Source organism: Erpetoichthys calabaricus, chromosome 14 (genome assembly GCF_900747795.2).
Source record: "Erpetoichthys calabaricus chromosome 14, fErpCal1.3, whole genome shotgun sequence".
Lineage (NCBI taxonomy): Eukaryota > Metazoa > Chordata > Cladistia > Polypteriformes > Polypteridae > Erpetoichthys > Erpetoichthys calabaricus.
The window spans coordinates 21,269,433-21,341,521 of record NC_041407.2 but is presented as its reverse complement, the minus strand read 5'-3'; the positions used below and the strand labels follow the sequence as shown (position 1 = coordinate 21,341,521).

Here is a 72,089-nt window from a genome sequence, read left to right as displayed (position 1 = left end):
CTAGTGTATTCTCGCTGAGCAACCCTTTGTGGCTTCATTTCATTCTGAGTCAACGTTCTGAAGTTGGCCGTAATTAGATCTTTGTCAAAGCACAGCGCTTCCAAATGACAGCCTTGAGAAGATCTGTGTTGTAGGCTTCAAGAGGAGCCATTCGGCTGACACGTCTTAACTTAGCACTGTAGATGCAATACAGCTGGTGAGAGCTGCCAAAATGTCTTCTGTCCTCATCCTGCTAGATCTCTCCTGTGCATTCATTCAACACTGTCAGCCATCAGATCTCTCTTGCCACCCTCTCTGACCTTGGCATCACTGGGACTGCCATCCAGTAGTCCTTAGGTAGATTCTACCACAGGCCCGGGTGAAGAAAGACGTCAAGGGTGCACTAATGCAAGCACAGGGGCCTCCCAAGGGTGAGTGCTGGGTCCTCTCCTCTTCTTTCTCTGCACTCCTCCTCACAAGACCCTATCATCCAGTCCCATGGTTTCTTTTATCAGTGATATGCTGATGATGCTCAGCTCTGCCTGTTATTCCCTCCAGAGGACCACACGGTATCAGCTAGGATCTCTCTGGAAGTTCTCAATGATATTGAAACCTGGATAAAGGAACACCATCTCCAGCTCAACCTGGCAAAGACAAACCTTCTTGTTATCCCAGCTCATTTGTCTATTCAGCACCCCATCTCTGTTCAGCTCATTAACTCTAACATCTGCTAACCCTGTCTGCAACCTCGGGGTGGTGATGAATGACCAGATTTCTTTCACTGACCATCTTACGACTGCCTCTTGGTTTTGAAGATTCACTCTATACAGAGCACTGTATCTGACATCTTGAGTGTGTAGCACGACTCCTGGTGCAGGTTTTGGTCTTGTCACATCTAGACTACTGCAGGTCTCTGCTAGCGTGTGTCACCAAGTCATGTTTAACACAAAAAAAGAGTTTTGGACAGGTCTTCTATGTAAGAATTAGATTTTTTCCAATTTTAAATAATACATAACATCAGGTAAAAGGTGCGTTGGGATTTTTCCAGTTAAGCAGGATAAGTCGACATGTTAATAGTGTGGTATGAGCCGTCACACACGTGCAAGTAGGAGACAACTAAAGGGCTTGAATAATAGTAGTTCTGCATCTGACCAGGGGGCGGCGGGGTGCACTAGCTGTCTTTCTCAATCCCTTGCAGACCACTCTCGGGAAATCCTGCAGAGTTCCGGGGCCTCTGGTGACATCACTTCTGGTTCAGACGCCTTTAATGATGTCACTTCTGGTCTTACCAATGATGTCATATCCTATTCAGACCTTTAAAGCAACCATCTTGTCTATGTAACAGGAGCTGAACTGTGGACTCCGAGCTGTGATTATTTTCAAACTATTTTTGCTGCCAGGATACAAAATACGGGTGGCTGCCCCAAACCTTCATGATGTCTCTGAGTAATCTTTGTGACAGGGCGAATAGAAATTTGTCACTCTTGTCCTGTCACACTTGTTCCCAAACAGTACCCCAGACTAATGTTTACTCAATTATGTCGACTCTTTTTGTAAGTTTCTGTGGTGGATGGCTGGCACCCCATCCCCGGCCGGAACGCCAATATATGGAAGGACCAGGGGGGAGAAAGCGGGTTCAGGGCATTATCTCCACCCAGATGGCTAGATGGCAGCACCACGGATTCCCATAGGGCTTCTTGTGAGTTGGAGTTTGGTGGCTCAACCCTGTTGGGCTCTGGGGGTGCTGCCAGGTGGAGGCTGCAGACATTGTGGAGCCCTACTTCATCGGACTACCACCTCACTTTTGGACCATGTTTTTGGGCCACTGGAATTACTCCCGGGTGCCAGATGCCACTGCTTCAGGAGCCGGAGTTGGGAAGACGAAGGATGAAGCTTGCTGGAGGAGGATTGAGGACCTGAGAAGAGAAAGGGCATTGCTGTGTGCTGCTTTGTTTGTACTGTGCTGTGTGCAGGTGGGAAACACTTGGGGAAGAGTTTCCCACAGCTAAATAAAAAGCTCTTTGTGTGCAGAGACTTGTGCCTGTGTCTGTTGCCCAGAGGCGGCTGGGTGGTCTCATGGTCTGGAACCTCTGCAGTTTTTATTTTTTTCTCCAGCTGTCTGGAGTTTTTTTTTGTTTTTTCTGTCCTTCCTGGCCATCAGACCTTACTCTTATTCTATGTTAATTAGTGTTGTCTTATTTTAATTCTTACTTTGTCTTTTTTCTCTCTTTTTTCTTCATCATGTAAAGCACTTTGAGCTAATTATATGTATGAAAATGTACTATATAAATAAATGTTGTTGTTGTTGTTGTATGAGTCGGGTTTCGGGTGCTGGAGTGCCCCTCACAGGCCACACTGCTTTCTTCTGAGAAAATAAAAATGTCATTTTCTAACCCACCTAATCCAGACCAGGGACACCAGGGGTCATTGACTTTCATTCTATCAAAGAGTCTGTATGTCTGGTCACTATTCAGGGAGTAGAACTACCTGGGGGTCCACATTAATGGCAGGTTGGACTGGTCTCATAACACAGGAACTATAGAAGAAAGGACAGAGCAGACTCTTTTATCTTGGGAGATGGCATTCATTTAGTGTGAGGCGTGACATCCTTCACATCTTCTGTAACTCTGTGATGGTCACCAGTACGCTGTGGTGTGCTGGGCTGGTAGCATCACTTCAAGAGAGGCCCACCAAATCAACACACTAACTGAGAAGGGCAGGCTCAGTTGTGGGACCCACTCTGGACCCCATGTATGTTGTAGAGGAGGAGAGAATGAAGAGAAGACTGAGTGTCATTATGAGCAATGCAGCACATCCTCTCTGTGACACACCAACACTGAGGACTTTCAGCCGATGAATTATTCAGCAGAAGTGTGTCAAGAAACACAATGGGGGCTCCTTTATACCAACAGCAATAAACCTGTATAGCACCTCACCGTGACTTCCAGGTCAGATGTTTTCTTTCATTTTAATTTTCTTTATGATAAAATAGGTAGGCGTTTGGGAGGGGTTGGGGGTTTGTTATAATATAATAATTTTATTTGTTTATTAAGCTTCTATAAAAATACAGATTTACCCCATGGGGACAAACTATTATGAATCTTTTTCAACCAAATAGCTTAAACGTAACTGAACTAAATTCACAATATGATGATGATTAATGTAAGATCTGACAGAATGAAAGTAGCTGACTAGATAAGGAAAGAAAGTGAAGAACAACATGATTAGTGGAAAGACTTATCAGTCACTGCAAAGACCGCAGCTTTTTGTGGTCGTCACAGAGATGCAGGTTACAAACTTTATACCAGGAAAGAAACTTTTTAAAATTAGTGCATACAGCCAACTAAAAGGAGCGTCACCTTCCGTTTTGTGGACATCAATCAGGACAGGCATTTGTGATCAAGTGCAATAAAATGATTACCGTGCAGTCTAAATAAAGCAGCATTAACATGGGCATGGACGTCTGTTCCTAACTTCTTATATTTAAGAACTTTGTGATCATGAAGGTCATTGAGAGGCTGGTCCTGGACTATAACAGTCCTCTTAGGAAAGACCACCTGGACCTGCAGCAGTTTGCCATTCAGACAAAGACTGGAGTGGAAGGTGCAATTATCTATCTGCTCCACAGGGCTGGACAAAGCTTGCAGCAGGGTGAGGATTATGGTTTTTTTTCTTTTTCTTTTTTGTTTTGTTTTCTCCAGTGCCTTCCAGTAATCATCCGTTCATCTTTGGATAAGGGGAAGCTCAGGGATATGCAGGTGGATGAGCCTGTGGTGTCCCGGATGATGGACTATCTGTTGTCACGCATGTATGTCAGAGGGTCACCTTCCGAGTTCTTCACAGGTAGGTGATACCACCCCGAGCTGAGAGGGGGCGCTGCCTTACCTTCTTTTTATTCTGCAGCATGCAAAGACCGCCCAGTGAGGGCAACTAACTCTGCCCCTTTCAAGAACACTCTGAGGAAAGATGTCACTTAAGGCTTAAGTGACCAAAGTGAGGAGCTCCACACAAAGAAGCCATGAATACCCGATTGCTGAGTGACTACCTGTAATAAATGTAAGTTTAATATGTCACTGAACTCTGTTCAAATATATCTTATAAATCTGCCTTTTTCTACTCACATGCACAATTGACACAGAGCCAGATTTAGCACAGGGGTTCACCATATAGAACAGCTAGGCAAGCATTATAATAGAAGACAAGACAGATAGAGACAACTGGGAAATGGACAGCCAGACTGAGGACTGATGTACAGTATACTATTTTAGTCTGTCAAAGTCAGCATGAAACTGAATGTGAAGCATGTGAAGAAAGAGTATAAAGCCTTGGAACATTGCCCGGCACACTTTTGAAGCCGACAGGCGGATGGGAGATACCGTCATCTGTTCCTGAAAATGCCTTCCACCCCCAAACTGGGTTTTGCCATTGGCTTCCTTTGTCTGTTATGCAGCGTAAGCCGTCATTAAACAAGGCTGTTATTTTTCCTACAGTCATATGAAAAAGTTTGGGACCCCCTCTTAATTCTTTGGATTTTTGTTTCTCATTGGCTGAGCTTTCAAAGTAACAATTTCCTTTTAATATATGACATGCCTTATGGAAACAGTAGTATTTCAGCAGTGACATTAAGTTTATTTGATTAACAGAAAATATGCAATATGCATCATAACAAAATTAGACAGGTGCATAAATTTGGGCACCCCAACAGAGATATGACATCAATACTTAGTTGAGCCTCCTTTTGTAAATATAACAGACGCCTCTAGACGCTGTCCTCCTATAGCCTTTGATGAGTGTCTGGATTCTGGATGGAGGTATTTCTGACCATTCTTCCATACAAAATGTCTCCAGTTCAGTTCAATTTGATGGCTGCCCAGCATGGACAGCCTGCTTCAAATCATCCCATAGATTTTTGATGATATTCAAGTCAGGGGACTGTGATGGCCATTCCAGAACATTGTACTTCTCCCTCTGCATGAATGCCTTTGAAGATTTCGAACTGTGTTTTGGGTCATTGTCTTGTTGGAATATCCAACCCCTGTGTAACTTCAACTTTGTGACTGACGCTTGAACATTATCCTGAAGAATTTGTTGATATTGGGTTGAATTCATCTGACCCTCGACTTTAACAAGGGCCCCAGTCTCTGAACTAGCCACACAGTCCCACAGCATGATGGAACCTCCACCAAATTTGACAGTAGGTAGCAGGTGTTCTTCTTTCGCCATACAAAGCTCTTTTTGTTTTGACCAAATAACTCAATTTTTGTCTCATCAGTCCAAAGCACTTTGTTCCAAAATGAATCTGGCTTGTCTAAATGAGCATTGGCATACAACAAGCGACTCTGTTTGTGGCGTGAGTGCAGAAAGGGCTTCTTTCTCATCACCCTGCCATACAGATGTTCTTTGTGCAAATTGCGCTGAATTGTAGAACGATGTACAGATACACCATCTGCAGCAAGATGTTCTTGCATGTCTTTGGAGGTGATCTGTGGGTTGTCTGTAACCATTCTCACAATCCTGCGCATATGCCGCTCCTGTATTTTTTTTGGCCTGCCAGACCTGCTGGGTTTAACAGCAACTGTGCCTGTGGCCTTCCATTTCCTGATTCCATTCCTTACAGTTGAAACTGACAGTTTAATCCTCTGAGATTGCTTTTTGTAGCCTTCCCCTAAACCATGAGACTGAACAATCTTTGTTTTTAGATCTTTTGAGAGTTGCTTTGAGGATCCCATGCTGTCACTCTTCAGAGGAGAGTCAAAGGGAAGCACAACTTGCAATTGACCACCTTAAATACCTTTATATCTCATGATTGGACACACCTGTCTATGAAGTTCAAGGCTTAAAGACCTCATCCAACCAATTTGGTGTTGTAAGTAATCAGCATTGAGCAGTGACAGGCATTCAAATCAACAAAATTACAAGGGGACCCACATTTTTGCACAGCCAGTTTTTCACATTTGATTTAATTTCATACAACTAAATACAGCGTCACTAAAAATCTTTGTTCGGAAAACACCCCAGTACTCAGATGTTCCTAGGAAATAAAAGACATACCACTGTTATCTTTGTTGTTGAAAGGACAGTAAATTATTATACAGGCTGAGAGGGGTTCCCAAACTTTTTCATATGACTGTATGTGATTTCTTACCGTTGTATCACTAAGGGAGGGGTATCGAGTTTTTCTATCATATCTATGTAGTTTCGGGTTATGTAACACACCGCAATTACATTCTCAGGGAGCTAACGTCCCCTGCTGGACACACTACCTTATTTTATTGAGATTATTGTTGAACGGTCATCACGTGTTATTTTATTTGTACAGTAGGTGCCCAGGAGGACATAAGGGCATCCTGGCCAGGATGGAGGGGGATTTCTTGTCTAGCCGGGAAGCCATAATAGAAGGATGGCCAGATTGCGGACACTACCTGGCTGGGATGCCTTATAATTTCTGTCTTGGCTGGGATGCTGAAAGGAAATATGAAGTGGTGAGAGCTGGAGGCCAAGAGCAGTTCATCCCCCAAATTAACAGGTGGCAGCATTCCTTGCAAGTATTCTCAGTTTGGACACCCGCAGGGCTGCATGGGAATTGGAGTCCAGAAATGCAGCCCTGTAGGGGTCCTTGGGTCACAGTAGAAGGCGCTGCTGGGGGAAGACCTCCCTGATTTCTATATGACCAACAAGCCATGACATACTACCAGAAGTACTCCTGGGGTCCAGCTTAAAAGGAGCCCGCCAAATTATCATTGAGTCAGACTCGGGACGCCGCGGGCGACACTCACTGGAGGAGGGAAGGAGAGAGCAAAGAGTGAGGGTTCATTTAAAGTTTTTTGATGTATTAATTGCGATATTTGAGTGGGGTGAATTAAATATATATTATTTGAACCTGCAGCGGTGTTGGATCTCGTCATGGTGTGAGGACAAAAACCTCACCCTCAACACAGACAAGACAAAGAAGATGATAGTGGACATGAGGAAGGAGAGGAGACCTCACCGGCCACTGTTCATCCAAGGGCTTGAAGTGGAGAGGGTGAGCAGCATTAAATACCTGGGTGTCTACATCAGTGAGGACCCCACTTGGACACTTAACACCACACAGCTGGTCAAGAGGGCTCAACAGCGGCTGTCCTTTCTGAGGAGGCTGAGGAAGTTTGGTATGTTGACTAAGATCCTCGGCAACTTTTACAGCTGAATTGTTGAGAGCATCTTGACAAGCTGCATCACCGTGTGGTACGGCAACACTACTGCAGAGAGTGGTAAAGACTGCTGAGAAGATCACCAGGACCCCACTGCCCTCTCAGCAGAGCATCTACAACTCCAGAGTCCGCAGGAGAACTGCCTCGACCCACCTCCAACACGAACAGGCAGGAGGTACTAAAGTATGAAATGCAGGACTTCCAGGCTAAAGAACTCTTTCTTTCCCAAAGCCATTAGACTCCTAAATAACTGACTGGAGTTTATAACTGTGGTTCACCTCATTCTATCGACCTCACGCAACTGTATTTGATTTGTCCATCACACACCTACCTGCACAATTACACTTTATATTTCTATTCTGTTTTTATACTTTATGCTGCCTGTGTTACTTATTATCTATCTGCTACTTATTGTTTATGTTTATCTTTATACGTTGGTTTTGTCATTTGGTGTGGACAGCAAAGAAAGAATTTCGTTGTACAGGGAAACGTGATGTGGATGTGAGTAACACTGGAGCACCACAAGGAACAGCCCTGGCACCTTCTCCCTTCTCTCTGTACACCTCCGACTATAAATGCAACAGCAGATCGTGTCACCAGCAAACATTTCAGATGATTCTGCACTAATGGGGTGTGCTGGCAAGGGAGGCAAAACAGAGAATAAGACTGTGCCAGCTAGCAAAAGTGGGGACAGCATTTGGGAACTCATACAAGGTGCTTGTGGCATTGAAATCGTTCTTTTTTATTTTTTTGTCTTCTGCTTATGACAAATCCATCATACTGAACCTTCATGAGCCAGACACGCCTTTTATAGTGAAGGTTTGAATCTTTAACTGTAACCACATTCAGTTTCCTAAATTGAAAACAAAATCTATTACTGTCACCCTTCATCTTTACTGAGATAACAGCTGAGTAACCTTTGGCCCACCACTTTCTTCAGTCAGGTCCTGACAAAAGAGCTGTTTCAGTGTGTGTACCCAATGAGGTCTGATAAGGATGCTGCTAGATCAGCTGAGCATTTTCAGTTCTGTGTGTAACCGCAGCGTTGCAGCCATTGTTACGATCCTTAGCACTGAAAACATCAAAATAGTAGACGAGCAAACTCAGCTGCTGCTGTCCAGTTCTCAAAGCTGACTTTGCATATGTGCCAGGGGGGAACCGGAGGTGCTGCGGCTCCTACCACCGAGAATCGTTCACCCTCTTGTCTGCCCAAAGAACAAAATTCCCCAGGTCGTTGTGATGATCCCACCTTCCCTTGTTTCCAACCCGAAACCGTTGACAGTCACAGACCGAGGTGAGCCGGGCAGATGAGGACACACATGTGCAGCATGGGGTAGGTGCAAAAAAGTGTCCAATTCAAAAAGTGCAGTGCATCGAATCGTTAACTCTTTGCGGGCTGAAGATTTTTTCCAAAAAACTTTGTTTTCTGAAAAGCACGCGTTGCAATCGTTTCACACAGAAATCAACATACGCCATTTGTTGCTGCACGCTGTGGCAGCCAGTTTGCCAACTTTTGTGGCTCGAGACGCTGACAGGCAGCATGACGGCTGTCAGGAATGTGTGGCAGGGTGGCTGCCAGGCTGTCTTCGTGTAGCAGTGCAACACAATCTGGTTAATACCTCTTGTCATTGTAAGTGGTGGTCCTCCGTTTGCGAACATTGCTGCAGGTGCGTCAGCTACACAAACTTGTTCAACGCCACGATCAGCTGGGGCCCGCTCAGTTGATGCCGGTACCTCACTTTAGTTTTCGATCTCGATCTCCAGCTTACTTACATCAAAATATGAGTCCAATAAGTCAAAGTCCAATTCAGCGATAATACACAGAACGTTGTCCATGGCGTATTTTGCTTTGTGCGTTCACCTCCATCTCTCGACAGATGTCAATGCCATTTTTGCCGTTGCTTGTGCTCTTTTCTACTCACGCGAGCGCAGGGAATCTCAGTCAAACCAACTTTCCTTCTAATAAAGAGATTCGAACTAAAATGTAACGACAGTTTTATCACCGTGTACTGTTGATTACCACCCTTGGCCCCTCCTGTTGGCAAAAGTCAACATCCTACCTGAAAGAGTTAAATAAATAATCCAACAAAATCAACGTGACTGAGGAGGTTAAAATCTTCCAATAAACCAGGTTAAAATCACAGCAGGAAGCAGTCCTTTAAAAACTCACGAGCCTTGGTGTGTCTTTTCTAAAACTGACGTCTCCCTGGCTTACCCTGTTCGAATCCCACAGCCAAAGGAGACGCAGTCAGCCCTTAGTACCAGGTTCAGGTCCCCATTACCAGTCCATCAGCATCCATGAGGAGCCGTCCTGAGCCACACACACGTCTCCCAGCGCCAATCCTTCACCGTCAGTGGGAGACATCGCCTAATGGGCCCTTCCTACTGCCCAACATCTATCAATAGATGCGCCCTTCTTCAGCCACCCCGGCTCATCTCATTGAAGTTCGCTCCTGACCACCTGCCTCCATTCTCTCGCATGCTGGCATCTCCTGATCCTGCTGCCTTTATCCTTCTTTCTGCTGCCTTTATCCTTCTTTCCTTTAACCTCCATTCTCTTCTGTTTCTCTGTTCATTTTCTCTGTCCTCTGCTATCTGTTCTTCCATGTCTGCTGTACATGCTTCTCTTACAGAGGCCTCTCTCAGGTGTGAATGAGGCACCTGTCTGATCCAATCGCATTTGCACTTGAATGCGCGATCAGCCGAGCACCGCAGTCCACCCATCATGCGCACACCTGCACCTGTCCTGAGCCTGCTCGCTCTTGAGACGCAACTTTTTCTTCTTCTTTCGGCTGATCCCGTTAGGGGTTGCCACAGCGGATCATCTTCTTCCATATCTTTCTGTTCTCTCCACCTTGCTCTGTCACACCCACCACCTGCATGTCCTCTCTCACCACATCCATAAACCTTCTCTTAGGCCTTCCTCTTTTCCTCTTCCCTGGTAGCTCTATCCTTAGCATCCTTCTCCCAATATACCCAGCATCTCTCCTCTGCACATGTCCAAACCAACGCAATCTCGCCTCTCTGACTTTTTCTCCCAACTTGAGCTGACCCTCTAATGTCCTCATTTCTAATCCTGTCCATCCTTGTCACACACAATGCAAATCTTAGCATCTTTAACTCTGCCACCTCCAGCTCTGTCTCCTGCTATCTGGTCAGCGCCACCGTCTTCAACCCATATAACATAGCTGGTCTCACTACCGTCCTGTAGACCTTCCCTTTCACTCTTGCTGATACCCGTCTGTCACTCCTGACACTCTTCTCCACCCATTCCACCCTGCCTGCACTCTCTTCTTCACCTCTCTTCCACAATCCCCATTACTCAGTACTGTTGATCCCAAATATTGAAACTCATCCACCTTCGCCAACTCTACTCCCTGCATCCTCACCATTCCACTGACCTCCCTCTCATTTACACACATGTATTCTGTCTTGGTGGTCCTACTGAACAAGTTGCTCTTGAGATGCAACTATTTAGGTCAAAACCTGCTCAACGCCACAGACCACTTGTCACAGTCTTCTGTCATCATATGTGGGGGTTAATCACACAAACACATAAGACACTCTGCCTTACAAAAGTCACAGTCCGAGCCACCACATGATCTGCTATACAGTTATGCGCAGGTTCTAGCAGGTCAAAGAAGTCAAGTCACCTGTCTGACCAGAAGCCTTGTTAGAAAGTTTATCGGTGACATGCTGGCACTGGAAATACTCTCAGGGACTGGCATGAAAAGAGGCCGCTCTTCCTCAGGTAAGCGAGTCGAAGTCAGGAGAGGAGAAGAACAAACTTCATCTGGGAGGACTGGAGCCTAAAAAAAAACCCAAAAGAATATTAATGTATTGTGAAAGAAAGGAAACTGGTTTGTAACACACAAGGAAAATCAAAGGCCAGTACTTGAATGGGGGACCATCTATGGGTTGCTGCTGGAGGAGGTGTTGGTGAGGCCAGCAAGGGGCGCTTACCCTGTGATCTGAATGTGGATCGCAATACCCCTGTGCTAGATGGGGGAACACAGTGCCATCCTTGAAACGTAAAACCAAGTCATTGACTGTTTGTGGTCATAAAAGACCCCTGGGGCATCCTTTGTAAAGAGTATGGGGTATCCCGCTGTCCAGGCTAATTTGTCCACTATGGCCTGGTCATTCTGGCCCCCTTATCACCCCCCCCCCCCATTTTTAATTAGCCATCTTTCTTACCACTTCATTACCTAACACTAATGTGTGGTGAGCATACTAGCACAAAAATGGCTGCCACCGCATCATTCAGGTGGGTGCTACACATTAGTGGTGGTTGAAGTGGCTCCTCATTCACTGAAGCACATTGAGTAGTGAGAAAAACACTATATAAATGTAAAGAATTATTTTTATTATTATTATTATTTGAACCTGGAATTGTTTTTGGTGCAGTTTTAACTGGGATTTGATGCCATCTAGTGGTCACACTGTGTAAATACTTTCTATACATTGTTGTGGATGGCTGGGGCCCTTGCCCGGCCAGAATGGCGTGCAGGGGAGGAGATGCGGCAGAACATTACCTCCCCTGGGATGACAGCTGTGCCTCGGACTCCCTCAGGGCTCCATGGGAGTTGGAGTTTGATAAAGCCCTGTTGGGGTCCGTGGGAGCCACTAGGGGGTGCTGCAGCAGACGCTGAGCCCTGGACCACAGCCGGAAGTCCATCACCGAGCACCTGGAGTACGTCTGGGTGCCTTATATATGGGACTACTAGCAACTACTCGAATAGCCAGAGTCAGGAGGAGGGAGACGAAGCTTGTTGGGGAAGAGTGGAGGAGAAAGGAAAAGAAAGAAAAGGAAGAGAAAGAGAGTGTTGCGCTTTCTGGAAGTGTGTTATAAATTGCAGCAAAAAGAAAAATAAAATTTGTGTGCTTGGACTTCTGCCTCCTGCGCCTGTCTGTGTCAGGTTGGGGCGGGTGGAGCGCCCTTTATCTTCCACAACATATTACAAGGACGCAGATTTTCATTTTTAATATGCACTTCTTCCATAAGTGTAGGTTTTGTTTGTTGGTTAGCTAAACACATCCACGGCTGCTGCAAGACCCCAGCATAACCAGTTATGACAAATGAGTGGGGGATTTGTGAGTTAAGGAAGATGGAAGCTTAGAGGTTAATTTGTTCTGCTATTTGTTCATGGCTCTGGAGAGAACAGACATGTTGTGTGTTGATTAGCACAGGCAAGTTAGACTTTCCCATGACAAGAATGAGCCCATAACCCTAACATTTATTGTTTTTTAGTGCACTTTGCCACCCTGTGAGCCTATAACTCTATATGGTGAACACAAGGCGCCATCTACTGGCATTGAATAGAATATGTTGTTACACTAATTAAGAAATTGAATTTTTATTGCACTTGTCTCTCTATTGTAATAAAAAAATCCTGCAACGAGACAAGACTTTTTGGAAGATTTTTTCAAGTCCCGCGAGATGAGACTTTGGTCATGAGATTTGCTCAAGTCCCGCCCTCCTCTCCACTATATTCAACCACACCCATAGTCCTCTCACCTCTCATTCGTGTGAATGCTTTTGTCAGACACAGTTCGTGCTCTCTCAGCTCTTATAAATTTTAACGTTTTCCTCACTTTAAGTTCCCAATTAAAGAAGACTTATTATGTCCAAATCTTATTGAAGAATTTCAGCAGGAAGGGTTGTCAACAGAAAAGATGAGTACACGGGGAATCCTAGCACTGAGAAACGATGAAGTAAAACAAATTAACGACAAAAATGTCGATTGGTTACATGGCAAATTGGTTAGATACGTATCAATAGACTATGCTGAAACAGTTGGTGGTGATCATGCGGAAGATGAAAACATCATCTTACACAATACCCGTAGAATATCTACAACCATTAACACCGTCCGGTCTTCCACTACATGAATTACTGTAGAAAGAAGGATGTATCCAAGAAAGGTAATGTAGTACATCTTCAGGGGATAACATTAGACACCAAAGGAGATCTTGAGATGTCATTCGTATTAAAATGTTAACAGTTTTCTGTTAGAATAGCTTGTGCAAAGACAATTAACAAATTTCAGAGCCAAACATTCAAAAAAGTCATTTTATTTATTAGAGAGAAAGAAACAAAATTCAATCACGGGCAGTTATACGTTGTGTTATCACGATGAAAGTCCAAACACAGAATCAAAATTCAATGCGATATTGACGAAAAGTTAATTCCAGATATTGTTTTTACCGAAGTTTTACAGTAAAAGTGTAAGTTTAAAAAGTATTTGTGTGTTAATTTCAAAGCCAAACAGAACAAAATCGTATTACACAATGAATAACTAACGCAACATGAAACATAATTTACTTTCAAATTATTACGTTTTACTCTTTTTTACTACGGTTAATTACTCGCTGTAATGTTAAATGGTTAGTTCTATTATGCATATGTAACAATTCCCATGAAAATAAAAATCTGTTTAAACCGCATCCCCATACGCAAACGATAGAACTGCAAAGAGGCTAGCATGTAGTGCAGGCCCAGGGGTTGGCAAGCAAAGCGAGCAGGGGGCAAAGCCCCCTAGTCTTATATATAAATGTCTATGCGTGGAAGTGTGTCTGTCTGTCTGTCTGTCCGGCCCGTAAGTACGAGGCTACAGCGTGAAACTCAAAGAGCCGGCAAGGCGGCCCAAGTTAACGAGTCAGAAGAAAGAAGTACGAGGCTACAGTATGAAGCTGAAAGAAAGCGACTCTGTCACCATAGTGAAACCGTCAAGTAAAGACGAACAAGGGGGCGAGCACGTCCGCAAAATGGTTCTATTCAATAAGGGTGCGCACAAAAAGGCGACCTTCAAAAGGGCGACCTCAATTGGGCGCGGAGAATAAAAGCGCACATAAATAAAAGCGATCTTCAAAAGGGCGACCTCAATTGAGCGCCGAATACATGCGAGCGCAAATAAAGGAGCGCTTCACAAAGGTGACCTCAATTGAGCACGGCAAATAAAGGCGTTCATAGATAATTTAGTTGAAATGGCTCTGGAATATGTGAAGAGCAACAAAGGTGCAGATCTACTCGTAGTCGAAGGCTATACATTCAGAAAGGAGAAAACTATCAACGGGAAACACATCTAGAAATGCACTGAATATAGGATTGGAAAATGTTCGTCTCGCTGTCATACCAAAAATGTCATTGCCTTAATCTAATTTTCTGTAATTTTGAAAACAACGAAATATAGAGAGCTTTAGAAATAGTTCATTAGAAGTAGTTCGTTAGAAGTTCATGCATTAATTAATTGGATGTTTTAATATTCTTGCTTTCACCTTTTTATACGTTCAATCATTGCCTTTAATAAATTTTCTGTAATAATTTTGTTGCGTTTGCCTTTATTCGCTGCGCCCAATTAACGTCACCCTTTTGAAGTACTCCTTTATTTATGCGCGCAGTTATTCGGCGCTCAATTAAGGTCGCCCTTTTGAAGGTCGCCTTTTTGTGCGCGCCCTTATTGACGGATACCCCGCAAAACGAAACCGCAGACTCTGCAGTTCAATTTTTTTTCTGACGATTTCAATAGTTTCTATGAGCCCGGGCTTTTTACAGCAAAGGCTTAGACAGCTAGTTAATAAATAATTGTGATTCCACACCACTACAGACCACTCCTTCACACTTAGACTCAAATACCTCCAGAAAGTTGTAGCGGGGCCACATAGTTAGTGTTAAATGTCAGTTCTGAGTGCGTCTCGTTTCATTGTCCCGTTTACTGTTTGTGTATCAGTTAATGCCATCCCCGTAAAGGGGGACGGATGATGGAAGGAGACCACAGCCACAAACCTGGAAAACACCTGTTTACAATTAATCAATCACAGCCGTCACAGGACTATATAAGCCAGCAGGAGGAGAAGGAAGAGAAGAGGAGAGAAGGAGATTGTTTTTCACAATCACGACCACGAGCCAACTGTACCTGTTATTTTCCATATCGCGCATACTCATCCAGTTTGTTTTTCCATCTGCCGGATTTGCTTCAAGGACCTCACCACGAGAGACCCCGGGGTCGGAGTTAATCATCCACTACACACACGAGGATTCACGGTGAGGCTGCTTCATTTTTTCCGGGGAGAATCAAACAACGCAATTTCACTAATTCAGTCAACCGCTTTCAGGACAGTTTCTTTATTACCGGACTCGCGTTCTCATTCATTTTCAGTTTATCAGTCATTGTTGTTTTCGTGTTGTGTGTTTATATGTTACAGGGGCAAGGGAGGGTTTTTGTTGTGTATATATATATATTTGGTGGTGTCTTGTCATTGCTGGGGTGGAGGGATATTTATATTTATGTTTCTATTTTTTGCATGTCATTTCACTTAATACATATAATCCGTTTAAATTTTACATCCTGTTTTGTGTACTTATCTTTTCACCGTCGATTGTGGGGGAAAAGTTTAATTGGTTAGAAGTATGGCTTGATAGTTAGATTATTTCTCAGTAAATCATCCAGGCCACAAGTCTTGGAAGTGTAGCTGCCGGCTGGGTAAAGGGGTCGGCCGTTACAAAGTGTTTGTTGAATAACAATAACTAAACACTCGGCAAACTTTATTCTCATAGATTTGATTTGTTACTTGGTCCGTAAACAAAGCAGTTAAAGATAATCCGTTGTTTTGTCTTGGTAGAGTAATGTATTGCTCTATTTTGTATTATTAATATGTAGCCTTTGTCAGAATGCCTCTAAATCTAATCTAATCATAACTTATAACACTTGAAATACACTGCTCAAGAAAATATAGCAAAAAAAAATCGAAAAATACACGGTTTAAATAAAATGAAGGGAACATCTCATCATTCCAGTCTAACACCAAGTCAGTGAAGCTTCAGGGATATCAGTCTGTCCAGTTAGGAAGCCTAAGTGATTGTGAATCAACTTCACCTGTTTTGGTGCCAATGAAAGTGACAAGAGGTGACCTGGAGAGGAATCAGCAAAACAACCCCACAATGGGAATGGTGGCCACAGACAATTGCTCTCTCCTTATCCTTTCTGACTGCTTCTTCTCTAGTTTTGAATTTTCCTAGTGTCCTTATTACTACTGGTAGCATGAGGTGGTACCTGCAGCTGATTCTGGTTGCACAAGTAGTCCAGCTCCTCCAGGATGGCACATCCATACGTGCTATTGCAAGAAGGTTTGTTGCATCTCGCAGCAGTTTCAAGAGCATGGAGGAGATAGGCCTGTACATGAGAAGAGCTGGACAGGGCCATAGAAAGACATCAACCCAGCAGTAGGACTGGTATCAGCTCAGGAGGAGCTCTGCCAGAGCCCTAAAAGTGACCACCAGCTGGCTACTGGTGTGCATGTTTCTAACAAAATGTCACAAACAGATGCCATGAGGAGGGCCGACATCCTCAAGTGGGACCTGTGCTCACAGCCCATCACTGTGCAACTCGATTAGCATTCAGCAGAGAATACACAAGTGGCAGCTCCACCATTGGTGCCCCATTCTCTTCACAGATGAGAGCAGGTTCACCCTGAGCACATGTGATAGACGTGAAAGAGTCTGGAGACGCTGTGGTGAACATTATGTAGCCTGTAACATCATCCAGCATGACCAGTTTGTCCTTGGGTTAGTGAAGGTCTGGTGAGGCATAACTTTGCAGGGTCACACAGACCTCCACGTGACTATAGTTAGGTACCAGGTTGAAATCCTCAGAGATACTGTGAGACCTTATGCTGGTACAGTGGGTCCTGAGTTCCTCCTGGTGCAGGATAATGCCTGTCCTCATGTGACCAGAGTGTGTAGGCAGGTCCTGGATAATGAAGGCACTGATGCCATTGACTGGCCCACATGTCCCCCAGAATTGAATCCAATTGATAACCTCTTGGATGTTATGTATTAGTGGATCCAACACCACCAAGTGGCACCACAGACTGTCCAGGAGCTCACTGATGCCCTGATCCAGGTTAGGGAGGAGATCTCCCAGGACACCACCCACCATCTCATCAGGAGCTCACCCAGACATATTTGGGCATTCAAACATGAACGTGAGGGCCACACACACTACTGAGTCACATTAGGAATTGCCGTGATGAGATTCACACAAGCTGGCTCAGCCTGTGATTTCAGTTTTTGACTTGACGTGATGTTAAATCGGCCGGTGACTTTGGTCTCCATTGACTGTTTTTACATCATTTTGTTCTCAATAAAGTACACAGTACTACTCATGAACAATTTTCCACTTGAATTTTTCATTCATCGAGATCCAACATGTGATTTAAGTGTTCCCTTCATTTTTTTGAGTGATGAATAATATAATTGAATCCAAATTTGAATCACTCAGGGTGTTTGTACGCAGTCGGGTTGATGACAGGATGGTTCCTCAGTGTACGACACCAACTGTCAATCATGGAGGAGGAATTATGATGGTCTGCCGTTCTTTGAGTTGGTGACTTACACAGAGTGACTGGCATTCTGAATCAAAGGTGTAGCGGGGCTACATAGTGTTGTCAAATGTCAGTACTGAGTGCGTCTTGTTTCCATTGTCCTGTTTGTGTGTGTGTATCAGTAAATGCCGTCCCCGTAAAGAGGGACGGATGCTAGAAGAAGACCACAGCCTCTAACCTGGAAAACACCTGTTTATTATTAATCAATTACAGCCGTCACAGGACTATTTAAGCCATCAGGAGGGAATAGCCGGAGAGAGAGGAGGCCATTAGTTTTCAACCATCTATCAACTTACTTGGTGTTTTTTTTTTTTCTCCCCACATCGCGCCTTTGCACCATGTTTTTCATTTTGCCGGACTGTCTTCCATCCTTCATCTGCAGAGACTCCGGGGTCGATTCGCCATCCACCATACGCCGAGGAATCACGGTGAGGTTGTTCCATTTGCCGGGAAAATCAAACCACGCATTTTTCTCTAGTTCAGTCATCTGTATTCAGGACAGTTTTTATAACCGGACTCGAGTTCAGTCATTCCGTGTATCATTCATTTTTTGTCATTCGTGTTATGTTACAGGGGCAAGTGAGGGTTTTGTTGTATTTATATATGGTGGTGTCTCGTTGTTGATGTGGTGGAGGGATATATTTACAGTATGTATCTTTCTATTTTTGCATTTTGTCTTGTTGCTTCATTTAATACATTTAATCAGTTTAATTTTACATACCTGCTTTTGTGCTTATATTTACACCGTCGATTGTGGGGGGAAAAGTTTAATTTGTTAGGGGTACGGCTTGACAGTTAAATCCATTCTCGGTAAATTATCCAGGCCACAGGTCTTGGAGGTGTAGCAGCCGGCTGGTTAAGAGGTCGGCCGTTACATTGGGGTTACCCAGTACCGCCGCTCCCTATACGCAGAGTACGCAGTCTGCGTAGGGCACCAACTCCCAGGGAGGCACCATCCCAGCTGCTCAAAAAAATCATTTTTATATATTATAATAATAAATTAATATGAATATACAAATAAACAAAAATATAAACGTATATATTGCATTTTACGGTGAACGCAGAGTAGGCTAAGCACACGTGATGACGCACGCGCCTTCATCTCTGTTACGGCTGCCTATTTGGCCAAAAATGATGATAATTGAACAATATGCCTGGTCCTGGAAAGAGACATCAACAGTCCGGCGCCGAGAAACGAAAGGAAAAAAAAAAAAAAAAGCCTAAGATGAAGCCCGTGCATCACTTTCAGGTACGTTCATAATCCTGTGAAACTTTATTACCGACATTAAAACACATTATTAACGTCGACAGAATAATTTCACGACTAACGCATCTTTCTTAATATGAATACAAGCAGATCTAAATAAACAAAATGACTTAAAATGCATTATATTAAAACAGAGGCAATTATGATTGATTGATAATGACCATATGGTGTCATGTTTTTTATTTCAGTTATGGTTTACTTTATTTATTTTAAATGTTTTATTTAAAGTGTAATTTTAGTTTGTATTTTTTGCTGTAGAGCTACAATTGTAGTTTATAAATGATACAATTTATGTATTTTATTTGAATAAAGTTCTATTTTGGCCCCTATAGTAGGTGTGTTTTTTTTATTTTATTTTTACTTCCGTAATATTTGGGGGAGGGGCACAAAAGTAAATTTCTGCTTAGGGCACCCATTTGGCCAGCAGCGGCCCTGGGGTTACCACAGCATTTTGCAGCACCAGGCAATACCTTCTGGTCTGCATCTGGTAGGTCAGGAACTCAACCTACAGCAAGACAATGGGCCAAAACATCCATCCAGGCTACGTCAGAACTACTCTAAAAGAACAAGAAGGTACACTTCAAATCATGGACTGGCCAGCGCAGTGTGTCTGACTCAAACCCCCTCGAGTTAGTCTGGGATGAACAGGGCAGAAGAATTAAAGAACGTGCAACCGCACATTTGTGGGAAGTTCTGCTGCAGTGCTGGGAAGACCTTTCTGAGCAATATTTGATTTCCTTTCTAATAATTTTTTTGCATTTATATAGCGCTTTTCTCACTACTCAAAGCGCTCAGCAATTGCAGGTTAAGGGCCTTGCTTAAGGGCCCAACAGAGCAGAGTCCCTATTGGCATTGACGGGATTCGAACCAGCAACCTTCCGATTGCCAGTGCAGATCTCTAGCCTCAGAGCCACCACTCCACCCTAGAAAGGCTGTTGTAGCCTGCGCCTTTTGCTGATACATTGACGAATCAAAATTTTGAATTCCAATTTTGTACATTTAATTTCTTGACTTTTTTTTAATTTGCCATTTATTTGTTCTATTTACTTGATTTCATGAAACATTCTGGAAATGCACGCTGTTTATTGTCTTAAAGACGGAGGTGTTTTAAAACTTTTGACCTGTAGTGTACCAGATGTACCGTGGATACCACACTGTTCTTAATTTCTGGTGCCGAACTTCAAACTCATCGCTTCTTTCCTAAATATTTTTCCCCTCAAATCTTACATCTTTTGCATTGATCTGTCTTGTCTTCTGCTTCTCCCCAGGCGCACACGCTGTTACATGGGGCCATAGGCTCCTGCTGGAAATCTCCGTTAATTTTAATTAACATCTGCTTTCTTAATCTTATGATGTTTGAATTGTCTGCAGCAGCACAGACTAATGGACGCGTCCAGCGCCTGTGTTTTAAATCGGCTGTCGTCCGGGCGGCTTCTCCATAGCCACACAGAGGGGAGTTTTAATTCAACGTCCGCGTAGGTTTTGGTATTTTTGCTTTTCTCTCTTCTGATATCATTGTTTCCCACTGCAGGGCTATTTCTATTTGCTATAAGGTCATGTTTTTGTGTTATTGCCATAATTTTTATTTCACTAATACAAATCTGATCGCACCACCAACCAAAAAAAAATCGCCTGCTATGTGATGTGCTGCCACCCCAGCTGTTGAGATGGAGGTCCCGCCTTGTGACTCTGAGGCCTTTGGGATCTTCAGAGTGGTGAGACCCTGAGCAAATCCTCACTGGCGACATTGTCACACTTAGTGGCTGCCGAATGTATGGACTTGGCCACACACACCCAAAGTGAACTTTCTTGATGTCACCTGAAACAAAACAAAGCAGCAAAGTCCCCGGCATGCTTTCACTGGTCTTGTCTGACGACATACAATGGCATTAAATATTTCCAAGTTGCCGTTATATTTACGGGGCGGTACGGTGACTCAGTGGGTAGCGCTGCTGCCTCACAGTTGGGAGACCTGGGTTCGCTTCCCGGGTCCTCCCTGCGTGGAGTTTGCATGTTCTCCCCGTGTCTGCGTGGGTTTCCTCCCACAGTCCAAAGACATGCAGGTTAGGTGGATTGGCGATTCTAAATTGGCCGTGGTGTGTGTTTGTGCTGCGGTGGGTTGGTTCCTGCTTTGTGCCCTGTGTTGGCTGGGATTGGCTTCAGCAGACCCCCGTGACCCTGTGTTCAGATTCAGTGGGTTGGAAAATGGATGGATGTTATATTTTACAATAATCAACAATTTTCATTTTCAAAACTGCTGGCTGGCCCAGCACTGACTCAGCCATGGAGTGGGAGGCAGCTTGATGGCCGAGGTCTCCAGGACTCTGAACAAATCCTATTACGTGATATCATTTACTCTTACTTTCTGCTCTGTACTTGTAATAGTATTGCACTAATGTTCTATTGAGGATTACTTGGGTTGTTCTGTGTATTGGTTTTTGTTTTTTTTGACACCCCCTGAAAGGGGTCTCTAACTGCCTGTCCCAAGGTTTCTTCCATTTTTTTTTTTTTTTTTTTTTTCCCTAAAAGTTTTTTTGGGAGTTTTTCCACACACCATCTTAGAGCAGTGGTCAATCTGTGGGGCGGGCCCCCCTAGGGGGGTGCGAAGACGTGAAAAATACATCTACCAAAACAAATTAACTTAAACTACATTCTGATATTAGAAAAATAAATAGTTAGATAAATGTTGATAAAAGGTAAGTAGGTATAATAAAAATATGCATCTATGATATCATTAATTAAAAAAACTGGTATTAGTGGGCTCCTTTTTTTTAAAAAAAAAAAAAAAAAAAAAAAAAAAGAGGGGGCGTGATTAAAACTGTTATGAAAACTCGGGTCGCAAATACTTAAAAGGTTGAGAAACGCTGGCTTAGAGTCAAGGGGGGGGGGGGGGCTGTCAAAAGGCAGGGCCTGTTAAAGCCCATTGCAGTGTTTCTTGTGGGATTATTTTTTTTTTGGGCTATACAAAAATAAATTGTACTGTATTGTGTGGCATCCATGAGAGCGGGGGTCTAATGAGAGCTCTGCAGGTACCGAGGGGATGCCCAGGAGTCTGAGCTCGGCGTAGGGACAGAGTCACGTCTGCTGACGCAGAGCAGAGGAAACGTGAAGTTGTTGAGTGAAATGTGACGTGATGATGGAGTGAGAGGAGCGAACACAAAGGCCCTGGTTTTACTTGTCTGGTAAACATAATGGTTGTGATGTGGCTCCATTCACGGGCCGAGGGCCTGCTCTGTGGATACTGTTTCTGTTCTGTTTCTCCAATTTGTTACAGCAGGGTTTTATTTGATTTGTTTCCATGTATGACAATTTAGTAGTCTCCTGAAGGCTCTGTTTATTTAAGACCACCTAATTTGCACAGTGACACTTGCTTATGTGAGGAATAAACTTGCACTTTTGGCACTTTTCAATAAGTCTAATCCTGCCGCTGTGTCTCTCCCTCACCTCTGATCCACCTATGAACTACTAGGGCAGGGATCCCCAATCTGGTGAACCCCCACAGAGCTGCTGTCGGGGGGAAGCAACCACGACACATGTCAGAGGCCCCGAGCAGAGTGAGCCTAAAGCTGCGGCAAATGAACTGGAAATCCCTGCAGTGTTCAAATCAGGTTGGTGTTGCAAAAGACCAAGACGTCTCATTGAGTCCGACGGATCTGACGCAGAAGCAGATGATGAGGAATCCCAAGATCCAGAAGTAAAACTCCGAAGAGGCATGTTTCACGTTATGATGGATTCCTTATTTTTTTAATTGTCCGGGCATTTTGAAACCCTAAACATGATGTCGCCTTTTAAATTGTATTGTATTGCTAATCCTCTCCATGACATCCCTGCTGATGTGGAGAGCAATGCAGTGATCTTCTTGCAGAAATCTACGACCAGCTCCTTGGTTATGCTGACATTAATAATAATTACCTTTATGTAGTATGTTTCTACTCAAAGCACTTGGACAGAGGGCAACCATTTCAGCCACCACCAATGTGTAGCACCCACCTGGATGACGTGATGGCAGCCATTTTTTAGCAAGATCGTGTTCAAATGATAAGATAGTCAAGTTGCTAAGAGAGACTGACAGTGGTGATCTCAAAAGCGCCTTAGTCAACGGGTGGGCCTCTCCGGCAACGTCTTATATTGGTTTCAGTCTGACTTAACAGCTAGAAAATTCTTTGTTAGTTGTCACGATTGTACTATTAAAAATTTTCAGCTTCATTTTGACCCAATATTTACTGCAGTAAGTTAAGTAAGCACATTCAGTCATATGTTCAGTAGTAGTATTTTATATTATCTTATTATTTTTTGTAGTAGTTGTATAAAAATTGTTTTTGTTGTATCACATGACACGTGAAACTGTTGGCTATATCAAGTAACACAGTAACGCACATTCATACCCTGGACCATTTATTATTATTATTATTATTATTATTATTAAGTAGTAGTTGTTGTTGCTGCATTTTCTATTATCTTTATTATTATTATTAGTAGTAGTAGTATTTAAGATAGTTTTTATTATTCTTGTATCACAGTAGTTGTATAAATTGTTGTTGTTGTATCACATGTTACAGGTGTACTGTTGATATAGCCAACAGAGTTACAGCACATTGACACCCTGGACCATTATTATTTATTTATTATTATTCATTAGGCATTCATTTAGTAGTATCTATCTATCTCCATCTATCTATTTACAAAGAAAACAAATCAATTGGTATTTCATTGCCATGAAATACCACTGAAGTCCAAATCTATGGGTTGCCCTCCAGATTGGCATCTGGGAGGGTTGCTGCAGTTTTTCAAACTTTCAGTTCATCGTCTCATACTTGAGGTCATCCACGGCACAACAGCGTATGTGCAGCTTGGCCATCGTCAGCTCAGACCTCGCACAGAAGCTGGTAGATGACGTTGCTGCCACAAAACACAGAGGTGTTCTGTTGTGATATGCAACAAAAAGATGGAAGAAGCCATTCACGTTCATCATTTAAACATTTAAAAAGGGGATGTGTACTTGATGTTGAAAGTGATAGTCAAATTTGTGATGTGTACTTCTTTATATATTTATTGTTCAAATTAAAGCTGCTATAAGATACTAGCTGTGTAAGCCCGTGCTGTAAAAAGCCCGGGCTCCTAGAAACCATGGATTCTGGCACTTCAATTAATCAATCGCATCGGTTGTTCATTAGCAGCTAAGTGAGTTTCTCTCTCCTCAGCGGTTTCGTTTTACCGATGTGCTCACCTCCATTATCTATCAGAGGCTAAGCGAGTTCCTCTCCTCAGAGATTTCGTTTTAAGAGTTTCTTTTGTTGGTGGTTTCAATTTGGCGAAAGGTCGCTTTCTTTGAGCGTCATGCTGTAGCCTCGCACTTAGGGGCCAGACAGACACATACTGTACACTTCCACCCATAGACATTTATATACAGTGGTGTGAAAAACTATTTGCCCCCTTCCTGATTTCTTATTCTTTTGCATGTTTGTCACACAAAATGTTTCTGATCATCAAACACATTTAACCATTAGTCAAATATAACACAAGTAAACACAAAATGCAGTTTGTAAATGGTGGTTTTTATTATTTAGGGAGAAAAAAAAATCCAAACCTACATGGCCCTGTGTGAAAAAGTAATTGCCCCCTGAACCTAATAACTGGTTGGGCCACCCTTAGCAGCAATAACTGCAATCAAGCATTTGCGATAACTTGCAATGAGTCTCTTACAGCGCTCTGGAGGAATTTTGGCCCACTCATCTTTGCAAAATTGTTGTAATTCGGCTTTATTTGAGGGTTTTCTAGCATGAACCGCCTTTTTAAGGTCATGCCATAGCATCTCAATTGGATTCAGGTCAGGACTTTGACTAGGCCACTCCAAAGTCTTCATTTTGTTTTTCTTCAGCCATTCAGAGGTGGATTTGCTGGTGTGTTTTGGGTCATTGTCCTGTTGCAGCACCCAAGATCGCTTCAGCTTGAGTTGACGAACAGATGGCCGGACATTCTCCTTCATGATTTTTTGGTAGACAGTAGAATTCATGGTTCCATCTATCACAGCAAGCCTTCCAGGTCCTGAAGCAGCAAAACAACCCCAGACCATCACACTACCACCACCATATTTTACTGTTGGTATGATGTTCTTTTTCTGAAATGCTGTGTTCCTTTTACGCCAGATGTAACGGGACATTTGCCTTCCAAAAAGTTCAACTTTTGACTCTTCAGTCCACAAGGTATTTTCCCAAAAGTCTTGGCAATCATTGATGTTTCTTAGCAAAATTGAGACGAGCCCTAATGTTCTTTTTGCTTAACAGTGGTTTGCGTCTTGGAAATCTGCCATGCAGGCCGTTTCTGCCCAGTCTCTTTCTTATGGTGGAGTCGTGAACACTGACCTTAATTGAGGCAAGTGAGGCCTGCAGTTCTTTAGACGTTGTCCTGGGGTCTTTTGTGACCTCTCGGATGAGTCGTCTCTGCGCTCTTGGGGTAATTTTGGTCGGCCGGCCACTCCTGGGAAGGTTCACCACTGTTCCATGTTTTTGCCATTTGTGGATAATGGCTCTCACTGTGGTTTGCTGGAGTCCCAAAGCTTTAGAAATGGCTTTATAACCTTTACCAGACTGATAGATCTCAATTACTTCTGTTCTCATTTGTTCCTGAATTTCTTTGGATCTTGGCATGATGTCTAGCTTTTGAGGTGCTTTTGGGTCTACTTCTCTGTGTCAGGCAGCTCCTATTTAAGTGATTTCTTGATTGAAACAGGTGTGGCAGTAATCAGGCCTGGGGGTGGCTACGGAAATTGAACTCAGGTGTGATACACCACAGTTAGGTTATTTTTTAACAAGGGGGCAATTACTTTTTCACACAGGGCCATGTAGGTTTGGATTTTTTTTCTCCCTAAATAATAAAAACCATCATTTAAAAACTGCATTTTGTGTTTACTTGTGTTTGACTAATGGTTAAATGTGTTTGATGATCAGAAACATTTTGTGTGACAAACATGCAAAAGAATAAGAAATCAGGAAGGGGGCAAATAGTTTTTCACACCACTGTACAAGATACTGATGTAGTGAATGGGCCAAGTTTGGCAATAGGGGGCAGCACTGTAGGGGACAAAGGCTACACATTTTTCATGGAGGAATTTCTTAATAATTACTAAGTGAAGTTAACTTCTTATACCAGTATGGTGTCAGTTTCAGCTAACTTGTTTTTTTATATCTCTGATTAGCTTGCTCTGATTTTGACAGACATTGGTATATTCCAATACAGAATAAACAAGGTAAATTTGCAGCAATCTTGTAAATTAACAATATTTGATTCTGTTTACCTGGTGATCGTTTATCTTTGTATTGTTTCAAGAGTTGTTCTTGTGTGTCGTATATTAGCTTTTAAATTCCTGCTATGCAATGCACAAGCACAGAGCATTGGACGTGGTTTTCAACTTCTGGTTCATATTGTTGGTTAGTTAAGAAAATGTAATTTGATCTCACTGCAATTCGGTTGTGTATACTGACCAGGAGCAGGTGCCATTGCAGTCGTGTTCCATCAATCGAGAAGCCTCCTCTTGTGCCATTTCTGTCAGTCAACTCCGAGACAAGTGTTTGACCTTTCAAACGACACTTCCCGTGTCGGCAGAATACCAAAGCCGTTCTTGTTACAGAGTCTCAGTGCAGCATCAATTTTAAGGCAACACGTAAACTTCACGTACTCATCAGATCTGAATCACAGTCTACAAACATACACACTGCCAGAATGAATAACAAAATGTGCTCCTCTGTCTCTCTTGACGGCTTCGATCCATTACCTTCTCTATGCTTCATCACTTGGAAATCTGTGAAAAGTCAGGTTATTTTTGCTTTGAATTTGAACACAGATGGACGCCACAGAAGGCCTTGTTTTGTGATTCTGCCATTGGCTTGGAGAGTTTACCTCTCGACAGAAACAAGAGTGGAAAAAGCTAATTATGCATTTGAGCTTGTGTGCTTCCCACAGGGTTCATTTGGAACCCCGAGTACTTCTATCAACTGCTTGTACGCCGGTGGTCCTTTGGTATTTTCAGCTAGTTATCTGAAAACGAGCCAGACAAAGTCATCAACCGTTCTTTGGATCAACTCATTTCACTGCAAGGTTGCCCAAAACATGGGGTGAAGAGCAGGAGGCTGGCCCACTACTGAGAAAAGCACTATATAAATGTAATGAATTATTATTATTACTGGGCACAATGGCAAGCACACAGACACACACACAGTGCCAAGTTAAGAATTAATTCTTGACATTTTAGGTATGTGAGAAGAAACCAGTTTACCTGAAGTACAACCAAAACGGACACTCATTGCATGTAGACATTGATCTGCCTGGACTCAGACCCGAAAACCCTGGAGGTGTGAGGCAGAAGCACTATAAACTGCATGCTTACCGCCTAAATCACATTAACACAGAGCAGTGACCTCTTTAGGAAGACGACTTCCTTTTTTTGAATTACCACTCAACAACGAAGCAAAATGCTACACTGGTTTATACGCCCATCAATGAAGCAATGACTCAAGTTAGCAGTTGTGTTCATTTATTTTAAGTGTTCAGTGGTACAGGTGATTAGGAATACAGGTTATTGCACAGAATCCATGAGAGGATACACAGCACCACAAGATAATCAGCATATGTGTATATCCAAAAAGCGCACACACCATACAAAGCAGCCCCACTCCCAAATTTGCTCTTCCCCAACTTAGGATGGAACTTTAAACCTAAGTAGCGTCTTTTCCTATTGTGTTTTGTAATAATTCACTTGGGCAGGTTACAGGTTAGCCACAGTGGGACAGATCATAAATAATGCCGGGTCCTATAAACAATATCAGTATTCTTTGTATTATTGACTCCTACAAAACTACCAAATCAGACTTACAAGTTTTCCCCAAATCCTAATTTTAGGAACAAAAAAAAACCCAATTTACAGCAAAGCTGATGTCACGTTACATGAGTTCTAGTTGATGGGATGGGACAGTGGCAGTTCCTGATCTCATTACTGGAGCGTATCAAATGACACAACTGGGAGACAAAATTTTCAGCAGTTTCACTCTTCGAAAGCATTGTTTCTAACAGTCAAAAATGTGCTGCCTAACAAAGCCAGAGCTGTACAAAGGGTTTACAGATATGGCGAGTCCAACCCCAATCTTAGACCTTTTTAGTTTTTCTTTTTTTTCCATTCTATTGTGGTACATAAAGCACAAGCTATCAGGCAGAGTTTGTGAAGACCTTATTCCTCATCAAAGCATTCTATACATTGCAGCTACAGGTAGGCGCTGATTGGCCTTCAGCTATCATGCACACAGAGCTGTCCCTTTCACTTAAGACTAAATCAAACCAGTTTTAGTTAGTCGGAGCGAGTCCTAGACTAGTTAGAGTGAGTCGCTGAGCATCATGGGAGTGCAGCGACTGCCTCTGACTCTAGTGATGGGCCTGCCGATTCATTTTTCTGATTCAGTTCTTTCAAATTACCTGATTCAGTTGAATCGATTCGTCTTATATAAAAACCTTCTGCAAGTTATTATATATTTAATTATATAATTTATATTTTTTAAAATTATATATTAAACAAGCTGATAATTCATATCTTGCATACACACGTGGAGGTGTGTGTGTCTGTCCAGACCGGAAGTGAGAGGTGGAGTTGGGGTAGGGGCTCCACCTCCGAGGAAACGGAAAAGTCGCTTAGCTGCTAATAACACAAGTGAGGCAAGCACATCGGCTAAACGAAACCTCAGAAGGAAGACAAAGTCACTTAGCCGCTAATATCGGCAAAACGGTATCCCTTTTACTTTTCCTCCCACTGCTAATACACGAGTGAGGCGAGCACGTCAGCAAAACAAAACCTCCTAGGAGAGAGACGCCCAGAGTAGTAGACACGTCAGGTAATTGACAGGAACATTTCAATTTCTTTTCTGATGATTTCAATAGTTTTTAGGATACCGTGCGGCTTACACAGCTAGTTGTATATCAGTATGCTGCTGCTAGAGTATGTGAATTTCCCCTTGGGATTAATAAAGTATCTATCTATCTAATATTAACCTCTTTGAAAAAACGAAACATGACATGATGTAAATGCCTAAATAAAACAGAACACTAAGTTCAAGAATTGTAGGTGAACAAGAATTGTGCAACTTGTTCTTGGGTAATGAATCAGTGATTCACTTCACGAATGAGATTGACACGAATTGTGTGACACGTTCTCAGGTAATGATTCAATTCAAACTTGCAAGAATTTATGAATGACATACGCACTCTGCATTCAATGAGTCATAAAAAGTGCACACTAAAATAAAAAAAATGAAGGCAAAATAATTGTTAGAAATTAGAAAAATATTTTTAAAAGGTTTGGTTTTGTGTAATTAAGATTGTACAAAGGAACATAAACACATTAGTACTTTGTTTATATATTCCATTTGGAACAATTCCAATAACAAATTGTACAAAACAAACAAAATAATAATATAAATGTGTTGGTACTGTATTATGAACAAACGAATGATCAACTACTTCACTAATGTTCTAACTAGAAAGAATCATAAGTGAACAAATCATGAATCAGATGGACGGTACTTGCACATGCACTTTAAACATGTAAACCAGTGTTTCTTAAATGATGGGTCGGGTCGTGTTACGTCTGAACTTGGGTCGTGCCGAGCTGTGAATCAGAAGAGTACTGAATAAGAAAGGGTTTCAAATGGTTTGCGGAAAGCCTTGCAATGGTGTGCTGCTTGCAAGGGGAAAACAATCCCGTATGATGATATTGATGATTGTCCAATGGGGAATGGACAACGATGGGTGGCGATTCTCCAATGGGAACCTGACTGTGAAACTGGATGACGATCAGCAGCGATTCTCAACTGGAGGACTAGACGACAATTGGTGGCAATTCTAAAAGGGGGATGGATTCCCCCCAGCAATTGCGGGTCGTGATGACATGTAAAAAGGCAAAACTGGGGTGAGAGAAACAACCGTTTAAGAATCACTGATCTAAATGAAAGAGGCTAACGGCGTCACATGCGCACTTTAGCACTCCCGTTGAGCTCTACTGAACCAGTTCATTCATGCTCACAAATAGATTCAGATAAATCACTGAACAGAGTCATTTGCAAATTTCCCATCACTAATTGGTTCACTAAGATTACGAAAAGGAAGTCTTGTGGCTGAAACTCACTGGAAACATCTTGTAATGCGACATGGCCTTAAAAAGCATTCTTATATATAAACAAATCCGCCACCACGAAAAGCCCACCACGGTTCCCCTATTATGCAGTTCACACCTACGATAACCGACCAAGTTACTGGTCAGGTGCTATAAATTACAGTGTTCCAGACTGAAGTTGCTACAAAGATACAGTAGATAAGGTGCATCTTGCCAAATCTACTCTTCATCTTTTTTTTTTTTTTATGTTTCATAAACACAGCACCCATGGCCCAAAAACCCTCTGATAGTCCCGACTGCTTAACCTTAGATCGGATTCTATCATTACCTACCCTTCTGGTGCTTTTCCCTTGCATAAACAGAAAAACACAAAATAATTAGGATTCGACAAGGCCCACCTCAGTAAGTGCAATCAGTCCTAAGTCAGAAGCACCAAGGCCAGTCCTGCTGGAGCTTCTCCATCATTCCAGATTCCTTTGCTGTGGACCACCCATTTTGGCACAGGTGTGCAAGTAGTTGATAACAGGCTGATAAATACATTTTAAAGAATAATCAATTTTTGGTACCCTGATCTTCCAAGTTAAAGTAGTTCATAACTCGAATGTGTTTGTATATTGCTTCATGGTTTGACTCCATCTCTCCTAGAGACAGGCCTATATAGAGTATGGCTAAATAACTTTAAAAAGGGGTACAATTTCACGTGAAATGGTGTCGTACCTGTTTCAAACTTTAAGAAGAAATCATAACAGTGCTAAAGTATTCCTTTAGATTTCATAGATCAGACTCCCCACACAAAACAATAAAAACAGGCCTAGGCACTGATGTGACCTCAAGCCATTGTCCATGAAGTAGGCATCACCTGAGAAGAACGCAGGGTCTTTCAGTTCCCTATGCCACTAACAAGAGGCAGAAGCGCTCACACCACTGGAGAAGGGCAGGTGGCTGTCACTTAACCCTGCTGTGCTACCTTTCTACGACATTCCTACAATAACGCTAATATAATACATGCCCTAGACGTTCATTGTAATTCCTGTTAAAACTCAAGAAAATTTAAATGTAGAATTTTGGATTAAGTGCCTCAACATAAATCATTCAGAGCAAGTATTTCAATTCACAGATGATTATTAATAAATACATGAAACAGCTTCCCTGCAAACAGCCAGATTTTTGTGAGTGGAGGTGGTAAGCGGGGTAAGACATGGTGTTTGACGTACTCTGATATTCATATATGTCTCCAAGAGAAGTACTCAAAGTCTACCATCAGCATTCCTATCTCATTTTGACAACTTCACACTTAATGAATGATGGGCTTTTAGTAATTTGAAAAGTGGGTTCCTTTATGGTTTTCTCCCATTCATATTCCTTCCTATCTCCTTTCTTGACCAAATCTACTGAAGCTGACCTGATTGTGAATGTCATCCACATCCCCAGCTCATCAGAACAAACACTTAACAGCTTTCAGACTCTTCCCTTGGGTCTGCACTGCCAAACATGTTTCCTCATTTTGAATAAGAGATAACATAATAACAATCTGCCTATCTGCGTGACTATGTAAAATAGCTCTACAGTCACAATGGAAGAGCTTTTTTTAAACCAATCACAAATCATTTTTTCTTCCTGGTTGTGTTCAACCAAATGTGTTATTTGCAATGCAGAATGAGGTTTGTCATTTTAACAGGAAAAAGAACCCACTCTGCAGCACCAAACACAGAGAGATGTAATTGGGACAGGGAGAGTGGGCATTTGCCCTTGCAACTATGGATTTGGTCTTCAGACTTTGAAGACTTTGTGCTCCAGAAAAACTATTGGCTTGCTGTGTAAGTTACTTCTCTTGCAGAATAAGGAAATGTTGCTTGGCATACTTCACATGGAGTAGTTTGGGATTAGATTTGGCAGGTAAGAAGCTCTAATGGGACAGAAGTCACTCTCACAGGCTCTTTCTAAACGGGTTAGTGCAAAGCACTGTCCAGATGTAGTCCAAGAATTATTAGAGAACAGCACACCAAGGCTAAACCCCTTGCCCATTTATGGACAAGCCACTGAAGAGAATAGCATTGGGTTCAGGATAGGTTCTAGTAGGACACAAGAACATTTAGATCTGTTCCTTCTCCATCATTGTTGGAAACTTCTGCTCTTCTGGGTTATATTCTGAAAAAACAAAAGAAAATGAGAGAGAGGAGTCCATTAGCATTTAGAAAACCAACAGGTCACTGTACTGTCAGGAAATAAAATTGGTTTTCTATAAGTATTTAATATTTATTGACAGTCCTCTCTGCATTTCCAACACACGGTCACTTCTCTGGGAGAGATGCAGACTGGTAACAGTGTACTGGCATATGGTACATGCAGATTATTGTAGTGGAACTGCTAGAAGAAAATGAAGCTTATCACAGTTACAAAGGAAGCAACGTCTGATATTGCTGGCTTTCTGACTGTCTGAAACCGCTAAAGCATAAAGCTGAGCTTTAACTGCACGTGCAAGTCTGTGTACATAAATGAGGACAAATGAAGACTTGTGAAGTACTGTATCCATAAGATGGAGGCCTGTAACATGTATGGAACTATCTGGTGTGGCAAACTGCAGTATATAGTCATTCAAAACTGGAACATCACAGCACTGAGGTGTTACACCAGGGTTAATTCCCTGGCTTGTATTTATACTGCTAAAAAAAAAAAATTTAAGGGAACACTTAAATCACAAATTGGATCTTGATGAAGAAAATACTCAACTGGAAAATCTTTACTGAGTAATACTGTGTGATTCGTTGAGAACAAAATGATGTAACAATGAATGGTCAATGGAAACCCAAATCACCAACCCATTGAGGGCTGGATTCAACATCACACCGAAAATCAAAAGTCACAAATTGAAACCACAGGCTGATCCAACTTGCATGAATTTCATCACGGCAACTCTTAATGTGACTCAGTAGTGTGCTATGGGAGGTAGACCCTCCTGAAAACTCTTTTTTGATCAGCAACCGGACAAAACGTGTCCCAGGTTTTGATCTTCCCAGGCAGAACTGGGTCACACTGAGCCGCTACAGAATAGGTGTTGGCAGATGTGCGGCAAAACCTACATAGACGGGGGGATTGCAACAACCTGCTCTGTTCCTGTGAACAACAGCAAACCATGGCCCACATTGTCAACAACTGTACCATCCTAAATTTCAGTGGTGGTCTGGCCATGTTGCATATGGCTTTGGTATCTGCTATTGAATGGTTGAGATAAGATAACTGCATTCACTAAACAACAACAGTAGTGTGTATGACCCCCATGTGCCTGTATGCACTCCTGATGAAACGGTGGTTCTCCCCCAGAGCCCATTGCACCAACAAGGTCAGACAATGGCTCTGAGGATTTCATCCCGGTACCTAACAGCAGTCGGGGTATTGTTGCCTAGTAAGTGGCGGTCAGTGTGACCCTACAAGAATACGCCTTCCCAGACCATCACTTACCTACCACCATACTGGTCATGCTGGATGATGCTACAGGCTGCATAATGTGCACAACGGTGTCTCCAGACTCAGTTTACTCAGAAATATGCACACCAGCAGCCAGCTGGAGGTCATTTTGTAGGGCTCTGGCAGTGCTCCTCCTGTTCCTCCTCACACAGAGGACATATTGCACTTCATGGTTTTGCATGCTTGAAGCATGTTGCTGACCAGGTGGACGTAGTTTGGTGCTTTGTAGATGCAACATCCTTGAGTGCCTTCAATGTGATTTGCTCCGGTCCCACTAGCAGATTTTCAACCTGCTTGTCATCGATGACATGTCTGGATTTGTGGAACAACTAAAATGCCTTCCTTAATCTTGGCATCAGTTATTTGTTGAAAAACCTCCCTCAAATATCGAAATCCTTCACCTTACTTTTACAAATATTTTCATCAGTTAAAGTTTTATATGAAAAGGAGGCAAAAATATCTGTAGACAGGTGGTTTATGTGCCACACTTTCCTGCCCTGGAGCCAAATGTTTACAGAGCAGCCAGTTCTTTTAATGTAATGAGACTCTTTAGCATGGCTGTCCCATTCACAGGACTTGGTGTATCTGAGCAGCGTTCTTATAGCAGTGCCACTTTTTTACATCACTGCAGATGTTCCAGTTGTAGTTGCTGGAATAAATATCCATCCATCCATCATCCAACCCGCTATATCCTAGCTACAGGGGTCTGCTGGAGCTAATCCCAGCCAACACAGGGCGCAAGGCTGGAAACAAACCCAGGGCAGGGCGCCAGCCCACTGCAGTGGACTATATATATGCATACTTATAACATGAGAAATTATCAGAAAAGAAGGGAAATGCAATAAAATGGTACATGACGGGAAAACTAAAAGGATGATTAGCAGGCTAATATCCATAAGATACCCAAAAGTGTCCAGTGAACTCAGACACTGTGAGATGTATCACTACTGTAATAGGTACTCAAATGTGGCACTTGGTGCCACTGCTCACCTGCCAAGTTGTTTTGCCTGCCGTAAGGTAAAGTAGAGGGCTCCTTTCATCAGATTGGCAGCACCAACTGTGGAATGGCCAATAGGTGGAGGCAGCTTGATGGCCGAGGTCTCCAGGACTTTATTATGTGATATCATCTACTTTTGAATTCTGCTCTGTACTTGTAATATTTCTATTGCACTATTATATTGTATTGATGATTACTTGGGGCGGCACGGTGGCGCAGTGGGTAGCGCTGCTGCCTCGCAGTTGGGAGACCTGGGGACCTGGGTTCGCTTCCCGGGTCCTCCCTGCGTGGAGTTTGCATGTTCTCCCCGTGTCTGCGTGGGTTTCCTCCGGGCGCTCCGGTTTCCTCCCACAGTCCAAAGACATGCAGGTTAGGTGGATTGGCGTTTCTAAATTGGCCCTAGTGTGTGCTTGGTGTGTGGGTGTGTTTGTGTGTGTCCTGCGGTGGGTTGGCACCCTGCCCGGGATTAGTTCCTGCCTTGTGCCCTGTGTTGGCTGGGATTGGCTCCAGCAGACCCCCGTGACCCTGTGTTCGGATTCAGCAGGTTGTAAAATGGATGGATGGATGGATGATTACTTGTGTTCTGTTCTGTGTATTGTATTGGATCTACCCCCTAATTTTTTGACACCCACTGCACGCTCAACCTACCTGGAAAGGGGTCTCTCTTTGAACTGCCTTTCCCAAGGTTTCTTCCATTTTTTTTTCCCTACAAGGGTTTTTTTGGGAGTTTTTTCCATGTTTTCTTAGACAGTCAAGGCTGGGGGGCAGTCAAGAGGCAGGGCCTGTTAAAGCCCATTGCAGCACTCCTTGTGTGAATTTGGGCTATACAAAAATAAATTGTAAATTGTAATAGCCATGCCATCGAGATGTAGGTAAAAATAAACACGGCAGGCTATAAGAGACTAATATGGAAATGGAAAAAAAGGGCATTTAAACTACATTTGGGGATACGCAATCTTCAGGTCATAAAAATGAATATGGATCACTGCTCTCATATGGTCAGGCCCGAAACAGAATTATGTCATGCCTTGAATGAGTTCTTACTGCAGTATGGTTCTATGCTGTTTGAAATGAATTAAATAACTGACATCTTTCCAAGTTTGTTTATGACTTTGTAATAATACAAGTTTGGGTTGAAGAGAAACAGACTAAGATGGCTTAAGCAAGGGAAATGAAAGGCAGAGGCTGACAGAGTGAAGATGGATGTACTTGTACAGGGGTTGAAGCCAAAAAGATGTGGTTACAGGTGATGTCTGATGAAATGAAAAGAATCTGTCTACTCAGAACTCCGGGGAGTGGAGAAAAAAAAACCTGTGGGGTGTAATTTGCTAACCTGGGTAAATATCTAAAAAATGGCCATTCACTCTATGATGATGATGAGCAGCATTTTAAACTGGTTACATATTCATATTGGTGAAACTATTCAACTAAGCAGAAGGAATTTCACTTCAATCCCCACTGCCGGCACTGTCTGCCACCACTCCCTCAAATGGTATCACGCAATAGAACAGTTTTGGTTCAAGTAACACATTGCATTTCCCAGCAGATGTTCCTACCTTTAACAGAGTGTCTGCTCCACCTCCACCTCCTCCTCATCCTCATAAGGAATAACACAATGATACCAATCACCAGAGCAGCGATAACTATGAAAATCGCTGTCATTATATTTTTGTTTTGATGATCGGTGGATTTCAATGGCTCTGAAACAAAATAAACAACAGAAGTACAGATGTTAACAATCCAGTAGTTTATTTTAACATGTTACCCAGTTTGGCAACCTTTTCCCTGAAGACAGTGCTGCCATACAGTGGTCTCTTTCTGCATACTGTAAACTCCACAAGCTTACCACGGACCACAAACATATACTCATGAGCCAAAACATTACGACCATCAGCCTAATATGCTGCATGCCACCAAAATAGGTTTAACTAGCTGACGCATAGACTCTGCAAGATCTCTGAAGATGTCCTATAGTATCTGGCATCAGGAAATTAGCAAGACATCCTACTAAATCCTGTAAGTTGCCAGGTAGAATGACTGTAAATTGGACCTGTTACTTCAACACCTCCCACAAATGCTTGACAGGATTGAAATATGGGAATTTGGCCACCAGGGGATCATGTTGATCTCTTCTTCATCATGTTCCTCAAACTAATCCCAAACTATTTTTGCAGTGTGGTAGGGCACATTATCCTGCTGAAAGACTCCACTTCAATCGGAGAATACCTTTGCCATAAAAGGGTGTACTTGGTCAGCAGTTTAGGAAGTCTGTAACTTTTACCTGAATGTCTGGACCCTGGGTTTCCCAGCAGACATTGTTCAAAGTATCACATTCCCTCCAAGGGCTTGTATTAGATCCACAGTGCATCCTAGTGCTGTTTCATCTCTGTGTAAAGGACATGCACATACCCACATGATGCAACAGAAAATGAGATTCATCAGACCAGGCAACCTTCTTGCATTGATCTAAAGTCCAGTTGCTATGCTCGTGTACACATTGTAGGCACTTTTGGGGTTAGCATGGGCACTCTGACTGGCTACACTGTCCCACATGCAGTAGTGAAACATTACTACCCCCATAACCATCATTACAATGATCTGTGATTTGTGCCACAGCAGCTTCTCTGTTGGTTCATACCAGATGGGATACCCTTGTCACACACGTGTGTTTAGGAGACAGCTAAAGGGCTTAAATACAGGTAATTACATGCCAGGCCAGGGGGAGGCGGAGTGTACTAATTGTCCCTCTCGATCTTTTGCAGACCATTCTAGGGAAATCCCGCCCGGCTCTGGGGCAGCCAATGACGTCCCTTCCGGTTCCGGGGCTGATGACGTCACTTCCTTAGCTGGCCTTTAAAAGCCGCCATACTGCCTGAAGAAGTCAGTTCTGTTTTGGACTCTGTTGAATGAACATATCTGTCGTAATAGATCAGTTTTGCAGCCATAATCAATTAAATGGGTGGCTGCCCCAAACCTTCCTGATGTCTTATGGTCGTTTTTGTGACACCCTTTATTGCCCTCTTGCATCAGAGTCTTGGCCACACAACACCCTGTCAACGGTTCATGGTGTTTGTCTCCTTGCACCACTGTTGGAAGATACTCCCCATGAGTACCCGACAAAACTTACCATTTCAGAAATGCTCTGACCCAGTTGCCTGGCCATGACGAGTTGCCTCCTCTTAAAATCACTCAGGTTTTAATACCTACAGCCCATTTCTTCTGCATTCAACATGTCATCTAGAAGTACCTAATGTCAGCTTAACATCTAATATATCCCTAACTTTGACATGTGTCACTGTTACGCTATTAAACGGTACTATTCACTTCATGTGGGAGCAGTCGTGAAGTTTTGGCTCATCCGTGTACATCTTTACAACATCCAACAAAATGTGCAGATTAGTCTTTTTTATATTTTATCGAAGACAACACAGGAATAAACCACTAAAGGCAGAATAAGAAAGGCATGGCAGACTACACCTTTAACACACAGAAAACAACTTTACTGTCACTTGCATGGCATTTGACTTACCAAATGGAAGTGTGTATTCTTCAGTCAAGACTTTTCCACTGGGGTCCTTTAAAATGCAGGAATAGGTGGGAGAGTCATAGGACGCTCTAAGTTCAAGAATGCTGACGATGCTGAAGCGGCCATCTTCTGATCTCTCGCTGTTTGTCTCGGCGCTTTTTGTCCAGCTGCCCTCAAAACTATCCTTCCACTCGATTATTGCCTCTGGGTAGCCCAATGAAGCTCTGCAAGTCAGGCGAACACGTGTGTCGTCCTTAATGTCCTTCTCTGGCTGAGACACCACTTTAATGTCTGTATACGGAGCTAAAATAAAGGGGCAAAAAAATGCTGGTTTGTAATACTATCGCAACTTGATTTTTATATACTGCTCTTCACACTGGGAATACTGCACAGAAATTTAAACAGGAAAATCATAAACTAGTAAAGTCCATGAGCAAATTAGAACCGTACAAAAACAAAACAACAGTCATGAAGAAAACCAAACCCTTGAGTAATGGCAGACCTAATTAGATTCCCCTTGATATGGACTGTTGTTCCTTTTTCAGTTTATTGAATGAATGGCAGTTTTGTGATGTTACCCCACACATTAGCTCCAGTTCACACTCTGTTGTAATGGAGATTAATAGTTTAGATTTTATGACCCCTTTGCCCAGGAAGAAAGCCTGGACTGGAAGGCAGGATGGACAAGCTAATTTCTGATATATCCTTTCTTTCTTGTTTGCATGAAATTGGAGAACTGGGGGTTGGGTTGTGCCTGAGCTGTTTCATCGGTGAAAGCTGCACCCCCACAATGGCCCAGGAGGTGGGTCAGTTGTTATAGAATCACAGTAAGTGGAGACTTCCATGTTGCTCTTGCTCCTTCTATCATTTTCCACCCTGAGGAGTGGTCTCTCCACCATTCCATCCATGGTGGTGGCCAGGCCATTCCTCTCTCTTCATTCAAAGCCATGCAGTGGCAAAGACCAAGTCAGACCAGACACTGATCGGCATACTAAGACAGAGAGCCACTTGGTAGTAAGCATATGGAGGCAAGATAAGCTGCTAGTTATGCTGTCTTATTTTACCAACACTCATTGTAGTCTGCTATGTTGGGCATATCCATATTACTAACCGAGAATGGTAAACGGGATGGCATGGACGCAGGGACACGGCGATGGGACCATGAGACGTACTGCGCAGGCGTGTACAGCACGCGTCTCATAAACCGCACGCGAAGTCTTATCCACCGCGCACGAAGGAGTCACGGCCCAAAAACAAAAGAGCTCAACTGACGTGAATAAGTAATGAAGCAACAACGCGCCCATGGCTAACGACTACAGACACAGCCACACAAATAAGAGGACTCTGCGCTGCAGCCCAGATTCAGACGGAAGAGGCTACGGAGGCCCCACGGGTCCCTAAAGTACGGAAGGCGCAGGCTTCACCGCCATATTGTGAGTGGCACTACTGCGGAGTGAAGTAAACGCGCGTCTGAAACTGCGGAAGCAAAGCAGGCACGGGTTCAAAACGAACGAGCTCGACTAACGGATATACAAACAATGTATTTCAAGATACCCAACGCAGGGGGTAGGCGAGCCCCCTTGTTAACTATAACACATGAATTAATGTGTAATTCTCTCTCTTGTCTGTTCTAGTATTCCATTGATATACAGTAAAAGATAGTATAACATATAAGGGCTATAGCAGGGATTTGGGGGAATTTTGTTTAAGCCTAAATGATAGAGTATAAACAGGAGAATAGGGTCACCCTTGAACCCTACCTCAACAAAGCAGACTGTTACGAGATTCGTGAAATTCTTACGGAAATGTGTTAATCAATATGCAACAGGGCACCACTTCCTAGCGCTGTAATTAGTGAGCGTTAGATTCCTCATGGCGGCACGGTGGCACAGTGGTGGCGCTGCTGACTCGCAGTTAGGAGACCTGGGTTCGCTTCCCGGGTCCTCCCTGTGTGGAGTTTGCATGTTCTCCCCGTGTCTGCGTGGGTTTCCTCCTGGGGCTCAGTTTTCCTCCCACAGTCCAAAGACATGCAGATTATGTGCATTGGTGATCCTAAGTTGTCCCTAGTGTGTACTTGGTGGTGTGGGTGTGCCCTGCGGTGGGCTGGCGCCCTGCCCAGAGATTTGTTCCTGCCTTGCACCCTGTGCTGGCTGAGATTGGCTCCAGCAGACCCCCATGACCCTGTGTTAGGATATCGGATTGGATAATGGATGGATGGATAGATTCCACACTTAAGTGCTATGATGGGTTAATCACCAATGTCACCAAAATAAGCCACTGGTTGAGACTCACTAGATCAAGATGGTGTCACAGATTAGAAATTATTGAGCTTTGTAAGTAATGATCAAACCTTCTTTGGTTATGAACTGTTATATCTACTATTTCATTATGAACTGCAGTTTCAGTTTAACCAGTAACCCCTTCAGCCACCTAAATCATAAAACCCATCTACGTGCCGGAGAAGGAGATGCTACAACGATCACCTAAACAGGGCGCACAAAGCAGGGCCACTCATTAGACCTTTGTTCCTAGGAGTGGTCTTGAACTTCAATACCAGGCTCCTTGCTTTTGCTTTCTATTTCTACAATGATAAACAAGAATAGCGTGTTTGGCAAAGTAAGCACTCTGACAAAGACCAGAGTCACGCACACTTATCTGAACCTGAGGATTACTTTACTATCATCCATAGCACCTGTAAACAAATCAAACTATCAGGAGCAATGTTTCTTAACATTATATCACGTGAAGCATTTGAGGCAGAGCACTGCCCTTTGAAACAACACTAGGCAGCATTTTGGTTTGTGTTAACAGCTCATAACAACATTGTTTTTAAGAAATAAAGCAGGTAACGTCATGTTGTAATAGCTGAACTGTTACACAGGGGCTTGGCGAGAATACAGGCTATGGGCAGATTTCGTGGCAGATGAAATTTAAAGTAAGGAAATATAATGTTTTACATGTTGGAAGTACAAAAGTTAGATTTAAATACACAATGGGATGTCTGAAACTTGAAAGTATACTTTATGAAAAGGGTCTAAGAGTTATAGTTGACTCATGACTACCTACATTAAGATGGTGTAGAGAAGTGGCCAAGAAGGCTAACAGAATTTTTAGTTATTAGCTCAATTGTAGAGTGTACAGTGGTTCCCAAACTCGGTCCTGAGGATCCCCTGTGGCTACAGGTTTTTAGGATTTCTCTCCTCAGGCTCTACATTCATTATTTATTCTGCTTATTCACATCACTAAACATCTTCTGTCACTTAACAATTGTCATATTACTATTTCCTTTCTTTCTTTTTATTAATTTGAGAACAGGCAGGTGAAGTGACTTGCTCATGTTCACACAGTGTCTTTGGTGGGATTTGAACCCACAATTTCAGGACCTCAAACCTTCACCACTAAACCACACTGCCTGCCTTTCAATTTGGTAAGTTTTTTGACTCGTATTTCTGACCCGACATGCAAAGAGTGATACTCTGTCTGTTTGGCATATGGGTTTAAGAAAAAAAAAAACACTGAACATACGATGTAACCTTTACATTGTGTGGTGGATGGCCAGGACGCCCCTATAATGGAAGGACCAGGGAAGAGAGCATATTCGGGGCATTACCTCCTCCAGAACACTAGAGGGCAGCCACCCTGGCTTGCAGTGGGGCCAAAGGTTTAGAGCATGGAAGCTCCATCCTGCTGGGGCCCGTGTCCACCACGAGGGGGTGCCTGGACGATTGTGGAGGTCTTGGTTGCAGCTCTTCTGCCACACCAGGATGTGCTGCCAGAATTAGGTCATGGAGTACGTGGTGTACTTCCGGGTGCCCTATAAAAGGGGGCTTCCCCACTACAAATAAACTTGGGCTGTGCTGGACTTGTGTTTCTGTGGCTGTTGTGTCTGAGGTTTGGGGAGCTGTACACCCCCTGGTGGTCCATACGTGGCATCCCAGATGGGACCTCCTGGCCATCTGCTGGGAGGAGACCCATTTTAAAAAAAATTTCTTGTGGGCCAACACAGACGCACAGCACAGAACATGAGAACAGCGCAGCAGTATGCACTGAGCTGCTGAGGCACAGAAACACCACCCGCATACCTGCGATGGGGAGAAGACAGCACAGGCATGGTCTGAAGATGGCAAGGGGCCAGATGAATGCCGTTATTGAAGGCAAGGAAGCCAGATTCGGGTGGAAGAGGACGAAGCTTGCCAGAGGAGGAGTGGAGGCAGAATGATGAAGAGGGAGAAAAACAGACGAAGTGCTTGATACTGTGTACTGTGCTGCATTTGTGGGGAAATATAAAGAAAGCGTTTCTCACTATAAATAAACGTGTGCTGTGCAACACTTGTCCCTGTGTCTGATGTGCTTGGGGCAGCTGGTGGTCCACAGGAGCTATTCTGTTGGCAGCTGCAATGGATGGTGAACTACATGATCATAATGCTCACATCTTCATATCATATCCAGATCTGAACTGTATCCCACAGCCTAATACAGGCTCTTCCTTCTGTGCTCTGGATGGTTATGTACTTTAGGACTATGTTGTGTGTTCTGATTTTGTGGCCTAACGTCTATGTGTTGAGCCCTGTTTGCTAAGCTGTTTGCTCTTAGGCCGGCAGCGCACTATGTGACAACTGTACTTGATGGGTCTCGTCACTTTGATTCATTGAACAACATGTTTTTTTCGAAAGCTTGGCTTCCTGAAAAAGTGGTGATTATGATCGACCGCTTCCAGCTGAACATAAATATGATTTCAGATTGACTGTATCATGTAGGAATTTGGAAAAACATTACATTAACTTTAATTGAATTTGTTGTGTTTAATCACATCAAAAAAGCTGACGCATTGCATTAGTCTAACTGAGCTAAAAATATTCTGCTACCAGGGACATTCTTAGGCATACGCAAACTACACATCTGCGTAGGGCCCCGACCATGAGGGAGGCCCCCGGTCTGGAACCGACCGTGGGCCTGGGGCCCCTGTCATGCCCCTGGTACTGCAGCCGTCTGTGCCAGTCCCAGGAAATTCAGTTCAGCGTATCTCTTAGTTTTATTAACAATGGTAATTTATTATCCAAATTGCAATCTTCACCTAAATCCCTAATAATATTGTCACGCCGTCGTAACTTTGCCAAATGCACTATAGCAAATGTTAATTTTAGAGATTCGTTTCGGATTCATTCAGAGAGATCCCCATAAAATCATGAAATATCCCAATATTACCGGCCTTCACCAGATCCAGAACAAAATCAATATTTTACCACTCTGCATACACACAAGCGTACATGTAGGCCTACTGGTCATCTAAGGCCTTTTCTGGACGTTTTATTAGAACACCTTCCTGAGCTCTTGGGGGGGGGGGGCTCTGCCCCCCCAACCTCCCCCATCCAGGGCCTGCACATTTCTGAATCACGTAGGGCCCCCGAACTGCTAAGAATGGCCCTGTTGCTACTAAACTTCATTTGTACTCTGCACTATACTTTTTATACTTTTGTTTCAGTATTACTGTCTGCGGGCGGCACGGTGGCGCAGTGGGTAGCGCTGCTGCCTCGCAGTTGGGAGACCTAGGTTCGCTTCCCGGGTCCTCCCTGCGTGGAGTTTGCATGTTCTCCCCGTGTCTGCGTGGGTTTCCTCTGGGCGCTCCGGTTTCCTCCCACAGTCCAAAGACATGCAGGTTAGGTGGATTGGTGCTTGGTGTGTGGGTGTGTTTGTGTGTGTCCTGCGGTGGGTTGGCACCCTGCCCGGGATTGGTTCCTGCCCTGTGTTGGCTGGGATTGGCTCCAGCAGACCCCCGTGACCCTGTGTTCGGATTCAGCGGGTTGGAGGATGGATGGATGGATGGATTACTGTCTGCTAGTTTGCAGTAACTTCCTAGTTTTTCAATTACAAAATGCAAATGTGTTCCATAGTTCTATACTCACCTGTGACTCGCAGGCGTATTTCCTTCTTCTCGATGCCTGCATTGCATGCCACTATGCAGGTATAAGTGCCCTCATCGAAGATGTGGGTGTTACTCAGGCGTAGCGACAGATCCCCTCTCTCTTTCCAGAAGGAAGTGGCAAATTGTACTCGAGATTCTCCTGAATTCGGTGCATTTTCGATATCATACTGTAGAAGTAGAACGTCTGTAGAGTCTGTGAAGCCTTTTTTCTTCCATATTACCTTGCTCACTTCAATGTTACCATTAAAACGGATTGTGCAGTTCAGTACAGTGTCCTTGCCAAAAGTGCCATCCACTTCAGAGGCGCACTCCAAAACAGCGAAACCTGCAAACAAGATTAACAGCATGCTTTAGGTTTAATAAAGACACAGATTACAAAACAATTCTGAAACCCACTTAATCCAATCCTAGGTCACGTTAGAGCTTAGCCTGCCAGCAGTTGGCACAAAGCAGAAACCAACCCAGGGTAGGGCACAAGTTGATCACAGAACTTATTCATGCTCTCAACCATACTCACACCAGGCCAATTTGGAATCACCACTTCACCTAACACAAACATCTTTGAAGATGTAGTAGGAAAATTGAGAACATTAAAGATAACCATCACCACATACAAAATGATTGGGCATTTAATTTAAACCCGGGATTCTGGATTGGCCCCTAAAGACACAGGTGCAATTTTAAAAAAATAGCAAAATGTACCATTTTACAACAAAGCATTGTGTCCACAAGAGCCACACTAAAAGCTAATGATATATATAAAGTACTCTGTGTCAAGTGCTATATGAAAGAAGTAACACTGGTATTTTGATTCTGGCAGCATTTAACCTTCAACAAATTACCAGCATGGGTGAAATGTTCAACTGACCTGGGCCTCTGGACACATTATATCTCTCTATTATAAAAGGAAATCCTGGGACGAGACTTTCTTGGAGATGAATCTCAACTCCCGTGAGAAATAATTTCAGGTCCCACAAGACAAGACTTTTTGCCAAGAGATTTTGACAAGTCCCACCACGGTCCAATCACTTCTCATTCGTGCAAATGCTTTTGTCAGACAGTTCCTGCGCTCTCAGCTCCAAGTGGGGTCGGAAATAAAAGACAAAGAGTAGAAGACAAAGTTGAACGCCGTAAAGAGGTTCAAAAACGTTGGTGCGCAGAGCAGGTTAGAGATTATGAATGTACTAAAATTCGAAAGTCTCAAAAAACTGATAGTGAAGATCACATTAGCGCTAACAAATAGAAATGATTACTCGGTGAAATAACGGAACAGCGAAAAGAGATAGAATATATGGACATAGGTGACATGACAGAAGTATGTAGATATTGTTCGGCTTTAAACTTTAAGTTGTAGACTTGTAGATCATCTAATTCGTGTTACCATCAGGGAAAAATAGTGTTTCTTCCCAATGCAGAGGCCTATCCGCGAGAATTAAAAGCTTTGTTGTTTAGTGAAAGTGAAATCCACGTACACGAGCAACAGAGACGTAAAGTGGCTGGAGCGTAGTGCAGACCAGGGGGTTGGCGAGTGTGGAAGATGAATGTTCTCTTCGTTCCCTTGTACTAATCCTTGTCTAAGGAGTTAAGCAGAAGTAAGCTTTAAAAACATGCTTTGCTGAGCAAACAGAAAAAATATTTGTCAAAAGGACTCAAGGTCTAAGCATTCCACACTGAGACTGCCTTATCACTTTTCCCTTAGTTTACATCTGAACACCATAACAAGGAGCCAAGGAATCAAGTTGCACAAGGAGCATTGAAGGGGCTCAAGGATTGTGTATAATAAAGTGTTGACTGTTGCATTTTCATAATGAATATTAAATCACGCATTCTAGGGGTATAAAAACTTTCCCCCACCCAAAAAACAGTTGTTCAGACGCTGTCATGTAATATTGATTGCCTGCTTTTCTGAAACCTGCTCACTGTGACGATGTGAAAATAAAGCTGCTATATGATCACACCTGCTGTCTTGTCTAAGTGATCGTCCACACGAGCAAAACCCCCGAGTATTAGTAATTAATCATGGCCAAGCGTCTGCTTCATTTTACGTGTCCACCATATGTGACAATAAATATGAGCTATCCCCTCAGGGATTAATCTTCTTCTTCTTTCGGCTGCTCCCGTTAGGGGTTGCCACAGCGGATCATCTTCTTCCATATCTTTCTGTTCTCTGCATCTTGTTCTGTTACACCCATCACCTGCATGTCCTCTCTCACCACATCCATAAACCTTTGCTTAGGCCTTCCTCTTTTCCTCTTCCCTGGCAGCTCTATCCTTAGCATCCTTCTCCCAATATACCCAGCATCTCTCCTCTGCACATGTCTAAACCAACACAATCTCGCCTCTCTGACTTTGTCTCCCAACCGTCCAACTTGAGCTGACCCTCTAATGTCCTCATTTCTAATCCTGTCCATCCTCGTCACACCCAATGCAAATCTTAGCATCTTTACATCTGCCACCTCCAGCTCTGTCTCCTGCATTCTGGTCAGTGCCACCATCGCCAACCCATATAACATAGCTGGTCTCACTACCGTCCTGTAGACCTTCCCTTTCAATCTTGCTGATATCCGTATGTCACAAATCACTTCTGACACTCTTCTCCATCCATTCCACCCTGCCTGCACTCTCTTTTTCACTTCTCTTCCACAATCCCCATTACTCTGTAGTGTTGATCCCAAGTATTTAAACTCATCCACCTTCACCAACTCTACTCCCTGCATCCTCACCATTCCTCTGACCTCCCTCTCCTTCACACACATATATTCTGTCTTGTTCCTACTGACCTTCATTCCTCTCTTCTGTAGAGTGTATCTCCACCTCTCCAGGGTCTCCTCAACCTGCTCCCTACTATCGCTACAGATCACAGTTAATCCCTCAGGGATTAATACAGCATACAAAATACCAAAGTAAACTGATCACACTACATTTGTTATTAGTGCATAGCCTTGCATTTTTAAAAATGGCAACACTGTTGTCAATTTGCATATTGCCATTAAGTTCACAACACCAATCTATGATCAATGTTAAACACTTTTTGAAGTTAAAAAAATCAAACAGGAAATAGTAAAAAAAAAAGAAAAAAAAAAGAAAAGAAAAAACAGCAAAAGTTAAAACGATGGAAAGATTTTTTTTCTATAGCTGATGGAGACGGCGTTTTTCAGAATGTGATAAGAAAAGGACAGTGCTTTCAAGTAGTTAAAGTAACTTTTGTTTTCAGATACTGTCAGTCATGCACGCCTCAGGACCACCTTCCTAGCCCTGGTGAAGTGAGTACATCCTCCTCCAGGACAAGAGGGGTCATTAATGTTTATATTACCTTCTTTGTCCTCCTCTGCTGCCAGGAAAAGACACCCAATGAGGATGCCTAACTCCGCTCATATGCCCAGAGAAGGCTCCACCCCCTCCAGTTCCAGTCCTATAATGCCAGTTCACTCCTGCAGATTCACTCTATACAACAGCATCCGTAAGATAAGACCATATCTGACGGAGTATGCGGCACAACTCCTTTGTTCTTGTCACATCTAGACTATTAAAACTCTCTGCTGGCAGGAGTATCAGGAATAAACGGCATGTGCTATCAGGCGGCTACCGATGATTTAAAATGCAGTGGCACATCTTGTGTTCAACCAGCTGAGGCAGGCACATCACTTCTCTTTTCAGATCACCACTTTATGTATTAAGTTCGAATCCCTGATGCTTGCCTACAAAGTAGACAACGTGTTAGCACCTACATATATGGAGACACTTGTGCAGTACTATGCTCCTTCTCGGCCCCTCATGTCTACTAATGAACAGCATCTGGTGATGCCACCTTTGCACAGCATCAAATCTCAATCCAGACTCTTCATATTGTGAAGGATGGCCGGCTTCGTACTCCGGCCCTCACCCCCAGGCCGCCAGGAGGAGCTCTCCCGACAGCATGGACAGACCCCGAATTCCAGCAGGGCCTCATGGACTATGTAGTTTTTATACACAGCCCTGCTGGATACCCTGGGGACCACTGGGAGTCGCTGTCGGGAGGCCCGTAGACTCATATATGCCCTATAACCTGGAAGTGCGTCATAATCCCGGGACAGGAAGAAACGACGTGCTTCCGGGGTGAAGATAAGGACTGTTTACCCTGACCCGGAAGGAATAAGGACTTGTGGACTGTTGGGCTTTCCCAGAGTCCTTTTATACTCCCTGACCCGGAGGTGTTCCTGCCCAATACACTGAGGTGAGCTGGGAGGTAGGGTGGCTAAGTGTCTGTGAGCGGAGGATTTGTGATTATTGTAGAGAGTTGATTTAATGTATGAGTAGTGTGGAGTGGAGGGTGCTTTGTGCACGTGATTGCAAAATAAAGAAGTCTTGTGCTTTTACCTGGTGTTTGGAGTGGTACCTGAGGGTTCAAGAGGTGGACACACGCGTCTACTGCTACAATGTGTAGCTCCTAACTGATGGAATGCGCTCCCAACATCCAAACGAAATTCTGACCCTGTCAATGTGGTAAATCAGCGTTTGAAGACATTTGTTGGTGAATTTCTGTCTAACTGAGCTATTAGGTTTTGGTAACCTGGGAATCATAACTCGCTTGTGTTTTGTTCTGAGCTCTTCAGTTGTGTGTTACACTTGTTCCCAGACAGTCCCCCAGGCTGATGTTTACTTCATTATGTTGACCTCCTTGGTAAGTCACTTTGGATAAAAGCATCTGCTAAACAAATAAACGAGTAAATGTACTATGACCCTGCCCTCTATGAAGTGCTTTAACTTGTGGGGTCATTCAAAATGTAAGCGAGATGCTGGCCCAGAGTGTAAATCGCTGTTGGCTCTTTATTTACTTTGTCAATTTGGTTCAGGTCAGATGCTGCGGTAGAGCGGTTTGCACAGATCAGAGACACTTACCTGAGCTTCTTCCTGCTAGTGTGACTACTGTCATTAGTATAAAGGTGAACTTAATGCAGGTGGCCATGTTTGTCTCTTCCTTGTACCAGCACACTGCAAAGAGAACAGGAAGAAATTGATTAAGAAAGGCTAACTAGTCTGGCATTAGAGCACACCTGCATTTTCCCAGCATTCTCTTTGACATCTGTTACTCAGGATACAGATGCCCACCATTGCTCCCTTCTATTGTATTCACTTCTGATAAAAAATGCTGGTCCTTTCACAAGATTTTGACAATTTCTGTGGCTTCCCCATTAGAAATTCAAGCGCCATTATCTAAGACTGAGGTTTGTCCTTTGTAGTTTACAGCACCATAATGAAAGCCGGTGGTATGGAGGATTATGGTGATCAGTTTTCAGTACCGGCAACCAGTGAGTTGGGGGTCAATGGAGCAGAATGGAAAACCAAGTTGAGAGCCAATTCACATGTAAGAGTGTTGGCAGTTATCATTAAAAAATAGCACTTACTAACCATTACACTTTGCTTCTTCCTTGAGCTTCTCCAAACATTCTCTTTCCACTATTTAACGTGATCATGTCTCTTTTTTTCTGTCCGGAACACCACCCTGTTTTCAGCCCTCTGTCCACCCTATTGGTTACTGGTGCTATTTGTGTAGCCTGTCAATCACTTCTGCCGCATCCTTCATTTGCATAAAACATGCTGTCTGCGCAGCCAAGAGCATGTAAGTTAGCATAAAATTAATAAATATTATCAGATAAAAAACAAGCATCGTCTAATATTCTTTTTTCTAATAACATCACGAAATTTCAAACAAAACTGTCAAGGCAATTTTGAGATTCTGGTCCTTAATTTTTCTATTGTTGCAGGGGATTTGCCCCTAATTATTGACATATCGAAATGACCTTTCGTAGCACCCTGCCAAATTTCTGCTTTTTAACTAAACAGAAAGTAGTGTGTTTGTTGATGAGTTAGTAAGTGACTCAGTCAGTGAGTCAGTCATTTCTGCATTATACAGGTCAAATCCTGTTATAAAGAATACCGAAATTTTCAGAATAACGAATACTTTAAGATGACTCGGACAAACGTTCATACAGCATTATGTTAAACATACAGTATCATGTAAATTTCAGTATAACAATCATTTTCTTGATCAAAAACGGCTGCCGAAGATATGTTATAAAAAATGCTTAATGCTGCGCCTACACTTTCAAAGAGTCTCGGGAAACCTGGAACATGCCGACTATTTTTTGTTAGACTAAAAGATAGTGATAGTCTGTTGTGGAATTTCTGGTCTCCGGCAGTCATTGAAGCGCAGTGAGAGTGTAGGCGTGACATCATACACATAGCCGAATTCTGAGTCAGTGCTCCACCGAGTGTCCGTGTGGGTAGTTGTGTCGTGTGTGGATTCTGAACTGTTTGAGGTTCATTGCACTTCTCAAAGTCTTTTTTGCGATGAACAAAAAAAAAAAGTGAGAAACAGCGTCAAGTTTATGCTGAAAGAAAAATTAACAAATTTGATTCCGGAATGAACAAAAATGATGTGGTGAAAGCATTTAGAATTGCGGCTTCAACACTGTCAACAATATTGGTGGACTGGAAAAAAAAAAAATAGAAGGCAAAGTTAAAGATTTAGCGTTGGGACCTAAATGAAAAAAATAATTAGAAGCAGTTTTGTATCTCTTGTGGCAAGTGGCTGGGGGTGGTACCCAGCTGTGACACCCAGAAGGACCGGAGGCGGGATTACGCCTCCTCCAGACCACAAGGGGGCAACCGCCCTGGTGGCTTTGGGGACCACGGGAACCGAGCTTAGAAGCTCAACCCTATAAGGGCCTGTGGTCACCGCCTGGGGTGCACCCAGATGCCCAAGGAGCCCTGGCCCTCAGCACTTCCGCCACACCCGGAAGTGCTGGGGGGGAAGAAGACCAGGGACACCGGGAGTGCTTCTGGGTACACAACCGGCACTTCTGCCACACCAGGGAGTGCCGGCCGGCGCTCACTGGTAGGCACCTGGAGCATGTCCGGGCGATTATAAAAGGGGCCGCCTCCCTCCATTTGATGGCTGGAGTTGGGTGGAAGAGGACGGAGCTCGGAAGAGAGGAGTGGAGGCGGTCAGAGAGAGAAAGGCATTGAGGAAAAGGCCTGGACAGAGGGTGATTGGTGAGGGAGCACTGGGTTGTGTGTGCACTTGTAAATATAGAAAATATAAATAAACGTGTGTTGGTTGGTGAACCATCGGTGTCCGCCTATCTGTGTCAGGGCCGTATTCCGCACTCTATAAAAAAAAAAAGTTTCATCTAATGTCTCATTTCTGAATAAAATATTTTTTGCAGTTTAAGCAGTGTTGTTTGTTTTATGCAGGTATTTTCAAGCTGGGGTCACAGAGCCAGAAAGGCAAGTCCAGGTTGGGTGTTAAGTCTTCTAAACATCACGCAATAAGCATGTTACGCAGTAAGACGCCGCAGAACAGCTACAGAGCTGTCCTTGCACTGCTGCCGTTAGAGATGGCAAATTGCCGGTGACCCCAGTTCACAATAGTATACATATTTCCTCATAGTCGTTATAACGAAATTTCCATTACGATGAAATATTTTTATGGTCCCATGAATTTTGTTACAACGGGATTCCACCCGTATATATACACCGATGTGTGGTGTAAAAGTCCAAGAAGGTATCGCTTAAGCTTCATAATATACTAGTGAGGCCTCACCTGGAGTACTTTCTGCAGTTTTGGTCTCAAGGCTACAAAAGAGACATAGAAGTGCTGGAAAATTTCCAGAGAAGTGCAACTAAGTAGATTTGAGGACTAAGAGGTATCAGTTATGAGTAAAGATTGAAGTAGTAGAGCCTTTTAAGTTTAAGTAAAAGCAGATTAAAAGGTGACATGACTGAATTTATTTTAAAATTAAGAAAGGATTTAGTCCAGTGGATCGAAATTGTCACTTTAAGATGGGTTCAACAAGAACACAAGGACAAAGTTGGAAACTTGTTAAGGGTAAATTTCACACAAATATTAGGAACTTGTTCTTCACACGGAGAACCAACTGATACATGGAATAAGTGACCAAGTAATGTGGAGGAGACAGGACATTATGGACCTTCAGAACTCGACTTGATATTAATTTGGAGAAGTCAGGTGGATTAACTGGTGAGCTTTACTGGGCTGAATGGCCTGTTTTCATCAAAATCTTTCCGACATTATAAAGTGACAACTCATTCTGCCACTTCAAACTATGACAGCGGCCAGAGTCTTATTATTAGCAAGTGTTCTGTAACATCTGAATGTCTGGCAGCACCTCTGTTCTGAGACATGACTATTTTAAAAGCTTGTTAAGTACGGGCACCTACATGCTACATGACAACCTATGAAGTCCCTGGGGCTATATTTAATATATATTCAATTGGTTTAAGAACACGAGGGATGAATCATTTATGACTGTAGCACATTTTTATATGATGTTGGACAGACAGAGGAGCATAAAGGTGGAACAGAACAAGCAAAAGTCCCCTTTCGAAGTTGTAGTGAGTATTAGTAGAAAGGAGCTGGGAGTGTGCGTTGACTGTTTAAAACACCAAGCAACTGCAGCACTGTAGAAGCCATTGTAATATCCACATCTTAACAATCTCTGCTACTTTGCATTTCAAACTTTGGTCCAGACTAAGCAGGCCTATAAATCATTCCATTGTGAAAAAAGGGCAAGACGAGGAGGATTAAACACAAAGGAAGAGCCAAGTATTAAAAATATAAAATGATAGTTTTGTTTAATATTCTTTCTCTTGAAGCAGCACTCCAAAATGTCAGTTCTGCATCTGTAGAAGATTCCCCTTCACCATGTGTGATCCAATTGAAGCCAATATATTGCTTTTCATTAGCACAAGTTGAGCATTCCTAATCTGAAATGCCTGGGACCAGAAGTATTTCAGATATTTTACGGTTTTTGGAATATTTGCATATACACAATTTTATATCTTGGGGATGGGACCCAACTCTAAATACAAAATTTATTTATGTTTTAAATACAGTACATCTTATACACATAGCCTGAAGGTAATTTTATACAATACCTTGTGGACCACTAGGGTGCGTACAGCCACCCTAACCTGACACAGACAGGCAGGACATAAGTTTCACCACACAGCACACGTTTATTTGTCCATGTGGGAAAGTGTTTTTTCTCTGCCCCCCAGAGCACCATACAGAAAGCACCTAACACAGTCCAGCACAAAAGCCTCTCCGTTTTCTTCTTCGCCTCCATTACTGTCACTGCAAGCTTCGTCCACCTTCTCCCGACTCTGGCTCCTCGAATGGAGTGAGGCGGCTCCTTTTATTCTACTCGCTCCAGGTGGCTCATCAGTATTACCTGGAATCACTCCCAGGTGTGGTGGAAATCCATTGTAGGTCTCTGCAGGTCCCCCATTGGACACAACAGGGGACTGTGCCAAACTCCAAGTCCCAGCACGCCCTGCAGGAATCTGTGGTGCCACAAATGCCCAGGAGGGCTGCCCTTTAGCCTCCCAGGGGAGATACTGCCTCGGAGATGCTCTCTACCCTGGTCCTTCCAACCAGCTGGTGTCCCAGCCGGGTAATGGCCAAGGCCGCCCATCACAACCTTTAATAATTTTGTCCATGAAACAAAGTTTGTGCACAGTAGCACCAGCAGAACACCTGTACCAGCTGCTAAACAGCTGCAACAAACAAAGGTTGGCCTTCAGTCTCTACTTTCAAAACTGTGTTTTGATTAAAAGGTTACTGTACACAGAAAACAAGCAAAAAACGCAGTGAGTAATACACGTAGGTCTGGCGGTGAAGACGGCCGATGATAAACTGGCAGCACTGGAGGCTATGTTCCTTCTAAGCTGCACAAGCATATGCAGTGGAGGTTAATTAGCATTCCATTTATGATCATCCAGTGGATATAGTTTGTAAAATTTTTATTAGATTGTAATGGCTAATAAAAGCCCAGGGACATATTTCTTTAAGTTTCCTTTTTCTCAGTATTTTAGTGGGAAACAGTGCCAGTGCAGAACAGAGAGGTGCTGGGCATCAACACTCTTGCTACGTGGCAGAATGGAAATGTGGGTGTGATTGGGTGTGCTCTCAGTTCTGTGATGGCTACTGTAAGGTGAGGGTTTCTCTTTTGGTTTCTTGTAGTGTTTCACTTAATTGTAATAATTTTTGCTTAAGTATTTAATTGGAAATATATTTTGTGTTTCAGGGTGTCCAAGTACTGAGACCCTTTTCACGGTTTATGTTACGGGTATTTGGTTTAAAACTTTGTTTCTTTAGAATGATGTTTCAGTTCTGTGATATCCACTGTAAGGGTGTCCACGTACTGAGACCCTTTTTCACATTTTATGTTATAGCCAGTAAAATAAACTCAGAGGAGAGAAGGACAAAAAATTGTGTGGCCTCTGACATATATCCAAAATAAAATAAAAAAAAAAACCCACACAGAAAGGGGTGCCTAAAGTGAAGGTTACGGAGGCAGGTGAGGCTCGTGAAAAGTCGAAAAACTAATAATGATAACATAAAATTAATGTGTCCACTGGTCTGTACTATACATTTGTTTTCTGTATGATTCCATGAATTTTGATCATTTTTATAGTCAAAATTGCTGAATTGGCGCATTTCCTATTCAAATACAGGGGAGAAACACGAGGTGCAGCAGCGATGAGCCTCACCTCACCTCAGCCTGTGCAACTCCTCACACACCGGGTTGATGCCTGTTGCTGTCTCTCTGTGTGTCGCCAATATAATGTTTGCAGACACGTTTACTTTACACCCTGACTTTCCACAGTCTGGCTAATATCTTTAATGAATGTGAGTGACATATTTAGTCTTGCTGATCGTACATTAAACCGCAGTGAGAAAGCACAAGATGAGGCAGACAGTACCATGCCGGCCTGAAGGGGGCGCATGTGAGCCCAACAGGTTGCTGCTGTTCTTCTACGCTGAGACTCTCGGCGCCAATAAGTTAGCGCTATCAGAAAGTCAAGTGCACTGCAGCGGTCCGTTTATTTTTAGTTTTTGTTTCGACTGACTGCCAAAATGGAAGATTAAGATTTTTAAAACTAAAGGGAAATGAGGAGAACTTTTACAAGAAAGTGATGGAGATTTTCGTGGAGAAGGATAGGCACGTGGACTTCATTTACAAATAAAGGTAAGACCAGAAACGGTTTTCAATTTTACAAAAAAATGGGATCAGATTAAGAAAAAAACAATCCAATATTTAAAAACTAAATTTTGACCTTAAATAAAATATTCTTTTGTTTTTCCTTGTTATCCTTTTGTTGAACAGTCTATATTAAAACTGATGAAAGCATCAGAATTAAAAGCTTTTAAAAACAACTAAATATTTCAAAACTGAAATTCGTTTTTTTTGTACACCACTCTATACTTTCATTTGTTTTGACTGAGTATGAATTGTGGAATTGCAAAGGCAAATTTCGAACACATGGAGGGTAAGGAGCAAATGCGCTCTCTCCGCTCTCACACCGCTACAAATGTAACGTTCTTTCGTAGCCAAACAAGTGCCTTAGCTATGTGTGTGTAAAGAATGCTGATGGGATATGAAACATAACCTGTAGTCAATGTGCAGGCTGCCAGCTGATTGGTGAATAAGCTACTCTTAGGGGTTCATATATTTGTAAATCTGACTTTGATGAAGTGAGTGCCTCACCAGCCATGAACCCCACCGCACATCACTCCTCTTTTACAGCACTTTTGAACTGCCACACAGCTGTTAGTGTGCCGCTCACATCCTCTCCAGTGCAGCAGTCTGAAATTAACACACAGCTTTCACCTTGTTGTTAAGGTACCAAGGCTCCCAAAACTTGTATGTTGGTGCTTTGTGACACTCAATATTTCACAGGGGAAAAGTTCATGTGGTGTTGCTTCACGCCACTCGAACCTTCAAGGAGGAATTGAAGAAATTGGAAGTAAACGGTGTGTACCACCTCATGTGTTATTCACATTCGCTCATCAGAAAAAAAAAAAGTTAGAAGGAACATTGGTGAGGTGTGGAATTTTGCACTTGTGGCATCATGTCGATCCTCAAATAGTTTGGGATTTTTTGATTAGGGATGCTCAACTTGTTAAGTGTTGCTTTCATTATTTGAGACATTGAAAAGTTATTTGTAAGATCCATGGACTTATAATTGGGGAGAGGATTTCACATTGGTAATCCCTGACACAAAAAAACATCTCTCATTCTTATCCTCAAAGCAAAGCTCACGTCTGTCTGTGCTGTTAATAAAAAGAGGATGTTCTGTTAAAGACAAGATGGCATGACCGGGATAAGGGACATAAGCACGTGACCTCACAGTTTGAAGTCAGATGTGTGCAATTCTAGATGTAAACACAATTAGAACACTCCTGGGGATTTGCAGTTCTCTTCTCCAGCTATAATGTTAAAGACCTCACTATTCTCATTTTTAACATTAATACAACTCAGCCTGAGCTCTCCTTTGAACAAGTAAAGCCAAAGCTATAATTTCACTAAAATTAAATAGGACACTCGGTGCCCACAAGGAAAAGGAAGACGATTCATGGACAGCCATGGAAAGCATGCTTTATCCAAAGACAAGAAGGGGTAAGATGTCATTCAGGACAATACTGAGGTAGCCATATACAGTGCATCCAGAAAGTATTCACAGCGCATCACTTTTTCCACATTTTGTTATGTTACAGCCTTATTGCAAAATGGATTAAATTCATTTTTTTCCCTCAGAATTCTACACACAACACCCCATAATGACAACATGAAAAAAGTTTACTTGAGGTTTTTGCAAATTTATTAAAAATAAAAAAACTGAGAAATCCCATGTACATAAGTATTCACAGCCTTTGCTCAATACTTTGTCGTTGCACCTTTGGCAGCAATTGCAGCCTCAAGTCTTGTTGAATATGATGCCACAAGCTTGGCACACCTATCCTTGGCCAGTTTCACCCATTCCTCTTTGCAGCACCTCTCAAGCTCCATCAGGTTGGATGGGAAGCGTCGGTGCACAGCCATTTTAAGATCTCTCCAGAGATGTTCAATAGGATTCAAGTCTGGGCTCTGGCTGGGCCACTCAAGGACATTCACAGAGTTGTCCTTAAGCCACTCCTTTGATATCTTGGCTGTGTGCTTAGGATCACTGTCCTGCTGAAAGATGAACCGTCGCCCCAGTCTGAGTCTGAGGTCAAGAGTGCTCTGGAGCAGGATTTCATCCAGGATGTCTCTGTACATTGCCGCAGTCTTCTTTCCCTTTATCCTGACTAGTCTCCCAGTTCCTGCCGCTGAAAAACATCCCCACAGCATGATGCTGCCACCACCATGCTTCACTGTAGGAATGGTGCCAGGTTTCCTCTAAACGTGACGCCTGGCATTCACACCAAAGAGTTCAATCTTTGTCTCATCAGACCAGAGAATTTTCTTTCTCATGGTCTGAGAGTTCTTCAGGTGCCTTTTGGCAAACTCCAGGCGGGCTGCCATGTGCCTTTTACTAAGGAGTGGCTTCCGTCTGGCCACTCTGCCATACAGGCCTGATTGGTGGATTGCTGCAGAGATGGTTGTCCTTCTGGAAGGTTCTCCTCTCTCCACAGAGGTCCTCTGGAGCTCTGACAGAGTGACCATCGGGTTCTTGGTCACCTCCCTGACTAAGGCCCTTCTTCCCCGATCGCTCAGTTTAGATGGTCAGCCAGCTCTAGAAAGAGTCCTGGTGGTTTTGAACTTCTTCCACTTATGGATGATGGAGGCCACTGTGCTCATTGGGACCTTCAAAGCAGCTGAAATTTTTCTGTAACCTTCCCCAGATATTTGCCTAGAGACCATCCTGTCTCAGAGGTCTACAGACAATTCCTTTGACTTCATGCTTGATTTGTGTTCTGACATGAACTGTTAACTGTGGGACCTTATATAGACAGGTGTGTGCCTTTCCAAATCATGTACAGTCAACTGAATTTACCACAGGTGGACTCCAATGAAGCTGCAGAAACATCTCAAGGATGATCAGGGGAAACAGGATGCACCTGAGCTCAGTTTTGAGCTTCATGGCAAAGGCTGTGAATACTTATGTACATGTGCTTTCTCAATTTTTTTATTTTTAATAAATTTGCAAAAACCTCAAGTAAACTTTTTTTACGTTGTCATTATGGGGTGTTGTGTGTAGAATTCTGAGGAAAAAAATGGATTTAATCCATTTTGGAATAAGGCTGTAACATAACAAAATGTGGAAAAAGTGATGCGCTGTGAATACTTTCCCGATGCACTGTAGCAAACTCAACAACAGATTGATCAAAGAAAAGTCTAAATTTGCTCATCCTATCTCCAGACACCGAAAGAATACCGGATATTCAAAGACAGTGGCTGCCAAACCTAGTGATGCTGCAAAGCCTCTGTGTTTCTCTTTCTAGAACAAAAAACTTGGCGAGCTTCTCCTGAGAATGAGTCAAATGCTGTGAAAAATCCCCACCTTGATATCAGCAGAAGACGGCCACAACCTAGTTGGGCCTGTAGTCGGAAATAAGACAACATATTTATTAGGAAGAAACGAATACAGAGCCATGTCCAAGAACAAGATTCAGGCACCCTAAAACAGAACTCTCCACAACAGTTTTGAAGATTAGTAATAGTCATTCAGTCCCGAAGTAAGGGAGAAAAATCCATATGGATAACTAAAGAGAGACAGCTCCAGTTATTGAGGAAAAAATGCAAGAGTGCTGCTGAAATTAAAAAGACATAAAAAGTTACTAACCCAAATGGACAATTAAAAATTACTAGGAATCTATGCTTTGACAGTTTGAATACATTACTGTAGACATGTAGATAGATAGACAGATAGATAGATAGATATGAAAGGCACTATATAATAGATAGATAATTTATTATGGTTCCAAAAAGTATCTTGCTTTCAGTAAAGATTACATCTTTTGTCTTGGACAAGTTCAACTTTTGTAAAGTTTAAGTTAAGCGTTAGATTCATTGGAAATTTGATTCCTGTCATTAGTTGAACTTGTTGTGCAATCACATACGTTGCTATGTTTTCAGTCTGCCAAGTGCGGACTACCAAACAATCTATTTTTCAATTACCTCAAAAATCTGGCAATATTCCCAGCACATTTCTGACAGCCCTTAGTTCACACGCTGTAATTAACTCCTTTTGTTCTGGTTTCTTTTTATTATTTTAGGTTTCTTCCTCATTAAGACCGTCCTTGTTCTGTGTTGGTTTCTGCCTTGCACCCAGTGCGGCCACGGTATACTCCAGCCCCAATAATCCCTAACTGAATTACGTGTACAAGATTATACAATATGAAGGATCCAATTCGGTCTGGTTTTTGTTTTTCCTGGAAATCCATGACGTTACCTACAACCAGTCTGTTTTTTAGCCTGTGACAACACAGAGCAGGAACAGCAGAAAACGGTACGCAAGATCCACTACCAGACGGAAAAAAATAAAAAATAAAAAAACTTCCTTAGTCATTCATAGAAACACATGTGAAAACCCCAGAATTTAGCAAACAAATTCTCATCATCTAAATTTGAAAAGTAAGTAAATTTTTGGGACTGTTATGAAAGGATGTGCCTTTGAGTGTACAGTCCCTGTCAATTTTACAGCTGCTTGGATGAATGTAAATGACCATCTTGAAGCAGCCACTTTGGTGTAATTCCAGGTACAGAAGGAGCCCATTGAAATCAGATCAACCCGTCAGAATGCGTGTAATATGATCCCCCATTGCACCATCACACACCATTCAGTGTCTTCTGGAGTGATAATTGTAATGCATACAAGGAAGGTCAGAGCCACCTTTATTTCCTTAAGAAGCTGAGATTGTGTGGTGTATGCAGGACACTCTTACATGGTTGTGTACTGGCCAGTGCAGTTTTCTATGCGGTAGTGTGCTGGCAAAATGGCATAAGTGCAGGCGATGTCAACAGACTAAATACACTGATTAAAAAGGGAATCAGGATGGACTCACTGGATGATGTGGCAGACCAGAGGTCACTCAGGAAGGTGCTTACTATCCTGGACAACGACTCTCACCCCCTTCAAGAGGTTTTGGATAAACCGGGAGCACCTTCAATAACAGATGGAGACCACCGTGTTGCTCCAAGGAGTGCCATGTCAGATTGCTTCTACCCTCAGCCGTCAGGTTCGATAATGAGTCAGCCCATGGCTGCGGTGGTCTTGTTTCCTGTGTGCTGAATGGTACTGAACTGGTCTAGCAGACATCTTAACAGACAATACAGTTATGCGCAATAAACTGTACCAATGACATAATCCTGTACTGTGGTACTGTAATTTAGAAGTATGTGCAATTCTAATCACTTTACACTTAGTAAATACCAACATTCTGTTAATTTACTTATAGATAATTTTTGCTATATGTGTATTTGTACCTTGTTAATTACTATTAGTTATTTTTATTTATTACATGTTTATAATTCTGTTAATTATTTTTAAATTTGTAAAGCTACATATTGTTATTGTCCCTTTAATATTCGTCTCAAGGCACAGTCATAGGAGTTGAGCAACTAAGCATTTCACTGTATACTGCACTATATTTATAATTTGTGTGTGATAAAATTTGATTTGTTAGAATACTTAAGATTTTCATAATTCTTGCTACATATATATTGCGTGCCATTGTTTTCTGCTGCTCTAAACTTGCAACTACCTTTGGGATTAATGAAGTTTCTATCTACCTGTCTGTCTAAAGATTTTCTTTAATCTGTTGAGTTCTATGAAAAAAGTTGGGAAAACTTGTAATAGTCCAGGAACTGGTCTAAGCCAGTTTGAGAAGGTTTTGATTTCTTAATACTGTATATACTGTGCGTTTAAGGAAAGGTAAACTGAAAGTAAAGTTGGACTGGCGTGTGTAACTAACTACTCGACTGCTGTCAACCCTGTATGTACATTTTTTTGCTTCACCATTTATTTTCACTCCCTCTTATAAATACCAGCTGCTTGATCACTTTTTGTGTTTCATATCACTACTTTCCCGTGTTTCAGATTTTCTCCACAAGTAGTCAATAAACGAGAGGCAAAGTGTCAAACTCACAGTGGCACAAAGATGGCACACTGCCAACCCTTTTTTTTTCCTTTTAATCCATAATACTACATAAATAAAAAAAAAAAACTTTCAGAGATTTTTCACTCCCTCTTATAAATACCAGCTGCTTGATCACTTTTTGTGTTTCATATCACTGCTTTCCCGTGTTTCAGATTTTCTCCACAAGTAGTCAATAAACAAGAGGTAAAGTGTCAAACTCCCAGTGGCACAAAGATGGCATACTGCCAACCCTTTTTTCCTTAATACTACATAAATAAAAAAAAAAAAAACTTTTCAGGCATGGCTCGGTACAGGTAGTTCTAAAATGTACTTCCAAAAATTCCTACAAATGTCAATTGCAGATACTGCCACCTCCACTTACGCCGGATCTTCAAGCGCACCCGGAGTTCACTTTCCTTTGACCCTCGCTACATAAAGCAGTCAACCTTCAGCTTGTGCCTACTACACATACTGCCATCTTCTCATGTCGCCCTCCATTACATCTCCCAGTACATACTCCAGTTCACACACAGCCCCACCATACGACGGATTAAATATTCTGTTTGTTACATATGCTTCCAATCTATAAACGATAACGAGAAACACACATTACCGAGAAATGAAGGCCCCGAAACGTACGGAGAACGACCAAGTGTGCTTACCCAAACCAGATGCCCGCGGGTCTGTGACGTCTTCGTTTCGCTGCCCTCGTTTTTTTGGGTCTGTCGGAAAGTCCCGGAGATCACAGATAGCCTACCGTTCGTGACACCAACGATTAAGTAGAAGTGAAACAAATCTCCGACTCTATGCCGATAACTTCACCGAGTCGTCTTCTAAACTCCTGCGAGTCTTCAATTTAGTTTCATTTTCCTTTGTAATCTGCGCTTGCGCGTTAGCTGGCAATACAGTTCGGGTTGATAAGCAGATAAACTGGTGCTCGGCTGTGTCACTGCAAGCTGTGTAGTTGTTCCGTGTTAGCAGACATGTTATTTCTGACGGCAGGACCACCGCTGTATCCAGGATAAATCTTTTACCAAGTCGCCAAGTGTCGGTGTTCCCACTCTATCCAGGCTTTGCCTTAAAATCTTTTACCAAGTGCCGGTGTTCCCATTTTGGTCGGACGGCTGGATTAACCTGTCTCATTGCAGCACACACTTGCACACTTTGGATGAAATATGCCTTTCCTTACTTTTTGCTAACTATTTGGTAACTTTTTGCTTTGAGCCTGTTTCTGTTTTTGAACTTCTATCCACCCATTTTTAAACTTATTTATCCATGAGGGGTTGAGGGGTCTGTCCTTCCTTGCCATCGGACCTTACTCTTATTCTATGTTAATTAATGTCTTATTTTAATTTCTTACTTTGTCTTTTATTTTTATTTTCTTCATTATGTAAAGCACTTTGAGATACTTTTTTGTATGAAAATGTGCTATATGTGAATTTCCCCTTGGGATTAATAAAGTATCCATCTATCTATCTATCTATCTATCTATCTCTATCTATCATATAGTGCCTTTCATATCTATCTATCTCTATCTATCTATATCTATCTATATCTATCTCTATCTATCTCTATCTATCTATCTCTATCTATATCTATGTCTATCTATCTATCTAAATGTTGTTGTTGTTGAGGGGAGCTGGTGCTTATACTAGGCACCTGTGCATCGCACAACCCACCTATGTAAACACTCACAAATTCTTCTATTCTGACAGTTTCGAAATGATAATTAATCCAGTATGCACATCCAGGGGTGGATTTAGGAGGAAGGGGACTATTGTTCAGGAAGCCAAGTTTTCTTAAAGAATTTTGGGAAACCAGTACGTAATGTTAAATAGGCACTAACCATAAAAAATATATAGTATTTACAGTAAACAACTAGCAAAAAGTTGCCAATAAGATACTCTGAAATTGTTTTTAATTATTGTTAATTAAAAACAATCACAGCATATTTCTGGATTCAAGTCTGTTTCTTCTTGTAAGTAAAATACAGCTCTTTTTATTATAAGATTGTATTGCATGTAATCCAGTTTGCAATTTTTGGAATGTGGCAACTCGAGTTGCTAATAAATGATTGCTAAAACCCTAAATTGACTGTTATGTCATGAAGTTTTTTTACATTGAAATAACTAGAACATAACAATTGTACCATTATATTTATTTATTTGACCTGCACCTTTATTCAAGATGACTTACAAGATTTGTACTCTTTAAAAAGCTGTATGCCATTATAAGAGTACAAATATTGTAGCCATGCCAGTGGTACACTTGTCATACTTTTGAAGGTACAGCAACAACTTGTACCTTTATTTTTAGTTTGTCACTGCTAAGCTGATCTAATATTTTAGTTTCAAATAAATGAAAATTACATTTTGAATTTGTGAGCCGGTCTTTTTTGTGACATTGTAATATCTGAATGCTGTGTGAAGGACCCAAAGGTTTACATGGCTGAGCTAGTCAACATCTCCAATTCTTGAGTTGCATTATGTGTACAGTATCATAAGCTCTCAATTAAGAACAATTTATATATATATATATATATATATATATATATATATATATATATATATATATATATATATATATATATATATATATATATATATATATATATATATATATATATATATATATATATATATATATATATATATATATATATACACATACGCTTTGCTTGCCAACCCCCATGTGGGCCCTACGCACTCATCATTTTCCGGATCTGCCACTTGCAACAAATCATGCTGTGCTTTTGATTAACACGAATATCATCTCTGTCTTTGACATCTCCGTCTTTCAAAACTGTTACCGCTGACAATTCGTCACATGTTGGTTTATTATATATGCAAGCGTGATCTTTCAGATTCATATAGAAATCCAAGAAAACTTCTTTGTCCAGGTGTAAAGTGCGATACTTTTGGACATATAGATTTGTATCCATTATTGGCTGTAGAATTTCTAATACGTCTGATCGTTTAACTCTTTCAATTCTATGTTGCATCGCTTCACTGTGATCATAAATATAAACCTGACCGAATTGAGGTTTCTTTGAAATTAAACTTGTCATAGCTCTGTCATATCACCTATGTCCATATATTCGATCTCTTTTTTGCTGTTCCATTATTTAACCGAGTAATAATTTCCTTTTGTTAGTGCTAATGTGATCTTTACTATGTTTTTTGAGAGTTTCGAATTTAAGTACTTTTATAATCTCTAACCTGCTCTGCATGTGTATCACGCCAACGTTTTTGAACCTCTTTACGACATTCTACTTTGTCTTCTACTCTTTGTCTTTTATTTCTGCCCCCGCTTGGACCTGTTAGGTTTTCAATTCATCTCTTGGCACAAAGTCTCGTCTCGCGGGACATGAAATTATCTCTGAAAAAGTCTTGTCTAGATAGATAGATATGAAAGGTACTATATGATAGATAGATAGATTTTAAACATGGGATGCCAGTCATCATCCAGGATAGTAAGCAGCGTCCTGAGTGACCTAAGTTCTACCACTTCCCCCAGTGAGTTCAGCCTGACTTCTAAGATTGAACTAGACTTTTTAATCTGCTTATGTAGTTTGTTGGCATCATTCACACCTATGTTATTTCCCCGGCATACTGCTGCATAGGAAATCACAGTGGTCACTTCAGACTGGTAGGCACCATAGCTACAGCAATACGACAGCCCTCTTCTCTTTAATCAAGTCAGAAATTTTTCTTCTTTTTGTAATTGTTGAGTGTGTTCGAGGTAGGTTGTTTTTGTTATAATATTTCTATATTTCCTGAGCTTCTGTAAAAGGTAAATTCCCCCTGTTGGACAGATAAAGTACTGCCGACCTATCTATCTATTTATCTGAATGAGTGCAAAAAAGAAGCTGGTTTAAATGGGGAGTCATTTCTCTACCCCACTGGTGTCAGGACGCAGTCTTCTCCTGAATGACAGTGGCATCTGGGAGAAAACAGCAGAGGTTATTTGTACAATGTGTATGCTTTTATACTTCTATGTGACAAATAAATTTGATCTGAAGTGAAAAAGCAGATAGCAGAGCACCTGCAATATGAAGAAATGGTGTGGGGAAATGCACTGTCACAATGGCTGAGCGGCATTAAGAGCTCCAAACAGGAAACAATAGGAAGCTCCTTATTTCCTGAAGACTTTGACTTTTTGTTTTAGCCGCTGTCCAAATGGAAAAAGAAAGAAATAAGGGTATAGTTGCCTTCTTTTGCAGAATAAGCTTGATTGACTATTACTAGACATTTCCGTGTAATCCGTCTGCAAAGACAAATGTGTTCTTTTTTTTATTTCCTCCTTTTGAGTAGCCTCAGTTCTGCAATGTTGTTAGTTTCTTCCTTATTTTAGAAATAAAAAAAGATCCCCACTTACAGAGAATGCTTTTCTTTGTGCAAATCTTGTATCTCATACACACACAAATACGCACATCGCAGAACATATCACACGTGTGCAAATAAGTAACACACACACAGTTAATATAGAGTACATCACTCATAGATTACCATACCATTTTCAAAGCCTGCTTAATCCTGAACAGGGTCACAGGGGGCTGTAGGCTATTCCAGCAAGCATAGGGTGCAAGACAGGAACAATCCCTGGACAGTCCACTGCAGGGTTCTACTAAACTAAACTACTAAAACATGCTTTGTGGATTGTTGCTGCATTTCAAATGTTACCCACTAGGGGGTAAACATGACATTTCCGTGTAATTTTCTAACCAACTGTCCTACCCTAGTGTCCCCACCTTAGGCTCTAGGAGGAATTTGGGGACATGAAGTATCGGGACCAAGAGTCATGTGGGCCCTTTGAATGTAAACATGCGCCACACGGTCTACCACCAGCCCAACAACCCTAGGCCACTCTCTATGTGCACCCAGGGAACAAACAGGTAAGTGAACAAGTGCTCTTTTTTATTATAGGGACTGCAAAGAATTAAATACAAATGCAGCAAACTGCTGTTAAAGTTTCACATTGTGAGGTATTCCCCCACACCCACACAATCCAGACTAGAGCTGTTTGGAGCCTGTCCCAGCCAGCATAGGGTGCAAGGCCATCACAGGGCAAATACACTCACACAAGTTTAGCTTTGCCAGTCCACTTAACCTGCATGCCTATGGAGGAAACTCACACAGACAAAGAAAGAACATGCAAGCTCCAAACAGGGAGGACCCGGGACGCTCATACCGTTACCACTATGCCACCCACATGTAGACTACTTATCTCTCTATTATAAAAGAAAATATTGAGACGAGACTATCGCCAAGAGATTTTTTCAAGTCCCGCCCTCCTCTCAACCATATTCAACCACACCCATAGTCCTCTCACCTCTCATTCGTGCGAATACTTTTGTCAGACACAGTTCCTGCGCTCTCAGCTCTTATTAATTTTTACGTCTTCCTCACTTTAAGTTCCCAATAAAAGAAGACTTAATATGTCCAAGTCTTATTGAAGAATTTCATCCCGAAGGGTTATCAACAGAAGAAATGAGTACACTGGCAATCCTAGCACCAAGAAACGATGTGATCATAAAGAAACCAAAATGCTTATTTAAACACCTGCTATTGTTTAAATAAGCATGTTGGTTTCTTTATGGTCACTTCTGCTCACAGACTCGGTACATTCCAGATTGAATTTCTGGTCCTATATTTGGGAAGATTTCAACAAACTGGGGTTACGATTTCATTATAACATGCTTTTTAGTGGCAGTAGCCAGTTTAAATTTCTCCCCCAGTTTCAGTTTGCAGTTTCAAGCTATCATGAATGGGATTTTGACCTCAGTGCATTAATTACTGTCCTTCCCTCATTTGTAGTATATTTATTTATTTATTAAACAGGTGACACTCATTAGTATCAACCAGTTGATATCTCACCTTCACTTTGCTGGGGGAGTCCATAGTCCTTGATCACCCAGTTACCAGGTGCTCACTGGAGAGCACCTCCTCCTGCCAGGTCTTCAAGAATAAGCTCAGGTTGAGAACCATCTAGATTAGGTGGGTACAGCCGCTCCAAATGGAGGAGATCAAGCACCATGGGGTCTTGTACCAGATTGAGGGATGCCAATGGTGAGACCAATTGATGATTCAGTATGAGAATCTGTTTTGTGAAATTCATACTAGACTGCAGGGATTAAGCTTAAGGTAAGTCCTAAAACTAAACTTTCTATTTACTGTTCAGTCAACATGATCATCATCACCACTTGTATGGTCAAAATTCTGGGTAGTGAACAGAGGAGTAAGAAGGAACTTCAAGCAGACAAATTAAGGACCTGGCACTGGGATGCTAGGCTCACTCTCTCTGACGATGGGGAATAGAGCTGTTGCACCCCTGCCTTGGGAGGATGTCACCTCAGCAGGACCAAGACACCAGAAAATGCTGAATTGATATCTCTCAGCAGAAGAGGAGCTAAGGGATGTTTTTAAGAACACACAAGAGCTTATCCTTCACATCTTCCACCAGCAAATGCACAACAAACATAAAGTATGCTATGCCCTTTGATCTCAATTTTACTTCACCTGCCCATGTCTCAGCTTGTGTAATGAGTACAGGCTCCTGGTTTTTACAGCTTCTTGGCACGCATCGGCTTGTGTCTGCTGGGAAAATCTAAATAAGTGCACACCACCCACAATACACAAACACTTAGATTTGCACATGACACTACTCAACTATATGAATACTGTACTTGCAATAAGCAGGATAAGGCCTGCAATCACACACCGCTATGGAAGAGCCATCTTGTGTGTCACATGCTCAAGTAAAGTGCATATCTTATCATTTGAAGGCATCCAGTGAAACACACAAAAGAGAAATGGTGATCAAACTTAGCAGAACTACCCAGTGTTGCCCAGGTATCTTTATATATAATATGCTACCGTGGCTGTTCATTTCTCTGCCCAGGATTTTAAATCACCTGTAGCTCTCAAACCGTTTGACCCATTGACCTGAAATTTGGTCACATATACTACGAGACATCTACTATCCACATTTGGGGTGATGATTGACCTCCAAGGTTATTCGTCTTTTTATTTTTATTGTATTGTAGAATCAACTCTCAACAGTGGTGCCGTGTGTACTGGCACCGTTCTCGTCCCTACCACCTTCACCGTCACTTCTTCTACCTCTTCATATCTTAAATCATTCTTGAGGCAGATTGAAGATTTAAGTACCAGCTTAAGTGAAAAATTAAGGAAAATGTACTAAGTAATTGCAACACAAACACTGACTTAGAGCGGCACGGTGGCGCAGTGGGTAGCGCTGCTGCCTCGCAGTTGGGAGATCTGGGGACCTGGGTTCGATTCCCGGGTCCTCCCTGCGTGGAGTTTGCATGTTCTCCCCGTGTCTGCGTGGGTTTCCTCCGGGCGCTCCGGTTTCCTCCCACAGTCCAAAGACATGCAGGTTAGGTGGATTGGCGATTCTAAATTGGCCCTAGTGTGTGTGTGGGTGTGTTTGTGTGTGTGTCCTGCGGTGGGTTGGCACCCTGCCCGGGATTGTTTCCTGCCTTGTGCCCTGTGTTGGCTGGGATTGGCTCCAGCAGACCCCCGTGACCCTGTGTTCGGATTCAGCGGGTTGGAAAATGGATGGATGGACACTGACTTAATCAGTTTTAGTGCAAAAAGATGTCAACGAAAGAAGAGAAGAAGCGGGCCGCTAGGGTGGAGAAAAGAAGAAGAGCTGCTCAGGAAACAGCAAGCGTATCAACCTCTGAGCAAACGAATGGTAAATGTACAGAAAAAGAGGATGAAAACTAGGAATACTCAAGTCAAGTGTATTCACTGCACGTTATTGTTCAGTGCACCATTACTGGTATTTGTATAATGGGTTATGGTAAGAAAGCAGATATTTAGGTGTGTTTTAAATGTTGACCCCTGTGCTGCTGGTGCCTCTCAATCAGTCTGCTCTTACAAATTTGTTCTTTTTCCATATGTTTGCATTTCATAATTGCAATACCTCTTGCTGGATTGGAACCATAAACTCTATTTAATTTTAGTGTGGTTTCACAATTAAATGTTCTCACAGGCTTGACAAAGAGCCATAGTAAGGTTTGGGGCAGCCATCCCTATATTATTTTTTGGCGGCAAAATTGAAATAAGTGATAGCACTGATGTGCACAAATCAGAATCCAAAACAACTCTGAGGGGACAGGGGAAAGGTGGAGGCTTTTAAAGACCAGTATAGGAAGGGGCCAGGACCAAAAGGGTCTTCATCCATAGGCTCAGGCCTGGAAAAGACATCAGAGAGGCCAGAACCGGAAGGGTCTTCATCCATAAGTTCAGACCCAGAAGTAACGTCAACAGGGCCAGGCAGAATTTCCAGTGAACTGTCTGCAGAAAAGCGAGAAAAAGAGTTAGTGCACTCTGCCACATCCCAGTCTGGCTCGGAATTACCCTCATTCAAGCCCTTTAGCTGCCTCCCATGCGCACGTGTGCGACAATGTTTAATCCCATATTCATATACTGGAGGCATGTTGAATAACTGAATCATTGATACTGCATGCAAGCTGGACAAACTGCTAGATTTTGTGTTGTTCCCCTTTATTGAACCCAATATTCATGGTGAAACATCTGAAACTGTTGTAAAATAAGTGCTCCTTAGCGCCCCTTGAACCCTCAGACGACACGTCAGACACCTGATACAAGTCCAAAGTTTGTATTTTTTATTGTGCCCCAAGCACCTCCACTCCTCAACACTCTACTAATAAATCAATAATCACACACAATACTAACTCCTCTACTCCTCCCAGCAGCTCTGTCGCACTCCCTCCCAATTCCAGCTCGATCTGCTGGGGTTACCCATAGTCCCTTTATGCCCCTTGACCCGGAAGTGTTTCTGTCCCTCAGTCCATGTGACTCTTAAACCTTCCGGGTCAGGTGAAAACTCCTTTCCTTCAACCCGGAAGTACATCATTGCTTCTGTCCCCTCGACTGTGAAGTACTTCCAGGTTATAAGGCAAGTAGAAGTCCCTGGGTCTCCCTGCAGTGTCCCCTGGTGGTCCCCATGGTATCCAGCAGGGCTGTGAAGGAAAATTCCAAGGTCCATGATGCCCTGCTGGAACCCCGGGTTATTGTTATTGTCCCTTTATATTCATCTCAGGCACAGACATAGGAGTTGAACAACTAAGCATTTCACTGCATATTGTATGATATGAATAATTTGTATGTGACAAAATTTAACTTGATTTGATTTTGAAAAGCCTCATAAAATAACATCCATCCATCCATTATCCAACCCACTATATCCTAACTACAGGGTCACAGGGGTCTGCTGGAGCCAATCCCAGCCAACACAAGGCGCAAGGCAGGAAACAAAGCGCAGGCAGGGTGCCAGCCCATCGCAGGGCGGGCACACACACACACACCAAGCACAGACTAGGGTCAACTTAGAATCGCCAATGCCCCTAACCTGCATGTCTTTGGACTGTGGGAGGAAACCCACGCAGACATGGGGAGAACATGAAAACTCCACGCAGGGAGGACCCGGGAAGCGAACCCAGGTCTCCTAACTGCAAGGCAGCAGTGCTACCCACTGCGCCACTGTGCTGCCCCATACTGAAATCAGCCACTGCTATATTTGTGCTGTTTCTGAAGTCACGTTCACTCCTTAAGTGTCCCTGATTTGTGAAAGAAAATGTGACTTAGGGGGTCATATAGTCATTTAGCTTTTGTGCATTAAGTGTTTTGATATGATTTCCACGTTAAACTATAGCAACTGTCTTAGAAGTACTGTAGTATAAAAGGGTTATTAATTGGCATAAACTTGTTCAAGCATATGAGGAAATCACATAATTGTCAAGTGAACAACAAAGAACAATAAAGATGGTTCAAGAAGTTGTCTGACTATCATGTACCTAGTAAGAGTTGACAGATGTCACACACACAGGAACTCAAGAAGTATTGGACAGTATTGTAAGGACCAAGAATGTAGTAGAAATAAGACTTTTATTTTGGGGTATGAGGGCTGGTTGATACTCTTTGCTGGAACACCTTGTGTCTTTTAGCCAATCAGAGTAAATATTCAGATGGTGCAAGCCAATGAACCAATCAGAGTAAATATCAGATGGATATGTAAGCATTATTTCAGCACTGTTATGTAAATTCAGTTATCTATAAATATAGCTGTTTGTCTTTGCTTTGTGACCAATTCCATTGCAGGCTTCTGTGATGGAGTGTATATCCCTTCAAGAGACGCAATGGACAAGTTTCCTCCTGCCTGGTTCTTTGGGTTGACTATTAATAGATATATATTTAAGGTAATGATTTCTACCACATCTTCCACTGCGCCACACAATGCCTCTCTCTGTGATGCTGCTTTATCTTCTCTGAGGTTCTAAGTATCCAGTGTTCTGGGAGTCTCCGCCTGCCTTCTTGAACCTTCCTGGGCTTATAAGGTGTAAAGCAAATGTTCCAGGGGTTTGCAGAATGCAGAGCTTAGCGTACCTGTTTGACATTTTTCTTTCAATCACCCATCCAATCCCACCTATCTTCAGGGTTATATGCTGGCTACTATAGCACAATTTGCCTCCATGACTTCCTGTGTATTGATACGGTGATGCTGCATGAATGCAACTTGCTTTAATACTGGGTCACATGGAGTGAAGCAGAAATGTATAAATCTGAATATTACTTCACGTGTTATAAAGGCACTCAAAGTTGGTGTAAAATTTGAGAAATGATTAGTTTCCCATATCATCACTATTGCAACACTGCACTTTACACATGACATCACCAAAACTTTCATTTTGACTGACATTGTACAGCTTTTCCGTGTAGATGGAGCAATCATGTAATGTACAGGATTTGTTACAAATAATATTCCTTCTCTGTCAGATTGATATCTTTTTATAAGACTATTGCTTTCCAACATTTCAAAACCATTCAGCCTCTCATTGGATGTGACTGATGATCTCTGCCTGAATGTCTTCTTCTGGCAGTGCCTAGGATATAGTGGGTTGGATAATGGATGGATGGATGATAAAATGCTTTTTCTCTTAAGAGGATATAGTGGGTTGGATAATGGATGGATGGATGATAAAATGCTTTTTCTCTTAAGAGTAGGGATAAATTTGTGTCACTCTGAGATTTAGGACCATTTTCCTACTCTGAGACACTTGATAAATACAGTCACAGATTTTGTATAAACAGTAACATGTTTGACTCCACTGGTTTCAAGTGATGCATTTTTGCACACACCCCGTACCCACCATTACAATTATACTTATTGATAAAATTTTTTGAAATGCCATTCAGTCTGGAGTTTAAGTTGTTTCAGCCTTATTACACATGCAAAATTTAATTAGGA

The 72,089-nt window shown here is 42.5% G+C and overlaps 1 protein-coding gene across 1 annotated transcript; it reads right to left on the bottom strand.

Moving 5' to 3' along the window:
• Positions 1–28,934: 28,934 nt before the first annotated feature.
• Positions 28,935–61,691, bottom strand: LOC114664522 (CD276 antigen-like). Its single transcript, XM_028818667.2, has 6 exons — positions 61,454–61,691; positions 48,761–48,853; positions 43,863–44,207; positions 37,963–38,262; positions 35,990–36,133; positions 28,935–32,119 (listed from the first exon to the last, which is right to left on the bottom strand). Exons 2-6 carry the CDS (start codon positions 48,825–48,827, stop codon positions 32,064–32,066), a joined length of 912 nt encoding a protein of 303 aa, XP_028674500.1. The 5' UTR covers positions 48,828–48,853; positions 61,454–61,691; the 3' UTR covers positions 28,935–32,063.
• Between the last annotated feature and the right edge of the window lie 10,398 nt (positions 61,692–72,089).

Excerpts from the sequence above, each read along its gene's own strand:
- LOC114664522 (XM_028818667.2), bottom strand. The coding sequence starts at position 48,827 with ATGGCCACCTGCATTAAGTTCACCTTTATACTAATGACAGTAGTCACA. Across the intron at positions 38,263-43,862 it reads AATACGCCTGCGAGTCACAG|CTCCGTATACAGACATTAAA; the intron begins GTGAGTATAGAA and ends CCTTTATTTTAG. Across the intron at positions 32,120-35,989 it reads GAGCAGACACTCTGTTAAAG|AATATAACCCAGAAGAGCAG; the intron begins GTAGGAACATCT and ends TTGTTTTTTCAG.